Raw genomic sequence first — 70,226 nt, 5'->3', positions numbered from 1 at the left:
GAAAAATGGATGGACCTGGAAAGTATTATACTAAGTCAGGTAACCCAGGCCCAGAAAGCCAAGCGCCACATGTTCTCTCTCATATGTGGATCCTAGCTACAGATGACTGGGCTTCTGCGTGAGAATGAAAATACTTAGTAGCAGAGGCCAGTAAGTTGAAAAGGAGACATAAAGGGTGGAGAAAGGAAGGGAGGAGGATACTTAATAGGTTGATATTGTATATATGTAATTACAATGATTGTAACTGGGAGGTAATATGATGGAGAATGGAATTTCAAATGGGAAAGTGTGGGGGTGGGGAGGGAGGGAATTACCATGGGATATATTTTATAATCATGGAAAATGTTAATAAAAATTAAAAAAAAAAAGAAAAGAAAAGAAAACCTAATTTTGTCCACCTATGTAAGGGAAATGGATGCTGACAAGAAAGCAAACACTGTGAGTTCAATGCCAGATTGGGCTACAGAGTATGTTCCAAGTCAGCCTGGGCTAGAGTGAGACCCTGCCTCAAAAAACAGGAAAGAAGGATGGGTGAAAGGAAAGAAAGGAAGGAGGGAGGGAAGAAAGAATACAGGCAATACCTCACTAGAGACACAATAAGTTTGGATATGTACAAAGCAATTTCAAACTCGTACAGAATCATATGCAGAGTAAAGCACAAAGAGAAATCACTGGGGACCCCCTCCCCAGCAGTGTCCTCCATGCAAATAAAGCTTCCACAGGCTTGCTGTCCTGACTCCAGCTCACATATGATCAGAAAAGAAGAAAAACAGATCACAGGCCAGGAAATTCAGGAAACAAGCCATCTATGGGAAAATGCAAGGTTTTCCCAGCAATTAAAGAAATAAAACCCGCCGGGCTTGGTGGCTCATGCCTTTAATCCCAGTCCTTAGGAGGCAGATATGGGAGGATTGCTATGAGTTCAAGGCCACCCTGAGACTACATATTGAGTTCCAGGTCAGCCTGGGCTACACTGAGACCCTACCTTGAAAGAACAAGAAAAATAACAAAAAATTTTTAAAAAAAGAAATAAAACCCAGGCTGGGGAAAAGGCTCAGTGATTAAAGGTGCTTTCTTGTGAAATCCGACAGCCTGAGTTCAATTCCTCAGGACTCACATAAAGCCAGATGCACCAAGTGTCACATGCATCTGAGTTTGCAGTGGCAAGAGGCCCTGGCTTGCCCATTCTCTCCTTCTCTCTTTCTCTTGTAAAGATACTTAAAAATTGAAAAAGAAAGAAAACAAGCAAGCCAGCCCCAGACTGTAAGGAAGCATCCTTAGCTGCTCACCAGCTCAGAGGAGCAGCATGAGGAGACCTTGGTGAGGGTGGAGGGGTCAAGGGGCGAGGGGCTCCACACTGCTGGTGCTTCCTGTCAACACTGGGTTACATTTCCATGGAGTACTCTGCCTTTTCTGTTTTATTTATTTCATTTTATTTTATTTTTGTCAAGGTAGGTTCTCACTCTAGCCCAGGCTAACCTGGAATTCACTATGTAGTCTCAGGGTGGCCTTGAACTCACGATGATCCTCCTACCTCTGTCTCCCCAGTGCTGGGATTAAAGGCCTGAGCCATCGGGTCTGGTGCTCAGAAATATATATATATATTGGTTTTTCAAGGTAGGGTCTCACCCTGCTCCAGGCTGACCTGGAATTCACTATGTAGTCTCAGGGTGGCCTTGAACTCACAGCGATCCTCCTACCTCTGCCTCCCAAGTGCTGGGATTAAAGGCGTGCGCCACCATGCCCGGCTCAGAAATTTTTTTATTATGACAACTTTACCCATTGCTCATAGCACACGACACTGTTGGCAACCACAATGGAAGTCAAAATATTTTATGTAGAGATGTTGGTGTGGGAGTACACGTCTATACCACCACTCAGGAGGCTGAGGCAAGAAGATCTGGACTTCCAGGCCAGCCTGGGCTACATAAGAAGGCCTTATTTCAAACCAATACCAGCAAAAAAAAAAAAAAAAAAAAAAAAAGTGTAATGCTTTGGCTATTTGGTTCTTCACCAGTTAGATGCTAAGGGTTTGTAGACTTCTTAGTAAAGCCATGTATCTAGGAGTTGAATGGGAAATGGAGGCCTTTCTCTAGTTCCTAGAGAGCTGTCTCCTCAGTGGCCTTCACTGGTGGACTCCTGCTTTGCTGGGAAGACCCACTGGGGTTCCATTATCATCTGCTCCAGAGATGTTATCAGAAGTTACATACACAAAGCAATCACATGCTCTACAGAAGTCAGGCTAGAAGATCGTTAGCAGTCCCCAGTTGCGGTTGCCTATCTGTGGAAACCTTCAGAAAGGGGAAGAGATGGGAGCCTGGTTCCCCATCCTTGTGTGGGCCCAACCAGCTGACTGCCGATCAGATCTGGAAGTCGGGGCAGGAATCGGCCCCGGGAGCTTAGGGTCTGCCAGCCCGCTATAGTCTCAGTGCCCGGCTCACTCACAGCCCCGCTTGGACATGCTGGTCTTGTCCCGTGCAGACAGATGAAGTGAGCGTCACCCCGCTCTGGTCACACTGACGGGGAGGAATTGAGTCTGAGAAAGAAAACTAGAGCCTCAACAACTTTGTCAACACCATTATGTTGCCTAAGCTCACAAAAAAGGGACAGTAAGTGGGCCAAAACTCAGTTTCCATATTGAACTCTCTGTCATTATATTTCCTTTTGACCCATTCTCCACTCCATTCTCATCACCATCCATCTCTTCCTTACCTAGTCCACACTTCTATATGGACACTCTAGATTCCTTCCACCATTTACACACACACACACACACACACACACACACACACACACACTTCAGTAGCCTTTAGAGATTTATTTAAGAGAGAGGGATAGGGAAGGAGAGAGAGAATGGGCATACCAGGGCCCCTTGGCTGCTGCAAACAAACTCCAGATACATATGCTACTTTGAGTATCTGGCTTTACATGGGTAGTGGAGAATCAAACCTGGTACAGGCTTTAAAGCAACTGTCTTTAGCTACTGAACCATCCCCCTAGCCCCCAGCCTTTGGCTCTTTGTGATTTCATTGTGCATGTGTGTGTGTGGTGCCTGTGTATACTTGTGTTTGTATGCATGTGGCTGCACATGCTGGGGAAGAGTGTGTGAGATGCATTTGGAGGCCAAAATTGACCTCAGCTGTCTTCTTCAGTGGCTTTCCACCTTATTATAGAGAGAGTCTCCCACTGAACCTGGAGCTCGGCAACTCAGCTAGACTGGCTGCCAGCAAGCCCCAGAGACTCTGGCTCAACCTTCCCAGTGCTGGGGTTGGGGTTGTGCACACCACCGTACCCACAGATCTTGACAACCTAAGGGGAAAAAAAAGGGGTACAAAGTACTTGAGCTTTCGCTGTGGGTCACTATGCAGAAGCAGCCTAAAGAAAGCAGCTTCAGTGATCTCAGTGCTTGGCTGGCTGGTGACACCCAGAACATCCCAGAGGAAGTGGAATGGAAGAGGCAAAGTTGCTCACCTCACGGTGGCCAGGAAGGAGAGAGAGAGAGAGGAAGAGGAAGGGGTGTAGGAGAATAAGTAGTACCCAAAAGCATGCCTTCATTAAGTCTCTCTTCCAGAAGTGTCCACCATTTCCCAATAATGTCATCAAATTATGCACTTAATTGATTGCAGCCACTAGTTGGGGGACCAAGCCTTCAGCCCTTGAGCCCTCATGGGACACTTTAAATCCAAACCATACACCAGGGACTGGGTTGATGGCTCAGTTGGTAAAGCGCTTGTCATGCAAACATGAGGACCTGAATGCAGATTCCACAACCCATGTTTAAAAAATAATGCTGAAGCCAGGCATGGCAGCTCACACCTTTAATCCCAGCACTCGGGAGGCAGAGTTAGGAGGATTGCTGTAAGTTCAAGGCCACCCTGAGACTACACAGTGAATTCCAGGTCAGCCTGGACTAGAGTGAGACCCTACCTCAAAAAAACAAACAAACAAACAAAAAATGCTGAGTGTGGTGATGTGTACCCCCCAGCTTTTGAGAGGTGGAGACAGGAGGATCCTGGGGGCTGGTTGGCTACCTCATCTAGCGGAATCAGTGAGCTCTGCCTTCAATGAGAGACCTTGTCTCAACAAATGAGGTGGAAGCAATTGAGAAAGACACTCAGCGTTGACCTCTGGCCTTTGCACACACATGCCTATGTACATATGCAGCTGCACAATCCATGTATACACACAGGCACACACATGCACGTGCAAAACAGCAAACCAGAGACAAAAAGAACATATCACATGTCCCCAGTTCTCAGAATCTCCTGGTCATGAGGAGGTCATGGTCTCCCATCCACTCCTTCCTCCCTGCAAGGCCTTCACTGTGTGCAAGCCCCCAGGGTAGGACACGTTCAGTCCCCTCACACCCCCAAACCTTGGCGGGGTCCTTTGGCTCAGGTGGTCGCTGACACTGAAGTCCAATGACATTCTACAGCAGAGAGTATTTGCAACTAGGTGGTGAGGAAGCAAAAGACTGGTGACTATTCTATCCCAACTTTCATATTTGGCCACGAAGGAAGGGCCACTCTGGGCTGCCCCTAAATGCTCTGCCTCACAGCCCCGCCCCTGCCAGAGCCACCAGCCCAGTCAGGGTGAGGGTTCATGATGCCTCTTTGATGGCCACTGGCACCAACCATCTGCGACGTCTGAGCACAAGAGGAGGTTCTCAAGGTCATCACATTAGCTCTGCCCATTCCCTTGCATCCAAATTACAGGCCAAAGTCACAAAATCATCTCCGAAATGAGAGGCGACCTGCCAAACGTCCCACTAACCCCATGTCTCCTTGATCAGAGACGGGTGGCTGCGCCCGTGGCCTCTGTGACGGGGCTGCGCCTATTTTTCCAATTTTGCAAAGTCCCTCCCAACCTCCCTCTAATTTTCCTTTGAGCGTTTCCTTGAGGAAGTCTGGGGATGGCGAATCAGGGTTCCATGGCGAATAGACCCACAGTAACAAAACAAACACACACGGTGGGGGCGGGCTGGGGGGGTTGTGGGTAAGGTGCTCTCCCAGCAAGTGGAAGAATCAGATCCCTGTGGATCTAATGCTGGGTGCCAGGTGGGTGTGCAGCTCCTGGTCCCTGGGAGCAGCAACAGGGCACAGAGTGAGGCTCAAGGCTTTAGTCTTCCGTCTTAGGGAGAACGGGCATCATGGTGTGGGAGATGCTGTATCTGAGCTGGGGTGCTTAATGCATCCTTGGATGATAAGCAAGAGCTTGTTACACAGCTGGTGCCTGACTGACAGGCCCCAAATGCCTGACGTATGGCTCAGCCAATGGTTACCCCTTCCCTGAGGTTTCCAGCTCTTCAGACAGATGGTAAAGGTCTCCCCCTTCCTGTCCCCAAGTTAAGGCCAGCGCCCTGTTACAGGATTGGTTGTGTCCTGGGTGTACTCACCAAAGTGCTAGGGATCCTGGGGAGTTCCCCAGACACACACAAGCCTCCATGTCACCACTGCGTCGATCTACCTGCAGCCCGCCCACTTCAGCTGATGTCACTGCCACGATCCGTTTCTCATGGAGCATAGCGCTGGCTCCAGGCAGCAGCTATGACTGGAACAAGAGGAAGGTAGGAGGGAAAAGAGGGCACAGCAGGAAGAGGGGCTCGGCAGAGGGCCTGGGGATTCCTGTCCAAAAGGACCAAGGCCTCTGCTGCATCTAATCCCAAGGAGCTAACCCCCAACACCCATCCTCAACTACAGTGCACCCTAAAACTCCAGTGTACAACAATGAAAACAGGGGTCAGGCTGGAGAGATATCTCAGTGGTTAAGCACTTGCTTGCAAAGCCTCATGACCTGGGTTTGACTCCCCAGCACACACGTAAATCCTGACGCACAAAGTGGTGCATGCGTCTGGAGTTCATTTGCAGTGGCAAGAGGTCCTGATGCCCCCATTCTCCCTCACTCTCTCTCTCTCCTTCCCTCCCTCCCCAGCAAATAAATAAAAATTTAAAAATTAAAAAAACTCAGCCGGGCGTAGTGGTGCACTTAATGCCAGCCGAGGTAGGAGGATCACTGTGAGTTCGAGGCCACCCTGAGACTACATAGTGAATTCCAGGTCAGCCTGGACTAGAGCGAGACCCTACCTCAAAACAAAACAAACTAAAGAAGTCCACACACGGTGACACCTGCACTTCTGGCAGCGTTTGTCTAGGAGCCACACAGAAGCAGACGGAATGTCCACCCGGGGGATGAATGAAGAAGCGAGATGCAGATAGTATGGTGGAGTCAGTCATGCGGGGGAACTGTTGTGTGCTGTTGCCCGAATGCACTGTGAGGCCATCTTGCTAAATAAAAGAAGTCAGACATAGCTGATCAGGGAAATCTCTAGACAGAAAGCAGCTCAAGGCTGTAGGGCATATGATGAATAACTGGTAACGGCTGGAAGATTTCTTTGAGAAGCCGGGCGTGGTGGCGCATGCCTTTAATCACAGCACTCGGGAGGCAGAGGTAGGGGGATCGCCGTCAGTTCGAGGCCACCCTGAGACTCCATAGTGAGTTCCAGGTCAGCCTGGACTAGAGTGAGACCCTACCTCAAACCCCCCCAAAAAAAAGATTTCTTTGAGGGACTATTAATGTGTTTTCAGGTTGTGGTGGTGGTGGTACAGTTGTTAATATGCCAAATGGCATGGGGCAGTGTGTGTGTGTGTGTGTGTGTGTGTGTGTGTGTGGTGTGCACACGTGTATGGGTGTTTGTATGTATATGGGCCCATTTGTGCACATGTTTGTATATGGAGACCAGAAGTTTGACATTGGGTGACCTCCTCAGTCACTTTCTAGCCTGTTTTTTTTTTGAGACAGGGCATCGTAGTTGGAAGGGAGACTGTCCCCCACAGCCTTTGTGTGTTTTGAACACTTGATCCCCAGCTGGTTGCAACGTGGGAGGTGAGTGGAGCCTTGCTGGAGGAAGTGTGTCGCTGGGGGAGGAGGGGCGACCCTGAAGGGTTTTTAGCTCCCAGCTTACCAATGCTAGCTAGCTCAGCCTACTTTCTTGGACCTGTCTGCCAGCTGTTGTGGCAAGACGTGATACCCAGCCTCTGCTCTGCCACCTTTTCCCTACTGGGATGAAGTTTCCCCTTCCCTCCCATCAGCTGGGTTTGGTTGGCTGTTTTGTGCCAGCAACGAGAAGGTAAGTGCAATGCAGAGTGTCTCACTGAACTAGGAACTCAGTGGCTAGACTAGCTGACCAGGGAGCCACAGGGATTCACCTGTTTCTGCCTCTCTGGGATTACAGACACATGCCACCATACCTGGCCATCCCTGGCATTTTACAATGCTGGAAAACAGAACTTAGGACCTCATACCTGTGTTGCAAAGCATTTTACTTACTGAGCCATCTCTCCAGCCCTGGCTGGAATGTCGTTTAAACAGGAGAAGCTCACAGGTGCATGAGCTTATCTTGACAAGGCTTTTTGTAAAGGTGAACCTGCCATTCCAAGTCTGTCATGCCCCATCCAGTGTGCCAGTGAGAGACAGAAGGCATGCAGCTCAGTGCTGTACCCAAAGCAGCCCAACCTCCCCTTCCCTGCGCCCACCTTCCTAGCTGTGGGGCCCTCCAGCTCCACACTCTGCAGCTGCCATCCATCCCAGGTGAGCTTATGCACACCTCCCGTCTCTTATTTCCAAGCTGCACCCCTTTCATCCTAAAGCTTTGCCAGTGAGAGGGTTCCAGACTTTGTCTGAACTGTCCCCAAAAGGCCTGGGACAAGGGGTGAGGAAGGGGTGACCCAGTCCTGTCCCCTTTGGAAAAGTCCAGATTTACCTTCCCAGAGGGTCATCTGGATCTCCTTGTCAGGTTTCCCCTACCTCACCCTCCATCACATTCAGGGCTCCCTCTGTCAGCATCTGAGACCTGCCTGCCACCCTACACGGGGATCCCAGGACAGACTTTTTTTCTTATTACGTAATGCACTCATATGGGTGCATGTGTGAGTGCAGGTGCATGTGCAAAGGTACGCACACAGGCTGAGGACATTAGGCGTCCTTCACGAGGAATGCTGTCCACCTTTTGTGAGCCAGAGTCTCTCTCATTGGTGTGGAACTCACCAAGTGGGCTACACTGGAAGGCTAACAAGACCCAGGCCTTCTCCTGTCTCATCTCTCCAGCACCGGGATGGCAGGTGCCACTGTGCCTGGCATTTTTACACAAGTTCTAAGGGATCCAACTCAGGTTCTCGTGTATTATGAGTCAACTTCTCAGCTGGAATTAAAACACCTGACAAAAATCACTGTTAGGAAAGAAAGGTTCATTTTAGCTCACAGTTCCAGGTTACAGTTCATTGTAGCCTAGAAGGCGTGGTGGTGGAAGCTTAAGGCAGCTGCTCACATTCAGCCCACAGTGAGGAAGCAGAGAGCAATGGATGGTGCTGCTCAGCCAGCTGTCTGCTTTTTATCTAGGAGAGGAAAGGAGAGTGGAGGAAAGGAGAGGAGGGGAGGGGAGGGGAGAGGAGAGGAGAGGAGAGGAGAGGAGAGGAGAGGAGAGGAGAGGAGAGGAGAGGAGAGGAGAGGAGAGGAGAGGAGAGGAGAGGAGAGGAGAGGAGAGGAGAGGAGGGAACGAGAGGAGAAGGGAAGAGAGGGGAGGAGAGGAGAAAGGAGAGGAGGGGAGGGGAGAGGAGGGGAAAGGAGAGGAGAAGAGGGGAAAGGAGAGGAGAAGAGAGGAGGAGAGGATGGGCTCCTTGCCTCTGCTAATGAACTCCAAATGCATGCATCACTTTGTGCATGTGGCTTTACATGGGTGCTGGAGAAATCAAACCTGGGCCATCAGGCTTTGCAAACAAGTACCTTTAACCCATAGAGCCAATTCCCCAGCCCCCAGACTGTTTTCAACAACTCCAAGGCCAGGAAAACCTCAGGACGCTTCTGCCTTTAGCTAGAGGCAACGCCACCCAGGCCAGCAGCTCTGCCTTTCTCTCACTGGTCTTATCAGCCCTTGGTTACTAAAATGGAGGTGATGTTTCACTGTGACTACATGGAGGGGCTCCACATTTTGCCTACAGTTTGCGGAGTATAGGACTCATGGCTAGGAGAAAAGGGAATATTGGAGCTGTAGAGCTTGCTCAGTGGTTAAGGCTCTTGCTTACAAAGCCTGCCACCCCAGATCTGATTCCCCAGCACCCATGTAAAGCCAGATGCACAAAGTGGTGCGTGCATCTGGAGTTTGTTTGCAGTAGCAAGTGGCCCTGGTGCTCCCAGACTCACTCACACTCTCTCTGTGTCAAATAAGCAAATTAAAAAATAATCTTTAAACCTAGAGAGAAAAAGGAATAGACCCGAAAGCATAGGATGCAGGTGACCGGGGTATAAAACTAACTCCTTCAACTCCCCATCACCCTGGAGGTCAGCACTACCATTGCAGGCTGAGGAAACTGTGCCTCTGAGAAGTGGAGTGTGGTACTTCGAATGGAAGTCTCCCAATCGATTCAGGACTTTTGTTAAAGCTTGTAACCCAGTGTTGCTGTAGGCGGATCCTAGGGTCCAGCCCTAAGGTGTGGGGGTGGATTTGGAATTTCCAGCTAAAGATATGCAAAGTGCTTGAGCTCTGCCTGGAGTTCTGCCTGGTGTTCCAGAAGTGTGCCTGCTGCTGGTGGTGGTGGCTTTTCTTCCTTGGCATGGAGCTGTGAGAAGAGGCCAGCTTCTTCTGCCATTATGGAACTTCCCCTGGTTCTGTAAGCTTCAAATAAATGCCATTCCTTCCATAAACGGTGCCTGGTTTGGAAGTTCATCCCAGCAACTGAAGCTGGCATGAAGGTCACAAAGATGGGAAATGGTGGAGGCTAGGGGTGGCACATTCCACAGGAGCTGGGACAACAGAAATGTGGAATTGGTGGACCTGGCACCCTTTTGACCTCCTACCTCTGGAAGGGAGCAGGTGCAGGCAAGCGGAGGTCGCCACTACTCTCACTGGCACCTCGCAATTTTGCTAATGTTCTTTTTCCTTTTTTATTTTCTTGCAGAGAGAGAGAGAGAATGCCACTGCAAACAAAATCCAGATGCATGTACCACTCTGTGGGTACTGGGGAATGGAACCCAGGACTTTAGGCTTTGCAAGCAAGCGCCTTAGCTGCTGAACCATCTCTCTGGCCCAACTTTCATTTAATTGCCATTAGCCTGGCATTATGGAGCATGTCTCTCATCCCAGCACTCAGGAGCTGGAGACGGAAAGGTGAGGAGATCAAGGCTAACCTCAGCTACATTAGTAGTTTGAGGCCAGTCTGGACTGGACCGTCTCAGAAAACCAAACAACAAACACAAAAATTTCCGTATGTCAGATCTTAGTCCCCAGCCAAAAGCCACTGGAAGTCAGGCATGGTGGTGCACACGCACCTTTAACCCCAGCGCTTGGGAGGTAGAGGTAGGAGGATAATTGTGAGTTCAAGGCCATCCTGGAACTACAGAGTGAGTTCCAAGTCAGACTGGGCCAGTGAGACTCTACATCACAAAAAAAGAAAAACAAAAAAAAAAAACCCACAGCAAAATACACTCTTCTACTAAAAAGTGAGGTGTATAAGAAATTACTAACGGTAGCAGAGAAGTAGGAGAGATCAGAGCATTCAGAGCCCACACAGGCCGGCAGAATCGGCTCCAGCAGCAGTGGCACCAGGTCCGCGGGGCCACAGCTGCAAGGCTCGGCTTGAGCTGCAGGAAAGGCCAGGTGAGGGGATTTTCCACTCACACCAGAGCTCCTTGCAAACTTGAGAAACATGAAGGGAGGACCGCAGTGACCAACAGAGGAGCAGATCACGAAGTAAAGGTTTACGAGGACCAGCAGGAGAACTAGAGCCACCATCCACAGCCTCCCCTTCCCCACCACCAGCACAAGCACCAGCAAGCACCAAGACCTGGGGATGGGAGCTCACAGCACCCAGCACTGGTGACCAGAGCAGTGATCCAGCCACCCAGCCAGCCTACTTGAATGCACAGTGCACCAAACAGGGACCCAAGCAGGAGCATAGCATAACTGAGACTAAAATCATCCCAAAAGGTAACTGGGATTACATTAGGCAAGGGTCTCACTTGGTCACAAACTTACTTAGAACACTCAACATACCTGGAATCTTAACCTCCTACTTGACAGGATTAAGGGTGTGGGGCAACACACACTCTAAGGGACAGTGACTTTGTTAGAGGATCTGGTTATCATAATACCTACTCTTGCATAAATACTCTGTGCTGTTTTTCATTGAATGTGTACATTATTTAGTTAAATTTTAGAACCTGCCTGTATTTTGTTCCGCTCGGCCTACTTAAATACTCTTGTAGCAGGCCAACCCAACATCAAGGGTCACTGTTGTAGAGACTCTGAGAATCTTAAGAGTCATACCTAGCACCTTAAGCTCCTACCCTGAAGACAATATGACATCAGATTGATTGATACATCTAATAATATTGCAGCTAATTAGAAAATCCAAGCATTAACTTAATCCAAAATGCAAAAATATGTACATTATAATACAAGAAACACCAAAAATCAAGAAAATGTAAATCCACCAAAAAGTATTAATGCATCAGAAATGACCTCCAATGAGAATGATTTAGAAGAAATGCCTTAGAAAATAAGGAAGTAGAAATAATAATGAAAAACCAGTCAGAATTACTAGCAATGAAGAACACTATTAATGAAATAAAAAACTCTGTAGAAAATCTTACCAGTAGAATGAAAGAAGGAGAGGACAGAATATCTAAACTAGAAGACCAAGTGGCAGATCTAATACAGTCCAACAAAGAGAAAGACAAACTAATAAGAAAGTATGAATGGGAATTTCAAGATATTAGGGACACTGTGAAAAGATCAAACATAAGAATTCAGGGTATAGTAGAAGGGGAAGAATTTCACTCCAAAGGCATAGTAGACATTTTCAACAAAATAATAGAAGAAAACTTCCCCCAAATTGGGAAAGAGATGAAACTGCAGACATAGGAATCCTTTAGAATACCAAAAAGACAAAACCTGGTAAGAACCTCTCCTCACCATATTATAATTAAAGTACCAAACATACAAGCCAAAGAAAATACATTGAATGCAGTTAGAGAGAAAAATCAAGTTACCTACAAAGGCAAGCCCATCAGGATCACAGCAGATTACTCAACACAAACTTTAAAAGCCAGAAAGGCTTGGAGTGATATATTCTAAGTTCTGAAAGATAACAACTCTCAACCAAGATTAATTTATCCTGCAAAGCTATCCATTCAAATAGACAGAAAAATAAGGACATTCCACAACAAAAGCAGGCTAAAGGCATATTTGAAGATAAAACTAGCTCTACAGAAAATACTTGAAAGAATCCTCCATGCTGAAGAGAAAGAAAAACACACATATAAAGAACCTGGAAAAACAAACAGTACTCAAATACCAGTTAATACAAGAAAGCAAAGGTAAAACAGGAAGAACTACAAAAAAAATGGCAAAAATTAATACTCAATTTTCAGTAATATCTCTTAATATCAATAGCCTCAATGCCCCAACCAAAAGACATAGGTTTGCATGCTGGGTTAAACAGCAGGATCCTTCAATTTGTTGCCTCCAAGAAACTCATCTTTCTACAAAGGATGGACATTATCTTAGGATAAAAGGTTGGAAAACACTGTTTCAAGAAAATGGGCTTAGAAAACAAGCAGGGGTTGCTATCTTAATATCTGACAAGGTAGACTTCAGTCCAACATTAGTTAGGAAAGATAAGGAAGGTCACTTTATATTGATTAAAGACACACTCCAACAGGAGGACATTACAATCCTAAACATATATGCACCTAACATCAGGGCTTCCAACTTCATCAAACAAATGCTATTAGAACTAAGGTCACAGATAACACCAAACACACTGGCAGTGGGTGACTTCAACACCCTATTCTCATCAATTGACAAGTCATCCCAGCAAAAAATAAACAGAGAGGCATCTGAATTAAATGAGGTCATAGAAGGAATGGACCTAAGAGATATATATAGGACATTTCATCCAAATACTGCAGAATGCACATTCTTTTCAGCAGCACATGAAACATTCTTTAAAATAGACCATATATTAGGACACAAAGTGAATCTTAACAAATACAGGAAAATTGAAATAATTCCTTGCATTCTATCTGACCACAATGGAATCAAACTACAAATCAATACCAAGAAAAGCTATAGAACATACACAAAATCATGAAAACTAAAAAATACACTACTAAATGATGAATGGGTCAAGGAAGAAATAAAAAAATTCATAGAGTCAAATGATAATGAGAACAAAACATACCAAAACCTTTGGGCACAATGAAGGCAGTCCTAAGAGGGAAGTTCATAGCTTTAAGTGCCTATATTAAAAAATTAGAAAGAGGGCTGGAGAGATGGCTGAGTGGTTAAGCACTTACCTGTGAAGCCTAAGGACCCAGTTTGAGGGCTCAATTTCCCAGAAACCACATTAGCCAGATGTACAAGGGGGCGCCCATGTATGGAGTTTGTTTGCAGCGGCTGGAAGCCCTGGCACGCCCATTCTCTCTCTCTCTCTCTCTCTCTCTCTCTCTCTCTGTCACTCTCAAATAAATAAATAAAAATGAACAAGAAATAATAATAAAGGCATGTGCCACCATACCTGGCCTGGATAGATTAAAAAAAAAAAAAGTTTTAAGAAATTAGAAAGATCTCAAGTAAACGACCTAATGGTTCACCTTGGAAAAGCCTTGGAAAAAAAGAACAAGGCAAACCTAAAATCAGTACATGTGAAGAAATAATAAACATTAGGGTAGAAATTAATGAAATAGCAACTTAAAAAGCAATCCAAAGAATCAATGAAACAAAGAGTTGATTCTTTGAAAGGATAAACAAGATTGATAAACCCTTAGCAAATCTGACCAAAAGAAAGTGAAAATAGACACAAATTAATAAAATTAGAGATGAAAAATGCAGCATCACAACACATACCAGAGAAATTCAAAAAACCATAGGGATATACTATAAAAACATATACTCCACTAAGTATGAAAATCTGAAAGAAATGGATGATTTCATTGATTTATATGACCTACCTAAATTAAACCAAGGTGAGATTAATCACTTAAATAGACCTATAACAAGTATGGAGATCTGAGCAGTTATCAAAAATCTCCCAACTAAAAAAAGTCCAGGCCCAGATGGATTCACTGGTGAATTTTACCAGACCTTCATAGAAGAACTAACACCATTGCTTCCTAAGCTTTTCCATAAAATAGAAAAATAAGGAATCCTACCAACTCCTTCTATGAAGCCAGCATCACCCTGATACCAAAACCAGGCAAAGATAGAACAAAAAGAGAAAATTAAGAGCAATCTCCCTCATGAATATAGATGCAAAAATTCTCAACAAAATATTGGCAAACAGAATAAAAGAATATATCAGAAAGATCATTCACCCTAACCAACCAGGCTTTATCCCAGAGATGCAGGAATAGTTCAACATACACAAATTGATAAATGTAATACATTATATAAAGGCACTGAAGGACAAAAATCACATGACCATCTCATTAGATGCAGGGAAAGCATTTGATAAAATCCAACCTTCATGATAAAAGTCCTACAGATCCCCAGCGTGGTGGCACACACCCTTAATCCTAGCACTCTGGAGGCAGAGGTGGGAGGATAGCCGTGAGCTTGAGGCCACCCTGAGAATACAGAGTGAATTCCAGGTCAGTTTGGGATAGGATGAGACCCTACCTCCAAGATGATTAAAAAAAAAAAAAAAAAAAAAAAACCAACCTAGGAAAAAACCAAACCAAACCAAAAGTCCTACAGAGACTGGGAATAAAAGGAACACATCTCAACATAATAAAGGCTATTTATGACAAGCCTACAGCCAACATATTACTAAACGGGGAAAAAATGGAAGCTTTTCCACTAAAATCAGGAACAGACAAGGGTGTCCACTGTCCCCACTTTTATTTAATATAGTACTGGAAGTCTTAGCCATAGCAATAAGGCAAGAGACACACATAAAAGGGATATAAATTGGAAAGAAAGAGATCAAGTTATCATTATTTGCAGATGACATGATTCTATACATAAAGGACCCTAAAGACTCTACCAGATCCTCCCTCAGAGCCCCTGAAGGGTGGAAGGCTGAGCTGACACCCAAGCGTCAGGAGAGGAGACTTCTGTTGTCATAAGCCACCCAGTGTGTGTGCTCACCTGTTATTACAGCCATGGGACACCCTACCCTACCTGGCTCCTTGCAGCCCAAGAGGGGGGCTCACATACCAAACCCCAATTCTCACAGGAGTGGGTAAATCTTCCAGGGACTGCTTTCCAAGGGCAATGCTTCAAATGTTGGTGTTTCTCAGTGGACACTGCAAGCTTATAGTTGGCCAAATAGGCCAAATGAGCCAATAGGTGTAATAGTGAAATGTCTGTTTGGGGGAAACCAACTGCCCTCTAATTGGACTGGAGGCCCACTCCATGGGAGGGAATACATACGTGATATTGAAAATCTACAACAGGGGTAATCATGAGCTCTAGGGGTGTAACGTCTGCTGCAGTCTGGATAAATGTATATACTATGCTCATCAAACTGCCCAGTAAGCACTTCTCTTAATGTTCATACCCTTATATTAATGCTACTCTCACTCTTTTGTTAGAGAACTTTCTCTTTCCAGATGGCAGTGACCTTGGGATGACTCAGAAGGCATCATGGTGCTGAGAAGTGACAGAGGAGTGCTCAGCACTGCAATATCTCTATCACACATTCCAAGGCTCAAAGTCCAATGCAAAAGAGGTGGCGGAAAGAATATAAGAGCCAAAGGAAGGCCAGGACTCCTTACAACATGCTCCTCCAGACACAAAATGGCCTGGATATCCATGATCTCACAGAGCTTGACACTACCTACACAAGACCATCATAATAGGTGGAAAAGATGATGACATCAAAATAAAAGAGAGACTGATTGAGATGGGGAGGGGATGTGATGGAGAATGGAGTTTCAAAGGGGAAAGTCAAGGGAGGGAGGGAAATACCATGGGATACTGTTTACAATCATGGAAGTTGTTAGTTATAAAACATAATTTTTAAAGTTAAAAAAAATGTTCGTGTTTCTTTGGAACTGAGATCTGGGTCCTAACACCATTCAGCACACACACCCACACACATATTTTTACTTGGGGCCCCATCTCTCATGACTTTGAGCCCTTGCCACTTTCCCAGGTTGCCTGGTTGTCACCAGTATCTGAGTTCAGCCAGTGTTTTCAGGGTAGGGATTGTGCCTCCTTTAAAGTCTCACACAATGACACCTCACCCATGGGCTTCTTGCTAAACACTTTCCAGGGCTAAAAGAACAAGAGAGGAAATCCAGTCCCCATGTCCTAGGAGCTCGGGTAAGCCTATCAGGAAGCTGTCAGAACTGTGATCACATTCAGCCCAAAATCCTGGTTGGTGCTTCTAGAATTGTCTCTGGATTAGAAGGTATATTTTATTTACTTTTCTTGACCACAATACCTGACTGGAAGCAGCTTAAGGAAGGAAGGGTTTATTTCATCTTGCACTCCATCGTGGAGGGGAAGGCATGGTGGCAGGAGCAGGAGGCAGCTGGTCACATTGCATCCACAGGCAGGAAGCACAGTGATGAATGTTGGTATTCATCTTTCCTTCTCCTTCTCCTTCTTCTTTTTTTTTTTTTAAACATAGGAGGGTTTCACTCTAGACCAGGCTGACCTAGAATTCACTATGTAGTCTCAGGGTGGCCTAGAATTCATGGCGATCCTCCTACCTCGGCCTCCCAAGTGCTAGGATCAAAGGTGTGTTCCATCATTCCCAGCTTCTCTCTCATTCACCCAGGATCCCAGCCCACGGGATGGGGATGCCCACAGTTAGGATATGCCATCCCACCTCAGCTAACCCAGTGGAGAACTCCCTCACAAGTACAACCAGAGACTCATTTCCCAAGTGATTCCAGAGCCAATCAAGTTGGCAAGACTGACCATTACAAGTGACCACAGCTCTCAGTGTAAGAAGCCATGGAGACCCTGGAGGCACTGGACTGCATGCATTATAGGCTGCCAGGGCCAGCAGCCCTTAATCTCCAAGAGGGTCCAACTGCAGCTGAGTGTGGAAATCTGACCCCTCCCCATAGGCTGGATTGACACAAGACACCACCCACCAGCTTGTCAACGCAGCTTCTTTAAAAAATATATATACTTTATCTTATTTTTATTTATGTGTGTGTGTGTGAGAGAGAGAGAGAGAGAGAGAGAGAGAGAGAGAGAGAGAGCGCTCGGGCATGCCAGAGTCTCTAGCCATTGCAAATATGTGTCACCATGTGCATCTGGCTCATGTGGGTTCTGGAGCATCAAACCTGGGTCCTTAGGCTTCACAGGCAAGCGCCTTAACTGCTTAACTCCAGCCCCTAGGTGACTTCTTGACAATGATGCCTCTATGCTCCCATATATGTCACTTGCTGGTCCATACCTGTGAGTCAGCGTCCCTTGTGAATTCCTCCTTCTGCCTAAACAGACCAGTTATTATGTCACCTGAAGCACTAGGTACCAGGGCATAGACCTGGCAGGGGCTTCCTCTCCTGGTCCTCTTTGGCAGAAATCCTTTCTCATATTTCTGTCCCTCTCTCTTGTATTGACAGGTGTGGGGGGAGGTTGCATGTACATGTGCATGTGTGCTCATGTGCATGTGCGCTCGTGTGTGTGTGTGTGTGTGTGTGTGTGTACACATGCACAGGTGCATGTGGAGGCCAGAGGTGACATCAGATGTCTTCTTAAATTGCTCTGCATTTGTTTATTCTGGAGTGGTTTTTGAAGCAGGGTCTCACTCTAACACAGGCTAACCTGGACCTCACTCTGTACTCCAGGTTAGCTTGACATCGTATCAATCGTCCTCCCTCTCTCAGCCTCCCAGAGTGCCGGGATTATAGGCATGCACCACCATGCCCGGCCCCACCTTGGAGACTGAAGCAAGAGCTCACTGATTTGGCAAGACTAGCTAGCCAGCAAGTCTAGAGGAGTCCTCCTGTCTCTACCACCACAGCCAGCGTTTAAATGGGTGCTGGGGACTCAAACCCATGTGGTCATGTTTGTACAGCAAACACTTCACAAAACACTGAGCCATCTCCTCAGCCCCAACCATGGATTTCTCTTTAAAAATCAACTTTTCTGCACTAGGCATGGTGGCACTCTCCTGGCATCCCAGAACTTCTAAGGTAGAGGCAAGAGGAGCAAGAATTCTAAGTTTCTTTAGTTTGAGCCAACCAGGGCGTGGTAGCCGCACACCTTTAGTTTCAGCACTTGGGAGGCTGAAGTAGGAGTATTGCTGTGAGCTGAAGGCCAGCCTGAGACTACATAATGAATTCCAGGTCAGTCTGGTCTAGAGTGAGACCCTATCTCAAAAAAACCAATAATAATAATTATTATTAATAGAAGAAGAAATAATCAACTTTTCTACCTATCTTTCAGGGTTAAAAGATTAAAGGTAACAGGGAGAAGACTCAAGGAAAGATAAATGTGGCTGAATATTTTTTAACTTAAAGAATTCTTCCAGAATCTAAATATCACCCTCATAAACACAGCTCAGAAGTCAGTAGAGAATGGAACTGACTCATCATAAAGTCATTTAGAAAATTCTCTTTCTGAATATGAAGCGAAACGTCTAATTAATTCCACATACCACGCGCAACACATGGCCCTCTCTGCACAAGAGCAAATGCGTGAATGAATGCTCTGAACTGGCCCAGACAAACCCAGCCCTGTACTAACCGCCTTACACATATTACCTTAATTACCCGTGGCCGTGGCCTTGAATTGGAAAAGTCTTCACTCAGTAACAAATGGGGACAGAGATTTGCCCAAGGCCACTCAGCCACTGGCAGAAGTAGGTCTGTGTGACACTTGTGTCGTTTTGGAAATGGTTGTTAACTTCCTGACATCCTGAAAAAAGAAGGGGCTAGCTTTGACATGATTTTTCTTTTTCGGCTTTTGATGGGCTCTTCCGTGGTAGCCCAGGCTGGCCTCAAATTTTCCTATCTTCCTCAGCCTCCCAAGTGCCAGGATGAGGTGAGCATTGTCACACCCAACTCTGATTTTACACGTGTGTGTATTCGCACGATTACAAGCGCACTTGTGGAGGCTGGAGGACAACTTGGTCCTCACCTTGTTCGAAGCAGGGTCTCTTGCTGTTAGCAGCGGTGTTCATCAGGCTAGCTGGCCTCCAAGTTCCTGGGGGGTGAGGGTCTCCTGTCTTGACTTCTATCTTGGTTCAGGCACGCTGGGAATATAGATGCATTCGGTACTGCATATGGGGGTTCCCAAGTGCGCAGGCTTGTGAGGCAAGCACCTTATCAACTGAGCCATCTCTCTGGCTCTTAACATGAATTTTGAGAATGTCTAAGGAACTTGAATTTGTTCTGACAACATCCACGAGTGGAGGGCGCAATCTGTCACCACTGCCAATCCCAGGAACCTGAACGCCCTGTGCCTCGATTTCCCTATCTTCAATGCATGACCACAATGGGCTTGCTGGGAATAGCCTGGTAGAAATAGAAATGGCCGGTGAGGCCGTTTTCTCTGAAATCACATGAGAGGGTGTGCTCCCTTAGACTGAGCACTGGTGCCCATCAGGCACAGAGCTGTGTGCTTGACGGATCAACAGTTCTGACTGCCCTCTCCCAGCCTCCGCCTGATAGAAAAAGGAACTAGTCGTTGAACTGGGATTCAGGCCCCAAGAAAGCTGCAGCAGCATGGTGGCCACTAGTCCGGTTCTGTCGCGTTCCTTTGAAGGACAGTCGCTTTATTACGCATACCATTGGTGTCAGGGCAGTATAGTGCTTGTAACGTCAAAGGGTAACTCCTACCAAACCCGAGCCCGCAGGCTCAGCTCTGCTGCGGGACCGCGCAGCCTCACTCCGGACTGTCCGCATGCGCCCGGGAGCCACGGCTGCGCGTCATTCCAAGCTTTACGGTAAGCGCGGCTCGCAGGCCAACCACGTGGCGGCGGGACCGAGGCCCGGAGGGAATGCACGGAATGCGCGGCTTCGCGCGCTCCAGCCACGACCTAGGTTCCCGCAGCGCGCGCTCCCTCCTTCCAATCCCGCAGCCGCGAGTTCTGGACTCGCTGGGGCAAGTGGAGCCAGAACCTTGCTAGGGATATGAGTGCGTGTCCTGACACCAGCCCCTAGGGACCTCGGGAGGTGGGAGCTGGGAGTTAAGTTAGGCGACCTCTTTCCTGAACCCGGAGCTAAGTTTTGCGTTCCGGCTTCCTAAGGACCTAGAACTCGCAGGCTCCCCATTTTAAAGACCGCCCCCCCCCCCCGATCTCCAGGAGCCAGGATGGAGACGTCCCCGGGCTTTTCAGGTCGCAAGCTGAAGGGGTTGGGCGTGCGGGGAACCGCCGAGTTTGGGGGTCGCTTGTGCGACCCTTCCCAGAGGCGGGCTGTCATGAATCCTCCACCGAGAAGCCCGGCTGGGCCGACCGCACTCCGTCTCCAGCCCAAGGGTCCGCTCAGCCTCCAGTGGGACTCGCGGTCCTGCTGGACCCTCGATGGCTAGGGCTGAACTTGGCCTCGGGCCACTGGCCACCCACCAGCAGCCCGATTTATTTTTCTGGTTGTTGGGGGTTTTCTTCTCCACCTGAGCACTCACTACTCTCCACTTGGACTGAAACCCTCCGTAGGTCAGAGCTGGAAGGGACTTTGAGGGTCATTTTGCTGAACACTCAGAGATGCGTTTTGAGGGGCGGGTTCCGAACAGAATCCTGGCTCACAACCCCAACTGCATTTTCACACTCGATATCCCCGATAAATGACAACCCCCCCCCCCAACCTGTGGCTTTGCTTTCAGCTTTTCTCCCACCCCCGCCCCACACACCTTAGTTCATATGGGAGAGAGGTGACCCCGCAGCTTGCCAGACCCAAGTGGAGGTGGGGGGAGCTGCGCGTGCCTGAAATTCAGAAGCAGAATTGCACGCTCGGGAGGTGGGGTGTGACCACCTGTGTCCCCAAGTGTGGTCGTTCGGGGTGATCGTGGGACCCCAAGTTCAACACTCCCTCTTGGAGATCGATGCCGCGTGGCCAGGCGGGATTGCCTCAACACGTGGGCTGCCATGCGACCCCCTCCCAAAAATAGCCAGCAGCATGTGGGGAGGGAGCCCGAACACCGCTTCCCCCCCCCCCCACCAACCCTGGGGCCCATTTTCGGAAGCGTTCTCCAGGGAGACTTAAGAGCTTAACAATGGCAAACTGGCAGAGCAGCCAAGTCCTTTCAAGTAGCCGCCAGGTATGCGGCTGCAGGTGACCCCACCTGGGTGCGCCCGCTCGCCGTCCCCGTCCCCTAGGGGAGCAGTGACCAGGTCACAGCTGGAGCCCGCATGGCTCCCCAAAGCAGCCCCCTCTGAAGGCGAGCGGCGCGCAGCCGCGCTGCGTCCCGGGGTCTGCGCCGGGCTCGCGGGTTCCTGAATGAACGCACGCCCTTCCCCCGCTGAATGAAGTTCCCACAGCCAGGGACCGTGGCGAACACGCGCCTGCAGCCGTATCCGCCCTCTCTCGGGGACTATTGCCGGCCGCAGAGGCCCGGGCGGCGGAGCGGGATGGGGGTGGGGGTGGGGGGAGGTCAAGGCAGGAAAGCGGGAAGATGGCTGAAATTCTACTTTTGGATTTTCTTTCCAAATAACATGGTACCCTCCCGATAGGGCTGAGGGTCCAAGAAGTCACCGACAAGTAAGCGCAGGGCGCTTTAAGCGAGCCCAGAGTTCGCAGCTCCTGCCTCGTGGTGGCTCTTTGAAAAAGATAGTGCAGAGTTAAAATTGCACCAGAAAAGTTCTTTAAAAACAACAACAAAAAAAAAAATTCAAGTGTTTTCTATGCAATTCTTGGAAGGAATGACCCTCAAAGGATCTAGCGTAGCCGACCCCCTCCAGGGATTCAAAGCAGTCTAGGCAGGGTTCCCTGGGCGGGGGCTGGGCGGCTCAGCGGCCCCCGGCGGGGCCCCAAATTCCAGCGCCCTCCCCCGCGGGTTCCTGGACGGCTCCGCACGCAGCCGGGCCGGCCTTGCACTTTTGCGCCTGTCCCTAAAGTCCCAGAGCTCAACGGAGTTCTTCTTCAAGATCTGCCCGGTCCGCCTTAGTAACAGTGCGGCGCTCCCATTGGCTCATGCTAATTCCAGTTTCCTGGTCTTTCCCGCGGTGGTGGTGGTGGTGCGGGGAGGGGGGGGGGGTAACGCTCGCTCCGGGATCAGAGCCCGTGTTGCCGGGTGGGCGAACCCCTTTATGTCCCGCTACCCTCGTGGGCGCGCTACAGGCTGGGCTGGGGCGCACGCGGGTCCCCAGGCCCCCTCACCCACTAAGATACCGAGTCGCGGGTGATAGCGCCCGACCCCATAAATCATCCCGTCGGCCGCCCGGTCGGGATTTTATGAATGAAAAGGCACCGGGCCGCCCTCGTGCACGGGTTGATGCGCCGCAGCTCAGCGGTGCCCGCGGCCAGAGCGAACGTGGGCGCCTAGGGGAGGGGAGCGGACGGTGGCGCTCCCTGCCCGGGGCCACCCACCGCCTCCCGAGCGGCAGCGGGGTCATTGCCCTGCGAGACCCGGGGTGTTCCGAACCCCCTCGATTCCCGGCGGGGGAGGGGCGCATCCCTTCGCGTGCATCCTGGCCAGGCCGAGGGGGGCCTCTTCTTCCGTCCCTGAGGCCTCACCTTGAGGGACACGAAACTACTCAGGGGAAAGGAAATGAACACGTTACTTAATTTGGGAACAGATGTTGAAAAGCCTTTTTTTTAAATAAAAGTTATAAAGGTTAGGCAGTGTCCCTTTTGTTAAATGATTTTTAATAAGCACCCAGGTAGCAGGACCCCGATTCTAAATACTGTTTGTGTCTTTTTTTTTTTTTTTTACTAATGTCTCTTTTAAGTTTACGAGAATATTGGTGAACCCACTTGGGGAGCCACGAACACCTTTACATCTTGTAAGAAAAGAAAAAAAAATCACCGTCGGTTCATGCATTTGTCTTACTTAAACTTCTAATTGTGCTGATTTCTGCCTGTCTCCCACAAACTCACGAATGCAGCCCCAGGGCCAACTTTCTAAAGGTGGAGGGAGCCACACAACACCCCAACAAAACCAGGTGGGACGTTTCCGGTGGTCTGGCCCCAAGCAAAGGCGACAAATACTTCCAGCGATTTAATTTATTTTAAAAATTAAAAAAAAAACACCCTAGGAAAGAGACCAGTGTATCTTAGCATTCCAAAGAAAGACGTGTTTTTCGCGAATAAATTGCCCACACTGGAGGAGGGGGCTGTTGAGGACCCTGGCAGGAAAGGACTGGTCACCATAGGAAGGCTGTTTCGCAGAACCCCCAGGCGAAAAAGAATGCATGAAGGAAGTGCTGGCCACCATCTTGGGCTGTTGCTGGAATTTTCGGATATTATTTTATTTTATTTTGAGCAAGCTTTTAACTTTCAGAGCAACCCCTTCGAATTCCAACCCCCCTCAACGACCCCCCTTGTGCGCCTGGATGGATCCTACACCGGAGTTGAGGGCTCTATCCGGCTTTCCTAGCCTGTTAAATAGTTCCTGAAATTTACACGTGCTAGAGAAAATGAAAGAAGACAGGGACGCTGAGATTCCGAGACACTGTCCGCCCGTGGGTGCCCTCGTGGCGTCCTCAGGAGCAAGCCCATTCTCCCGGTTCGAAGATAGGGTATCTCTGCGCCCACCCCCCACAAATCCCCCTCCACGCAGTCGTCCCCCGACTGTGTGTGGCCTGTCCGCCCTCCTATGTTGTCCCCTCCAGGGCCGCCTCCCCCACCAAAAAAATTCTGGAGCACCCACTCAGGGAAGAGAGCCCCCCACCTCTGCACCCCTCTTTCCCAGCCTGGAGAAAATCATCGGGACGATTTGCATTTCTATTAAAATGGAACTTCGGGGGCCACTCGCAGGCGCAGCGCCTCTGGGATGGCTTTTGGGCTCTGCCCCTCGCCGCTCCCAGCGCGCGGCGCCCGCGCCCCCTCCCCCCCGCGCCCGCCCCGTTCCTCCCCCAGCTCCCCTTCTCTGCCCGGCTTTGATCTCTGCTTAACAACAGTAACGTCACAGGGACTACAGCGGAGTTTTGTTGGAGTTGCATAGTCCGGAGCCTCCAGAGGGCTGTCGGCGCAGTAGCAGCGAGCAGCAGAGTCCGCGCGCTCCGGCGAGGGGCAGACGTGCGCCAGGAAGCGCGGGGCAGCGAGAAGCCGAGACGAGCGCGGACCGAGCCCGGACGCACAGCCCTCTTCTCCCAGGCGGCCCCAGCCCAGCCCCAGCCATGGAACACCAGCTCTTGTGCTGCGAAGTGGAGACCATCCGCCGCGCGTACCCCGACACCAACCTCCTCAACGACCGGGTGCTGCGAGCCATGCTGAAGGCGGAGGAGACCTGCGCGCCCTCGGTGTCCTACTTCAAGTGCGTGCAGAAGGAGATCGTGCCGTCCATGCGGAAGATCGTGGCCACCTGGATGCTGGAGGTGCGCCTTAGGACGCCCGTGCAACTTGTTGCCCAAACCCACATTTCTTTGCCCTTATCTTCCTCCCTTTTCTTCCTACCCCCCAACCCCCACAACTTTGAAGTTTGCCCGGGTATTACTACCGTTCTGTATTTTCAAAAATAAGTAGACGTTGCGGGTATTTTTGAGCAAGAAAGGTGCGGGAGCTAAAAATCCCTTTTCCTTGAGATGGGGTGGTCGGGGAGGGGTGTCTTCGAGGGAAAAACGGTGTCAGAGGCACCCCCAGTGGGTGCGAGGGTGCAGACTGAGTGTCCTTTGTGGCCCCTGCTTGCGCCCCAACCCTGCTGCGCCTCCCCTCTGGCCGCTCCTGCTCTGAGCCGCCAACTTGGGGGGGAGGGGGCATAGATTTGATTTTTAAATTAATATCCATGGACACGTATGCAAGGGCTGCTCGTGCCAGTATTATGCGCCATCTTTGCTCCTTTATTGCAGAGCAAAAGTGTTTATTAATAATTGGGGGTAGGGTGGGGGCGGGGAGCGGCTTACAGGGGCTCTGGGACAGGCGCGAGGGGCCGCGCGGCCGCCCTGAATCAGCGAGAGGAACGTACCTTGGGCTATTTGGGGGGACCCCAGTGGTGATGGGGGGCTTTTGTTTAAGCAGCGGGCCCCGGGGCGCCCTACACAGGCAGACTGGCCCAGAGAGCATGCTGGGCTGCAAGGTCGCGTGGCCCCACAGTTGCCAGAGATTGACCCCCATCCGCGCGGGTCTGCCTTTGGGGGACCTTCCAGGAACAAGCTTGGGGGCCCAAAGCACATTTGCAGACGTTCAACAGGCGGTTTACGGACCCGAATGTATTTTTAAATAATTTTTGAAAGTGCGGCGTGGTGCCCTTGCGAGAGGCAAACGGCGCCCGCGCCCAAGGGAAGGGGGGCCCCAGAATTTGAGTTCTTGGGGCCCTCCCAGCAATCCGCACCCAACTCCAGACACCCGGATTGGGTCAAGGACTTCCTGGGGGTCGTTTTCAGGGTGTTTTCAGGCATCTAGTTATTTTTTTAATATTTTTAAATATTTTTTGAAAAGATGACGTCTGGGAAATGTGGCGCGCCGGCCTGGGACGCCACCTTTGTGTCTCGCAGGCGCGCGAGCGCGGCGCCCAACCCCGGGCCCCGCTCCGCAGTGGGTATCCCCCGGCCCGCGATCCCCGACCTCCAGAATGGGCTGAGGACCCCCATAGTCGCCGTCACGCCGAGCCCACCACCTTCGTGCCGTGCCAACCGCGCGGGACTTTCCCTTTCAGTTTCGGGGTGGGTGGGCAACGGGGCACAGGCGGGGTAGGAGCGCATCCCAGAGAGCGCCCCCCGCATGGACCCCTTCCTCCGCGCCCGTGTCCCCCACCGCCCTGTGTGAGCTGGGAAGGGGCATGGGGTCGCGTGGAGGGGCTGCGGCGTCGGTGGTCACGACTCGGTGCCCCACAGGTCTGCGAGGAGCAGAAGTGCGAGGAGGAGGTCTTCCCTCTGGCAATGAACTACCTGGACCGTTTCCTGTCGCTGGAGCCCCTGAAGAAGAGCCGCCTGCAGCTGCTGGGGGCCACCTGCATGTTTGTGGCCTCCAAGATGAAGGAGACCATCCCCCTGACGGCCGAGAAATTGTGCATCTACACTGACAATTCCATCCGGCCCGACGAGCTGCTGGTAACCGCGGACCCCACCGCCCACGACGCCCTGTTAGCTACAGCGCGACCCCCGGGGTGGTGGGCGCTGCAGGGAGCAGCAGGAGGCTCAGCCAGACATACACTGATCTCCTGCCCCAGGGAGAGGGTACCCATATTGTTATAGCCCCCGGGAATAAGAACACGGCGCAGGATCCCAGCCGTACCCCCACCCCCGCGCCGCCCCTCCAACCACCTACCCTGAGCGCGGACACCCCCCCCCCCCACGTTTGCGTGGAAGCAAGGCTGAAACGTGGCCGGTGCGCGCCACCTAGCGGCTGTTGCAGGTTGCAGCGTTAGCTGTGAGGGTTCTTTATTTATTTATTGGTCTGTTTCGCAGCCTGTCCTGAGAATCGGACCTTTTAACATGAACCTTTTCTTGTTTTGACCTGGGGGTCCCAGGTTACCCCCACTCTCTAGACTACCCTAAGACTACAAGACAAATAGTCTGTCAGGGTCCAGCATACCCCTCTTTTGACCCATGCTCTCCAATTTCTGCAGCAAATGGAATTGCTTCTAGTGAACAAACTCAAGTGGAACCTGGCCGCCATGACCCCCCACGATTTCATCGAACATTTCCTCTCCAAAATGCCGGAGGCAGACGAGAATAAACACATCATCCGCAAGCATGCGCAGACCTTCGTGGCCCTCTGTGCCACAGGTAGAGCCCCCATCTCCGCCCGTCCTCCCTGGCCAGCCCCTCCCGCTCCGTTTGGGGTCTAGTCCTGGATGGCTTATCTTAGCAAACTAGAAGGGCTTCCCCCTTCACATGAGCTAAGGGTGCAGATGACTTAGGGCTAGGTGGTGGTGGGTGGCACCCTTTCCTGCCAACAGTCACCCTGCGGGGCCTTGGAGACCTAAGTGGACAGCCTGGCCTTCCTGTGTCACACTCCCAAGTCTCCACTCCCCACACCAGGCAGCCTGTGGCCAGCCGCCTGCCCCCACCCACCTCCAGCCCTACCCGTGTCCTCAAGGAGCCTGAACTGCAGGGCCCCCCTCCTGGCCTCTCCCAGGCTGGGCCACCTGCCAGGGGCGCCTCCAGGGCTGGGGAGAGCAGCCTTAGTGCTTGCACCACGTGCTGAGATGTAGCCCAGTTGCGGGGGCGGCCCTCTGCCTAGGAGCTTCACGGAGGCCCCACCAGGGTTACACAGGCTAGGCGGGATCTGCTCAGCTGAGCCCTGGAGGGCTTCAGAGGAGCCTGGACATGGGCTGCCTCGTTGGCAGCGGAGGACTTTGGCCCTCATTTCCCTTGGATCTGCCCCCAGAGGACCCTCTTTGGCACTGCCCTGGCCCCAGACTTCAGATAGACAGTCTGTCCCAACCCAGGGCAGACAGACACGTACCCACGTGTAGATAAGCGTGTGCTTCCAGCATGGTCTCTAATGTGGGACGGGGTCCTGCCAGTCTCCCATCCAGTTGTGCTGCAGACTGTGGGTGACTTGAGGGCCACAAAGCAAGGTGGCATCCGAGGGGGCATTTGGTGGCTTTTCTTGCCTGCCCATGCCTGGCACCTCTAATTGTGCTCCCTGGTACGTGGTATCTCTGATGGCTGGTGTCCCTGAAGAGCTGCTAGTGTAAACAAAGAAGTTGGGGACTCTTTCCTCCCCACCACGTGCTGAGGGTGCCAGCCCCTTCCCTGAGGCCTCCCAAGCAAGGCATTGGTAGGAGGGAGTGTCCAGTGGGAGTGCCAAGGCCATCATTAGCCTGGAAGGATCTGAGGGGCGGGGGCAGCCCTGCTGGCAGGCTGGGAGGCCTTGTCTGGTTGGGGCGCCTCTGAGGAGAGCGCCTTTAGAGGCTCCAGGCAGCCTTTTATGGAGCTAAAAGTGGCTTCAGAGAAGCGGCACCGTTTCCTGGAGATAATGTGAGGAACGGTGTGGCACAGCCTGCCCCCAGGACGGTGCAGGAAGAAGAGCTCCCTTCCCAGGACCCCTGGGTGCTGGCAGGGAGGGAGACTAGGGCCGAGTACTCAGGGCCTGGGTTGTGCAGTTCACCCAGCTAATAGCAGGGCCTTTGTCCGAGACGGGCTGTCAGAAGCCTCCCCAGAGCAGGTGGAGGTGAAGGGAGGGCTTGGTGACCCCATGCGTGGCACACTTCCAGTAATGTATGAACTCATGTGTGAGTAGCAGCCTAGGTTTGGGCAGGCTCTGCCCCCTGCAGGTGCTCCCAGCCCCTCTGCGACAAGGACATTACAGCCTACCACCATGAACAGTGTGAAGAGAAGACTGAGAGCAAGCTGGGGACACTGGTTCCCCGTCCAGACCTGGATTCCCGAGTGCGTGTACACACTGCATTCATTAGTCTAGGGTCGGGGTGTTACTGTACATCCCTATGTATCCCAATGTGTGCCAAGTTGAGCTTAGTGAAGGGTCTTGGAGACAGGCACGCCACCAGTCTGGATGACCAACTGTACCAGCATCCCCCAGGCAGAGAATGGAAACCAACATTGGGGCTGGGGGTTGAGTTCTGGAAAGTTCCTTATGAAACATAAGGGCTTTTCCCCTGGCCAGATGAGCTTTGATTCTGGACCGCAAGTGCCCTTCACTGGACATGTACCAGCCTGAACCTGTCACTCCCTGCAGAAGGAGCTTTTGTGAGGTTCACATTTGTCTCTGGGCTCGCTAGCCTAGGATCAAGTCCTTGGAAAAGCCCTTGTTTCCCTTCCGGGGTCACTTTCTGGTGTCCTCTTTAACTGATGAAGCCAAAGTTACTTTTTTCTCTTGGGATAACCTCCACGTGGAAGGATGCCCCTCTCCTTTGAGACCCTCTCAACTCCCAGCCGCCCCCTGGGCGCCCTGTGCCTGGGCACTCACTAGCACAGGATGGGGAGATAGAGGGAACCTCTCCTTCCTTGTGATCTCTGGCCGGGAGTGCTCTGCTCTATAGGTTAGGTGGGTGGCTCTCTCTCCACCGGTAATTCCCTGTTGGTGCTCATCTTTGGGATAGGAACAGGGAGGGACATTCCATAAATGGGGCACTGTAACATAAGGACCTTAGGTGAAAGGAGCTCACCTACAGGGTAGGGAGAGGCCAGCTGGTGACTCTTGGAGAAGTACCGGGAGCGATGCTCCACGACTGTTTGAGGAAAGGTGAGCCCAGCATCCAGCAGTGATTCACACACTGGTATCCACCCACCCTTCCCACTTGCCAAAACACCAGAGCCTCCCAATAGCCCAGATGGGGAGGGGCTTCCCTCGTGTGGGAGCCAGGGCGGGGGCTCTGCTGGGCTAGACTCTTTCCTTTAGGCAGCCCTGGCTTAACCTAGTCTTCTGGGGTCTACAGGTTGGGGCCCTGTCCTCCCCCAACTTGGAGTGATTAGTGAATCAGGACAGTTTTTGGTCATATAAAAGAGTACAGAAAGGCCTTTTGTCTTTGATACAGACAGAAATAGCAGCAGAGGACCCGACATGAAGTGGGGCCAGGGAGCTTTGCATACGGTCACTGGTCATTGTCAAAGTCCGCCCTGGAGGAGTGCTTCCAGAGGTCCATGGCCCCCATCATCAGAGCCACCCAAGAGGCTACTGGCCAGATGGGGAGAGTCTCTTGTCACGGTCCCTTTGGAATATGACCAGTTGTCAGACAGGCCTCACACCCAGTACTCTTCTTGCCTCAGCCTCCCAAGTACCGGCATTATAGGCATAGCCACCGTTCTGTGCTGTAGGTTAGGGTCGGGGCGGTACCTGGCCTGAGTCCTTTTGTTAAGTGACACAAAACACGGAAAGGACTAGATTGCCCTGACCGGTCTCATCCAATGGCTGTCCTCCCTTTCTACCTCCTCGGTTGGTTTCAGTGTTGGGAATAGCCCCCAGGTCCTGTGTGAGCTAAGGTCTCACGGAGCTGGAGAGTGCTGGGTACAGGTGGGGCTGAGTCACTGGGCCGCAAGAGTGTCCCTGCTCACAGCTGCCTCTGTCCCTCCCTGCCACAGATGTGAAGTTCATTTCCAACCCACCCTCCATGGTGGCTGCTGGGAGCGTGGTGGCCGCAGTTCAGGGCCTGCACCTAGGCAGCCCCAACAACTTCCTGTCCTGTTACCGCCTGACACACTTTCTCTCAAGAGTGATCAAGTGTGACCCGGTAAGTGAGCCTCATAGGGACAGCTGGGCCAGGCTTGGTACCTTGCATGGGGTGATGCCCCTAAAACCATAGACCCCTCCCCCATGGGCAGGCCACAGCAATGCTTGGGGGAGCTGCAATGTTCCTTAACCACCAATAAGTGGCTGGTTTTCTTTTTTGAGGTAGAGTCTTGCGATAGCCCCAGGTTCACCTGGAATTCTCTATGTAGGCTCAGGGTGGCCTCAAACTCATGGCCATCTTCCTACCTCTGCCTCCTGAGTACTGGGATTAAAGATGTGCGCTCCTGGGCTGGAGAGATGTCTTAGCAGTTATGCACTTGCCTGTGAAGCCTAAGGACCCCGGTTCGAGGCTTGATTCCCCAGGACCCACATTACCCAGATGCACAAGGGGGCGCATGCATCTGGAATTCTGCAGTGGCTGGAGGCCCTGGCGTGCCCTCTCTCTCTCTGTCTGTCTGTCTGTCTGTCTCTCTCTCTCTCTCTCTCTCTCTCTCTGCCTCTTTCTCTGTCTCTCTCAAATAAGTAAATAAAAATAAACCAAAAAAAAATTAAAAAAAAAAAAAGATGTGCGCTCCCGTGCCTAGAGTGAGTAACCATTTTACAGGCTCCTGTGAAGTCCTGTGTTCGCTCAGGTCAGGCTTCTTTTATTAAAAAATACTTATTTATTTGAGAGAGTGAACAAAATGACAGAGGCAGATGGAGAGAATGGGTGCACCAGCCTCCAGCCTCTGCAAACAGACTCTAGACACATGGCCCACCTTGTGCATCTGGCTTCCATGGGTATTGGGGAATTGAACCTGGATCCTTAGGCTTTGCAGGCAAGCACTTTCTACTAAACCATCTCTCCAGCCCTGTTTGTTTTTCATTAAAAAAATATATATCTCAGCTGCGTGTGTTGGCACAAGTCTTTAATCCGGAACTCGGGAGGCAAAGATAGGAGGATCGCCATGAGTTCGAGGCCACCCTGAGACTCCATAGTGAATTCCTGGTCAGCCTGGGCTAGAGTGAGACCCTACCTCAAAAAAAAAAACAATAAAAAATGTGTGTATATATATATTTGACAAAGAGAATGAGCTCTAACTGCTGTAAACAAATTCCAGACACATGTCCCCCCACGACTGTGTTCTGCTCGGCCTGGTGACATGTCTCTGGTAGTGAGTCCCATAGTTACTGTTTTGGGCAGAGCTAGGAAATGGCAGGAACATCCCATATTTGAAAGGACATTTCAATTAGGTGTTGCTTGCCTCACGGCTACAACCAGGGAACATGAGGTTGAAATGACAGCCTGTGAAGCCTTCTGGTGGACCAAGGCCAGAGCCCTCTTGCCTGAGTTCACTGCTGCCCATCTCCCTAGGTGGAGTCTTTGGGGCTCAAGTCCACAAATGACTCTGATGGGACTCGACCTGCAGAGGGAACATTCTAGAACTTTCTTTGGTAGATGTGTCCCTCGTAATGTCAGGCATACTGTGCCACACATCGGTAACTGTTGGTCAGGTTTCACCAAGAAGCACAACTACTCCATCTTGGAACTCTGAGCGGGAGGTGGGGGGGGACAGTCTACTGAGAAGTGTAGTGAATTCCAGGTCAGCCTGGGTGAGGGTGAGACCCTACCAGGAAAAGCCAAAAGAGAAAGGAGAGTGAAGCCAGGCATGGTGGCACACGCCTTTAATCCTAGCACTCGGGAGGCAGAGGTGGGAGGATCACAGAGAGAGACTGAGGAAAGTATATAAGGGAAGGCTTAGAAGCCCAAGGCCAGCTGGGCATAACGGTTGTCTGCAAGGAGCCTAGAGCCAGGCAGAGACTCTAGTGGCACCTGTGAAGATCTCAACCCTATACCTCTTGGTCCCATGCCAGCATGCAGTCTTCCAAGGCACCAGGGGCTCCTGAGAATTGTCAAGCTTTGGGATAGGGATTTGAAGGTTTGGGAGGCTCAGTTTTCTCACCTATAAAATGGGACTATTTGCAACAACCCACCAACCCCCTTTCACCATGGTGAAAGGCCCTCATCCAGTATGGGGCTCCTAACAGGAAAACAGGGTCCCCAACACTCAGCACTTTCCCTCAGAGGCCACCTAGCAACAGAAAGCCATGAGATGCTTGTGTGGGCTAGGAGGGGACGACACTGGACACTGGCCTTGGGTTGGGTGTCTTCCTCAGGCGTGCATGACCTAACACAGGTGCTCATAGGAGGTCAGGTTCACGGCCAGGATTGCCATTGCAAAAAGGGTATCTGCACAGGCAGGGCTGGAGGGCATGGGGCATGGCACGGTGGGGGAGGGGGCCTTGCAGGTAGACCCAGTCAGGGCAAGCAGGGAACCTTCTAGCATGAGCATCCATGGAGGTTACCCAGCTGTCCCCTGTACAGTAGGTGAAGGTGTTTGGTCCTAAGCAGGGCTGCCAGGCCAGGGTGTGTCTGGGGACCAGCGCTGGTACCCCTCCTGCTGTTTTTTTGTTTGGTAGTAGTTCTCATTATATTTGGGGGGATCATGTCACTAGGGCAGTGGCCTGGCTAAAGTGAGGGTCCCTCTGTCTCTGACTGTGTCTCTAGGACTGCCTTCGTGCTTGCCAAGAGCAGATTGAAGCCCTTTTGGAGTCCAGCCTGCGCCAGGCCCAGCAGAACCTGGACCCCAAGGCCACAGAGGAGGAGGAAGAGCAGGAGGAAGAGGCTGATCTGGCCTGCACACCCACTGACGTGCGGGACGTGGACATCTGAGGGCACTGGGCAGGCGGGTGCCACAGAGCAAGGGCAGCCCGCAGAGTGTGAGGAGTTGTCCTGTGCGCTCCTGTCAGAGTCCCTCTTGGGGACATTTCCTTACCGGAAGGGAAACTTGTTCTCTTTGGGTTTTTTTTTTTTTCTTTTTGTTTTTGTTTTTTCCTTTGCTCTTTTTCTTCTTTGTCTCTGATTTAAGCAAAAGAGAAAAAAAATTACAGGAAAACTATCTTTAAAAAGAGAGAGAGAAACAAAAAGAAATAGAACTTGCATAACCCCAGTGAGGGGAGGGGGTTATGCTACAAAAAAAATAGAGGATTTTATACCCCAGTAATCAACTAGTTTTCTATTAATGTACTTGTCTCTAAGAATAGGATTAACACCAGGATATCTCTGGAAGGTTTAGATTCTGTGTTTAAAAAAAAAAACAAAAAGCCTAAAAATAATGCTTTAAAAAAAAAAGCAAAGAAAAACTGAGCAAACCATTTTTAAAGTAGAAGAGGGTTTTAGGTAGGAACATATATTCTGCTTTCCCGAAAAGCACAGCTTTGGGGTGGCTCTAGGCCAACCCCCCCTTCGCTTGCTCACTCGCGTGGTCACTCGCTGCCTGCCGTCTGTATGTGTTATCCCATGGGTAGGTAGATGTATAACCTCTTCACCTTACTGATGGTTGCTGCACCCTCTCTAGGGGTTGGCATGGTGAATGGCATCTCCCAGGGCTCCTCTTCTGTGCCTCAGCTTGCAGGTTTGCAAAGTACCAGCCTCGCAGGAGCAGGAAGGGCCAGCCGCCCCAGCCCTGTGACACAACGCCCCCCGTAGAGAGGAGACAATAATATATTATATTTTTATAATCTTCCTATTTTTGTAGTTCCCTGTTTATGAGATGCTGGTTTCACCCAATGGCCCTGCAGCCTGCTCACATCAGGTTCATCCACAGCTACTTTTCCTTTTTGTGGTTGGTTTTTTTTTTTTTTTTTTTGGTTTTTTTTTTTTTGTGTGTGTGTCCTTTGTATTCCAAAACCATTCCATTTCAAAGCACTTTTCGGTTCGGTCAGCTAGGCAGAGGCGATCTCGATGTTGGCATTGTGTGGGGAGGGGCACGGGTTTTGAATGGGATGGTTTGGGAGGAGAAAACCCTGTGTTCTCACACTGCCAGGACCTGTCCCTTCCTGTCCCGTACAGAATTGAGGTTTATGGGGATCCTCTGGTGCCACCTGGTGTTTGGAAGTAGGGACCATGAAGGGTACCTAGAGAATGAGTAGTTTCCAAGGTGACTTTTAGGTGTTTCGCGACAGAAGGTTTTTTTTAAACACTAAAATATGTAATGTATAGTTAAGGCTACAAAAAAAAATATTTATTACAGAGGTTGTTCCTATGGCCAGTATGATTTATAAAGTAATGCAATCTCCTCTTGATTTAGACACATGCACCCCTTTCTGTCTTTGATGTTGCAGGTCTGTATCATGTATGCAAGATCGGTCCCTTTATGTGGAATCTCAAAGCCACACAAAAAAACAAACAAACAAACAAACATGGGTTTGACCTATTCAGCTTTCCTCAGAGTGGCCGACCTGAGAGCTGTGCAAGCTTCAAGGAAAATTTAGGGTTCCCAAAATGAATTCGGTTCTGACACATTCTTATCCCATGCACCCATCCCGTTTAACAAACAAACCTCGAGACAGTGGACGATTTGCACATCTGTATCTGTTAGTTAGGGAGTATCGAAGGGAGGTGTGAGGGCATGAGCTGGAGAGAGGATGTGAAGGAGAAGGTATGGACAGGGGACTCCCGAGGGGACGGGGCAGTCACCACACGAGGGGACAGGCTGTGGCTCCGTTTCTTATCGCGCTGCTACCGATGACTTCCCGGCACAGTGGGAAACAGATCCGCATCGCTTCTGTGTATCTTCCACGTTGTTTTGCTGCTATCGGAGGGTCAGGTTTTGTTTTGTTTTGTTTTATAATGTCCTATACTGCCATGTTTAATTGCCTCATAGAAATTATACTACAGATGCCCCCCCTTTTTTGTATTTTTTTTATGTGATCAATTTTGACTTAATGTGATTACCGCTCTATTCCAAAAAAAAAAAAAAGGTTCTTGTCACAGTACCTCATGCTTCACTTAGCCATGTGTAGGCCTGGCAGCCAGGCTGTCTGTCTGCTCTTGCGGGCAGAAACACGGACGAGATCTAAGATGGGCCCAGTGGGGATTGGCTGAGGCTGCACGGCCATCTCCCCGTGCCCTTCATTGGATCTGGGATGTGCCATCACAGCAGTTTTATATCTGTATCGTTCTGTGTAGTGGTAGATAATCGTGTTATTATTATTGTAACAAGTCATTTTGCGTGCCGCCATGGTGCTGGGCCCGTAAGAATGTCACTTGGGATGATTGGAATCGCTTCTGGAATCTGTTCAAAAGTTTTGGGTGTGTTTCATCTGTTGCGTTCTAGTGTTCTGTCTTGTGTCAGATGCAGCACCGTGCTGATTTAGAGACTCCGAACCTCGGCAAAGCCAGCCGCAGCAAGCCGCCCAAGCCAAAAGGAGTTGTGTCTGTTTGTGCTCCAGCGGCCACAAGGACCATCCTGCCCACCCTTCAGGAACAGTGCTGGCTGAGGCGTCTGGACCAGGCGGGGGGCCACGGTGAAGCGTGGGGGTGATGGCTTGAATAACGTGTGTGCCAAAAGGTCAAAGGCTGCTGGCAGGTCCAAGGAGCACAGTGGAGTCTTGTCCTGTGACACTTACGACACTCGAGGCTCTGAGGGTCTCTGGTTGGCGGGCAGGTTGGGTCTGTGTGTTTCTGGTTGACACACTGCGGCACTTCCCAGCAAAAAAAAAAAAAAAAAAAAGACAAACGTGAAAAGTTTAGAAATAAAATTGGTAAAAACCCCAGTGCAGTGCCTGTCTGTTTCCTGGGTGGGGCAGGGCCAGACCTGGACCAAGAGGACAGGAGGACAGATTCAACACCTCCCTCCCTGCCCAGATCTGATTCCTGAAGGGAGCTTGCAGGTAGGGGCTTGGACCAGTACAACCACCATTGGCGTCAGGCAGGGAGTGGTGGTCATTGATCACAAGGTCTGCCCTCCTGGCTACTTGCAAGTAGGAAAATAAATACACCCCTCTTTTGGCACAAACTGGTGTTTGCTCTGGGTGACTCACCATCCTTAGGTGCTGCCAAGTGCTCTGGGATAGAGGCAGAGTGTTAGGGCCATGGCCCAAGGTGGCCTTTAGCACACTTCCCCAAGGGTCTGGAAGCATAGACTGGACTCCTGTGACTTGCTGTTGGGTGTCAGCTATATGTGCCTGGCCTTGTTTCCAAGCCCCCTGTGGGACACCAGCGTTATGCAGTACCCTAGGAATGGACCCTTGCTGCGGCTCTGGGGTTGGTCTGCACACAGCTACCTTGCGCTCACCCCCAAACTGCTGCTTGGAGCCACAGTGCAGACTCGTCAACCCTGTGGGCAGCGCCTACGCCTAGTGTCTACCCATGCTGCTCTGCAGGGTGGTTGCAAGGCTCAGGGTTGGCTGTGTTGGTGCTGTGGACAGGCCTTTCTTGGAAGATGGGGCAGGGAGGGGTACCTGCAGAGAATGGATGCCTGGAGAGGGACTTGCCCCAGGGAGCCTGAAGACTAGCCCCCCCAAAGGCAGCTGAGGTTCCCTGCCTTGTCCCCTTGGTAACAACTCAAGGAACTACTAGAGCCAGAGGAGCCCCCTCCCCATCCCTGTGCCCTGTCGACAGCCTTGGGTGGTTGTGTGGCTTATGAGGGCACTGCCTGCACTTTGGGCAAAGTCATCTGAGGGCTGGTTTCAGTTCCAACAGAGAATTAGAGCCAGTTGAACAGTTGGGGACCTGGGACCCTGTACGTTCCCCTCCCCCATGGCCACCCCATGACCGTGGCTGTGAGTGGGCAGCACCTGGGCCTGGGTAACAGTTTCATTTTAGGAGGGCATGGGTTTTGTGACAACGTTGGAGAGGCAATGGCACGCCAAAAGTAGAGACAGCAAATGCGGAGGACGGAGGTGGGTCGCTTGATCCTCCCAACACCACCCCCCCACCCCACGGACATATGAAAGAGCCATGGATAAAGGTGCGAGGGCACCAGTCCTGTGGGCAGCGCCTATGCCTAGCGTCTCCCCACACTGCTCTGCAGGGTGGTTGCAAGGACTCAGGGTTGGAACAGGTGGGGGTGGACCACCAAATACAGAGGATAGAGCCATGGTGGGGTCCCCAAAGGCATCCCCCCGTCTGTCTCATCCCGGGTCTGCGATGCCTATCTCCAAGCTTCTGCTCTTAGCTAGACACTCCAAGCCCAAACACTCAGACAGTTGTTGGCCACTCTGGGTCCAGACCCTCAAGCATCACTGACAACACTGGGACATCCGAGGCCCTGTGTGGGGAGCGGCTAGGTCCAGCTGCCCCTTCTCAGAAGTCCAAGGCCTGTTTCTACACCCCACCTGCTCTGAGGGTCCTTGTCCATCTCTCGGCAGGTTGTATGCCCATTACGCTCACTCCTGGGCCATCACACACCTGCAGCTGGCCCAAGGTTCTGGGCCTGGCCTGCCTTTCCCCAGGCTCAACTTCTAGAACCTTAGGGAACATCTTGGGATGTTGGTGACAATTAGACTGCCCCTGGCCTCCCCTTCTGGGTTACCCCCTCTGCCTGGACTTACCCTAATTTTCATTTCGGCTTAAATGGAACTTAAAGTGGGGCCAGCCTTGATAAAGGGCCTGTACCTCCATCCCACATCCTCGCCCGCACAGGTGCCTCTGGGTGACTTTCCCTCCTGTTGTTACACCCTGGGGCCACCTAGAGTGGGGCCTGAGGACTTGGAGAGGCCGAGCTCTGGACTCTGGACTGGCAGAGCAGGCATTGTAGTTTCTAATAGGAAGAGGGCCTTGTGCCCTCCCTACACTTGCCAGGTGCCCTCTGGCACCCCAGGAAGAAGCCTCGGAGCCTGTGGGGCTCTGCAGCCGGGGAGATCTGGCCTCCGTGTTGGTAAAACAGCCATGGTGGCCACGCAAGGCCAGGGCTCAGGCCTGGCACTGATGTGGCCAGCCAGAAGGCCTGCGCTTGAGTGGGCATGGGGTGCACGGGCCTGTGTGTGCACAAGGCATGTGGAGCTTGAGATGGACAGGCTTGTATGTGGAGGGTGCCACATGGGCTCAGTGGAGTGCTGGAGGGATGGATGCTTGTCCCCCCCCCCCCCAAGCTGGGCTGGCCTTTCTCATGAAGGGCTGTCATCCCAGGAATGTCTTTGATCAAGCCATTATGCAAGAAGGGGGAAAAGCAAATGCAGGACCTCTAATCCATTCCCAGTCCCTTTGCCCCAGGGCCCCACAGCCCTGAGCCACACCGAAAGGCTGGCAGACAATAGCCTGGGGGTGGTGGGCGGGCAGCTTGGGGGCGCGGGCCTTGGGGCCCACATCCGGGGGCATTGTCAGGGCCACTCACAGGGAAGAGAGAATGAGGAGCCCTCCGCTAAGGGGCTTCGGTGGTCCTTGAGCTTATCAAAGGCTGTGGTGTCCATTAATCCTTTTAATTGTCCCCTGGCGACAGCTGAGATGATCTGTCAGCTGGCAGCTACTTTACAACCAAGTGGCCTGCCCCCCCCACACACCCCAACACAGGCCGTCAGTGTGCGGACTCCAGGCCCGGCAGCCTTCCTTCCCTGGTTTCATTCCGCCCAGCTACAGCAGTTTAAGCATGGAGCCTGAGAACTTTATTTGGGCCTTTTTTTTTTTCCTTTTTTATTGACAGCTTCCATAATTATAGACAATAAACCATGGTAATTCCCTCCCCCCACCAACTTTCCCTTTGCCACTCTACTCTCCATCAATCCCCTCCCCCTCCCAATCAGTCCTTTATTTTGATGTCATCATCTTTTCCTCCTATTATCATGGTCTTGTGTAAGTAGTGTCAGACACTGGGGAGTCATGGATATCCAGGCCTTTTTTTTTTTTTTTTTTTTTTTGTATTTTGAGGCAGGGTCTCAATGTGGCCCCCGCTAACCTAGAATTCACTATGTAGTCTCAGGGTGACCTCGAACTCAAGGCAATCCTATCTCTGCCTCCCGAGTGCTGAGATTAAAGGCATATGCCACCACGCCCGGCCTCTATCCAGGCCATTTCGCGTCTGCCAGATTGCATTGTAAGCAGTTCTACCCTTTGGCTCTTACGTTCTTTCTGCCACCTCTTCTGCAATGGTCCCTGAGCCTTGGAAGGTGTGATAGAGTTGTTTCATTGCTGAACACTCCTCGGTCACTTCTCCGCACTCTGGTGCCTTTTGAGTCATTCCAGAGGTCACTGCGGTCTCCACACAGTAGCAGTTTGCTACCTAGCTTCGCGTATCCATGCTAGTGGCCAGCACACAGCAGGACACCGTGGATCTTGGCTCAGATTCTGTTTTGCTTTTTAAATATTTAGTTATTTGAGCTGGGCGTGGTGGCGCACACCTTTAATCTTTAATCCCAGCACTCGGGAGGTAGAGGTAGGAGGATCACCATGAGTTCGAGGCCACCCTGAGACTCCATAGTGAATTCCAGGTCAGCCTGGGCTAGAGTGAGACCCTACCTTGAAAAACCACCAAAAATAAATAAATTAATTAATTAAATATATATATATATATATATATATATATATATATATATATATTTAGTTATTTGAGAAAGAGAAGGAGGAGCACCAGGGCCTCCTGTCATTGCAAACAAACCCCAGGTATCTGGTTTTACCTGAGTACTGGGGAATCAAACCTCGGCCTTCAGGCTTTGCAAGCAAGCGCTTTAACCAGTGAGATCTGTCCAGTCCCTTGGCTCCATGTCTCTCTGGGGTCTGTGAGGATAAATGGCTCCATATGCCTTACATACTGGCCTTTGGCTGTCCGTCACTGAAGGTCGTTGGTCTCATCATCTTCATCCCACTGAGGCCTAGGGCTGGCAGATGGGCTGAGACACTGCCGGTGTTCTGAGAAGCAGCCTCGGGCCATCCTGAATTCCTCCATGGGTCCAAGTGCACAGTCCTCAGGGTCCATGCCACCACTCCTTTCCACACCGCCAAATGACAACACACAGATTTTTGTGGGGCCAACAGTGATCCCCAGATCTGTGGCTTTGAAGAGCTGGACGAGCACAACCCCAGCTCCAGGTCAGGTCCCAATGGGCTCAAAGAGTGAAAGACAGGCTTTAAGAATGGCTGTGGAGGGCTGGAGGGATGGCTTAGAGGTTAAGGCATTTGCCTGCAAAGCCAAAGGACCCAGGTTCAATTCCCCAACACCCACATTAGCCAGATGCACAAGGGGGCACATGCATCTGGAGTTTGTCTGCAGTGGCTGGAGGCCCTGGCGTGCCCATTCTCTCTCTCTATCTCTCTCTCTCCCCCATTCCTCTCTTTCTCTCTTCCTCTTTCTCTGTCAAATAAATAAATAAAATTTAAAAACATAAAGAATGGCTGTGGAATCTGAGCTGTGATGTGAATGTGAAATGTTCCCTCACCCGACTGTGTGTTTGAACACTTGGTCCCCAACTGGTGGCGCTATTGTGGAAGCTTACAGAGCTCTCAGGAGGTGGAGTCTGGCTGGAGGAAGTGGGTCCAGAGCCGTGAGCCTTGAAGTTTTATAACCTGAGCACACTTCCTGTCTGCTCTTTGCTTCCTGACTCTGGCTGCAATGTGACCAACCACCTCACAGTTCTATATAGCTTGTGCCCTCCCCACCATGGTGGCCTGTCTGCCCTCAAATCCTAAGCCTAAACTAACCCTCTTACAAGCTGCTTCTTGCCAGGCATCTTGTCACTGCGACAAAGAACACTTGGGGAGCTGGGTCCTGAGGCTGTGCACGAAGACAGGGCTCCCTGCTTCCCCAGGACTCTGGAGGGAGCCAGGCAGCTCTGCAGAAGAGCTGCTGCTGGATCCAGTCGCTCCTGAGGTTTTCTCCCTTTATTCCAGGAGCCAAGCACTGCCCTTTGCTATGGGCTGTGTGTCACTAGGTTCTCAAAGCACCTCCTCTCTTACAGCTTATATGCACTTCCTGCGGTTCCTCTATTTAATACAGTATCTAGACACACAATGGGAGCTGTTGCCCAAGTTACACTTAGATGCTAACACGTTGGCTTTGCTTACCCGGGAGCCCAGTGGGGCAGGGAATGACTTATTGCTAGACGAAGACTGTTTAAACTTCTTCCACTTCCTACTCCTTTGGGTGGGTGAGCAGGGTTGAGTCTGTGTGTTTGTTAGGAGGTAGGGCCTCACTCTAGCCCAGGCGGACTTGGAATCCATAGTCCCTTTGAGCTCCCAGTGATCCTTCTCCCTCTGTCTCCCATGTGCTGGAATTAAAGGTGTGCGCCACCATGCCCAACCCACCCCCTTTTTGCCTCAAAAAAATTTTAAATAACTTTTTGTTGTTTTGTTTTTTCGAGGTAGGGTCTCACTCTATCCCGGGCTGACCTGGAATTCACTATGTAGTCTCAGGGTGGCCTCAAACTCATGGTGATGCTTCTACCTCTGCCTCCCTAGTGCTGGGATTAAAGGCATGCGCCACCACGCCTAGCTTAAATACGTTTTTTAAATTAATTATTTATTAACTTGCAAGCAGAGAGATAAGAGAGAAAATATGAATGGGCACACTAGAGCCTCCAGCTACTGCAAACAAACTCCAGATGCATGCACTGCTTTGTGCATCTGGCTTTATGTGGGTACTGGGGAATCAAACCCGGGTTGTTAGGCTTTGTAGACAAGCACCTTAACTGTTGAGCCATCTCTTCAGGCCTGCCTCAGAAAATAAGTATGCAGGAGGTAATCCAGTTTGTGTATGTCCAACTCCCAAGTGGCACAAAGGAATGGGAGAATTCTTCAGGCTGTCCCCTAAATATTCCAAGAAAGAAACCCAGATTTCTAAAGAAGCAGGCTTGGGAAAAACAAAAAGAAAAGCATGTCCTTTGCAACTTGCTCACACAGAGGATAGAAAACAATAGAACTTTCTTCTTTATCTTTTATTTGTTTATTTATTTATTTTTGGCTTTTCGAGGTAGGGCCTCACTCTAGCCCAAGCAAATGTGGCATTCGCTATGTAGTCTCAGGGTAGCCTCGTACTCACAGCAATCCACCTATCTCTGCCTCCCAAGTGCTGGGATGAGCGTGTGACCCACCAGGCTGGCTCTTCCTCATCTTTGAATAAAGCCTGCAGTTTACTCTTGTATTCTAGAATGTAAATTTGTTCAATTGACCTGTTGAATAGTAATTTTTTTAATGAGGCTCAAATGTAGTTATTCAAATGTAACTAGTTATGAAAATGGAGAATTTAAAAAATACTTTAATATTCAATATGATGTAATATGTTGCTTTATTTACCTGTTAAACTTCTTATTCTGGATTAAAAATTATTCCATGATATTTTAACTACTACACTGCCTTTGTGATGTGCTTAGCTCTTTTTGTACTGATGCCATTTTATAGCATTTGATTTTTGGAATGGTACCATATTGTTATTTGTTGCTTGCTTTACAAAAGTTAGTCTTGGGCTGGAGAGATGGCTTAGCAGTTAAGGCACTTGCCTACAAAGCCAAAGGACCCAGGTTCCATTCCCTAGGACCCACATAAGGCAGATGCACAAGGTGGCGCATGTGTCTGGAGTTTGTTTGCAGTTGCTAGAGGCCCTGGTGCACCATTCTCTTTCTTTCTCTCTATCTGCCTGCCTCTTCTTTCTCTTTGAAATAAACAAATAAATAGAATTTTTTTAAGTTAGTCTTGGGCTGGAGAGATGGCTTAGTGGTTAAGGCACTTGGCTGTGAAGCCTAAGGACCCAGGTTCAATTTCCCAGAACCTATGTAAACCAGATGTACATAGTGACACATGCATCTGGATTTTATTTTCAATGGCTAGAAACCCTGGTGCGCTTTCTCTCTCTCTCCCTCTCTCTCTCTCTCTCACACACATATAAAATAAAAGTCTTTTGCACATAAAAAAAATCAGTATTAAAAATAAAGCCAGGTGTGGTGGTGCACGCCTTTAATCCCAGCACTCAGGAGGCAGAGGTAGGAGGATCACCGAGAGTTTGAGGCCACCCTGAGACTACATACTGAGTTCCAGGTCAGCCTAGATTTAGGGAGACCCTACCTCGAAAAACCAAACAAAATATCATTTAAAAAATTAAAAATAATAACAAGCCCAATTCTTGAGTAAATACACATACACACACACCACACATATAATTTTACCATTTATTATAGATGAAAGCAAATTTGCATGCTAATGAGATGGATGTGTTGGTTTATTTTTCGATAAATAATGAAATCTTTGCTGAATATTCAACACTGCAGGATGTAGGGCAGCTTCCATGTTTTACAGTTGATCAATATTTTTTTAAATCATCATCAGTGCTGAGAATGCCCCTTCACAGAAGCACATAGCCCAAAATGACAGATATGTTTAGAGCCATTACAGAAACTATCAGAAAGTCTGTCCTAATCCCAAGCCGAATTCATTTAATGAGTTTATAAAATGTTATTTATTTATTTAAGAGCAAGAGCAGAAGAGAGAGAAGAGAGAGCTGAAAGATGAGGGAGCGTGTGAGCGTGAGCATTACAAGGCCTCCTGCCGCTGCGAATGGACTCCAGACACACGAGACACGTGGTTCCTCTGGCTTTATGTGGGTACTGGGTACGCAAACCCAGGCCATCAAGCCTGGCAAGAAAATTCATTTAACTGCCAAGCCATCTCTCTAACCTCAGTTAATGATTTTTTTTTAAACAAAACTCAAGTCAGCAACTCAAACTGCAAATTTTTAAGATCAAACATCTTTACACAGTATAATTCAAAGGTATATTAATTTGAAGTGCCGAGGAATGACAGTAGAAAAATATCAAAAAGCCTGTTTGGGGGTGCTGGAGAGATGGCTTAGCAGTTAAGGCATTTGCCTGCAAAGCCAAAGGATCCAGGTTCAATTCCCCAGGACCCACATAAACCCAGATGCATAACATGGCATATGCATCTGGGATTCGTTTACAGTGGCTAGAGGCCCTGGTACACCCATTCTCTCTCTACCTCTGTCACTCTCAATAAATAAATAAAATATATTTTTAAAAAAAACTGCTTTTAAAAAGGTCTGTTTTCTATAATCAGACTATTGCGTTTTTGTAGGAGCAGTGATCTGTGAGTGGACAAGTACAGGGCTGCAGTCACAGGATTCACGGATCTCGAATCTGACGGAGGCGTTTCGGGAAGCGTGCGTTGGCACTGCACGGTGTGATGGCCTGTGCAGACGCACGTGCTGCTCAGAACCACGGCCACAGCGACTCTGATGCCGCGTGGCAGAGAGTCGTCAGGCACATCTCCGAGCATTATGCATTTGAGTTTGAATTCATTTCTGGTGGTTTCACATTCATAAACCTTTCACTGCTGCCAGCTTTTTTTGTGTCCCCCACATTCAGTTGCACAGTCCAATTTATAAAGCTGTCTCCAGACCAGGTGTGCTGCACGCCTTTAATCCTAGCACTTAGGAGGCAGAGGTAGGAGGATCACTGTGAGTTTGAAGCCAGATTGGAACTACAGAGTATGTTCCAGGTCAGCCTGGGTTAGCACTAGATTCTACCTTGTTAAAAACAACAAGCCAGGCGTGGTGGGGCACACCTTTATCCCCAGCACTCCCCTTGGGAGGCAGAAGTCAGATGATCGCCATGAGTTCAAGGCCACCCTGAGACTACACAGTGAATTCCAGGTCAGCCTGGGCTAGAGTGAGACCCTACCTCAAAAACAAAACAAAACAAAAACCCATCGAACAAACAAAAGAACAAGCTGTCTCCAGACTGCCTGTGCCTGCAGAGCAGGGTCCAAGAATACATGAGGAACTGCTCTACTCAGAGAAATGGGACCCGTGCATGTCTCTTCTCTCCTCCAGGGCACACTGTGTGCGTCACAGAGCATGCAAGCGACCACACAATCTAGAAAAATCACTGGGAGTGGCATGCATCTCCTCAGCCCCTGGCATAGCTGGTGGGCTCCTGTCAATGCTGAGGCATGAGCAGCCATTTCTGGCAGACCTTGTCTTGTCCTTGTGAAGAGCTGTGGACTCCAAGGACAGACCGCCTGGTGCCTGAGACAGCAGCATCTTTCTGAGGAGCGGCTCTCCTGCTACCTGCCTGTCAAAGGCCTATCGGAGACCAGAGGAGCTGAGGCTAGGCCCTGGAAGAAGCTCCCACAGTTCCAGGCCGGGAAGCACCCTTCATGGCATGGTGGAGAAAGGACAGCACTGACGGGGAGGAGGACCTGACCGGTTTCTGTGTCTGCTACGACGGCAGCATGGCTGAGACAATGGAAACGGTCTCCTCTCCAGAGGCTGCAAGTGTGAAGCCAGCTGTCAGCTGTGTCTACTCACCTGCTTCTGGCAGCTTCCACCAGTCCTTGCATAACAGGGTGCTCAGGGGCCAGGAAAGTCCTTGAACCCCAAACCCTAGGTTTGTTTCTAATTTTAATCAAAGAATTGAATTTTTTTAACAAAAAGATTGAGAAGGATAATTATTAAACTATTATATTTATTGAGGGAAGTACAGAGCCAAGGAAAGGCACTTATGTGGCTAGAGATCGCACGTGGAGGACCTGAGAAAACCGTAGATAGGAGAGAGAAAGGGAGGTTCAAAGAGCTCCTGCCCTGTGGGGAGCTGGAAGGGGCAAAGAGCCCATGTGGAGGGTCAGGGCTAGGGGGCCTCTTCCTTCAGGTCAGCCTGGTCAGGCCTGGAAACTCACCAGCAGCTCGAAGTTCCCAAGTGGTCAGGCAGCTCTCAAAGCGTGCCCTCCCCTTGCAAACCTTACAGTGGTAGGCTGTCTTCAGCTCAGGTGAACCAGAGGGACAGCTAGTTGGTTAGGGCTCAGGAAGAGGCTAGCCCTGACACCAAGTTCCAAGGGCTAAACTTGACCAACCACAATGTTTAAATCAAAGACCTCCCTCCCAGGAGGGGTCCAGGTTGTCTGTGGAAAAACAGGTCTAGGGAATTAGGAAAGAGATAAGAAGTCAGGTCATTCTTGATTTCTAGCAAGTGCAAACTTTCCTGTCTGTTTTGCTTTCAGGGGTCCAGTCACCCTAACTTCCTATTCCCTCTCACTTGGCACCCCTTGCTCATGTCTACACAACCTGGGTCTCAACCTCCGTCTGTCTCCACTGGCTCCCCTGGGTCTGTGTGTGGAGCTCCTGGTGGCTTCCTCCTCCAGCCACTCACTTCTCAGCATCTAAGTATGAAAGGACCCGGCCATGCTGGATGGAGGGTCTTCCCTCCGGTACATCCCGAATGGAACTTTCAGCTTGCCGGGATCTGCAAAGGCCCTGCTTCCAAAGCATGCCACACTCACACGTGCAGGGCACCCTGACTTTGAGACTTCTTTTGGGGACATAATTCTACTAGTAGGTCTCCTGGAGCTCTTGAGGGCAGTCTTGTGAGCTCCTGTTTCAGAGGTACATATCCACTGGCAACAGCAAGGTCCACTATGCCCCCTGCAAGAAGAATGGGATCAGAACTCCCTAAGTCTTCAGGTCCATGACATGCAGAGGGTACTTGGGGTCTCCAGGTTCATGAACACTCTCCAGTGGGGGAAGACAAGTGTTCTGTCCAGGAAGAACCTAAGACAGAAATCCCCTCCAAGTCTGCAACCCATAGCCTGGATGATCAGCTGAAAGCAATGAGGGGCAGGGCCCTGCAAGGCACATAGAAAGAGGTCAGCCTGCTGAGGAGTCAGCAGCTGTGTGGGGAAGGTGATCAGCAAGGAGTGACTTTCCATCTTGGAAAATTACCTGAGGTCCTAGCTAAACCATGGCCACTGACCTCTGGTGGCTAGTTCCTAACCATCAGGCTTCTAGGGTCCCATGAGACACTGGGCAGAGTGTCATGTTTCTCTCTCACCACCTCACTTGTTTCCTGCTTTGCTCATCAGTTCTGTCGTCAACATCCAGGGACACTGGGATGAGCACCCCTGGCAGTTAATGTGGTCAACTTCAGGTTGACTCCTACGTCGGTCAAGGACAGGACAGCCGAGTAAACCTGTATTACAAAAGGAGTTTTTTAGACTGGCTTACAGGATACAGGCTGGGCAGTGCCAACGATGGCTGTCTGCATGCTGGAGAGGCTGAGAGGCCTCAGCAGTCCCAATCGGGGCTTGAAGGCCTGGAGGATTGCCTGGTCTTTAGTCCATGTTGGAAGAGTGCACAAGCCAGAGTCTGAGGTCAGTGAAGGGCAGCAGCAATAGGCTAGGTGCCCTCACCAGCAACGGGCAAGGGCGACCCAGCAACAAGCTCTGTTTTTCCCTCAGACCTCTACATCTGGCAGGACTGCCTGCTCGGGGTACACGTCTTCCCTACTATCTTCTCAGACAGCTGAGCGCCCTGGCTCGTGGCTCTCTGAAGGCTGCATCTGCTTCGGGAGAGACAGGCCCAGTGTGGAGCTTTCCTTGGGTCACTGCCTCTCCCACACCTCCCCACATGAGTCCTTTTTCACTGAATCTGTTTTTGCCTCCATCTGCTCAACTGGTGTGGCTGTGGATGAGAGGACATCTAGACAATGGCCCCAGGAAATTCACCGTTCAGCCAGCTGAGCTTCAGGAAGCCTGAGGTTTGCCACTTACTGCCAGCCCCAGATGGTGAGAGAAGTGTGGCCTGTTCTGCTCGTATTGAAGATGCAGTGCTGTGAGGAAGGTCCTAGTAGGAGGCAGAACTTCTCATTCACCTCTTCATCCTGTTACGACCAGGTGAAGAAGAACGTTTTAAGGTGAATGTAAGTCAATGCAAGACTCTGGTGTTCATTTGTAATGGCAAGAGACCCTGACATGCCCATACACACACATGTGCATGCATGCACAAATAAAAGTTTTTTTTTGGGGGGGGGGTTCAAGATAGGGTCTTGCTCTACCTCAGGCTGACCTGGAATTCAGTATGTAGTCTCAGGGTGGCCTTGAATTCGTAGTGATCCCCTTACTACTACCTTAAATAAAATATTAAGAGTAAATACAATGTGGCCTTGTTTTAGGACCAGGGCTGACTACTAAGCAAGCTACTGAGAAGCTAGAGCAATTACAAATGGAAGCATCCAGACGGAGGGGCTTGTTCTTGCTCACACCCCATACTAAATCAGCTCATATACAAAACAACATTGTGTGTGCATAAATGTGGGTATGCACATGCCACAGCACCCAAGTGAAGGTCAGCGACAACTTTTGGATCGCTCCTCTCAAACCTTCCCCCCTCCATGCCCGCGCCCTGTTCCCACCCCATCCGAGGCTGGGCTTCTCTCATCAGTCTGCTGATGTTCATATATATATTTGAGAGCAACAGGCAGAGGGAAAGAGATAAGAGAGAGAGAGAGAGAATGGGCGCACCAGGGCTTCCAGCCACTGCAAATGAACTCCAGATGCATGTGCCCCCTCATGCATCTGGCTAACAGGAGTCCTGGGGAATTGAGCCTTGAACCGGAGTCCTTAGGCTTCACAGGCAAGCACTTAACCACTAAGCCATCTCTCCAGCCCTGCTGCTGTTCTTTTTATACTCACTACAAGCTTCTAGGAAAATTCTCCCACTTGGTCCCATCACTGTACTGGGATTGCAGAAACCTGCCACGGCTTCTGGCTTGGGGCCTGGGAATCAAGCTCAAGAACTCAGGCTTGACAGGTGAGCACTTCAGCCACTGAGCCATCTCTCCAGATGCCAGCTTTATTCTTTATTGAGCTGCAGGATAGAAATGTGTCCCAGCAGCCACAGGCAAGCTACTGTTGGTGACTGAAGCCCTGTACTACTTTTCTAGCTGTGACAAAATCCACTTAGGTGAATAATGGCTTAATTTGGTTCACAGTTTGAAGGGATGCAGACCATCATGGTGGGGAAAGCCATGGCAGCAGGAATGAGAGGCAGTTGGTCCTATCACATCTGCAGTCAGGAAGCAGAGAGGTGACCACTTGTGTGTAGCTCCCTTTCTCCTTTATATCCAGTCTGGGAACCCAGCCCATGGGATGGCTCTGCAGACATGCAGGGTGGAGCTTCCCACCTGTTAAATCTCTCTAGACATAACCCCACAGACACACTCAGGGGTGTTTCCAAATTCAGTCCACTGACAATGAAGATGAACCATCACAAGCCCTATCAGAGACTTAGATTGTGAGTGTATTGGAGATACGGTCTATGAAGGGGTGATTAAGGTAGAAAGAGGTTACTGGTGTGGTTCTTAATGCAGACACAGGAAGCTGTCATGGAGCCCTAGGAATACACCCTACAGACGTTCTGGCAGGACGGGGGTCAGGCTAGCCTTGTCACACCTACCCAGGAGACACAAAGTTAAAGCCAAGGCCACATAAAAGCCACTCTTCCCACAGAATGGACGGATTGGATAGGACAAGGTGGCAGCAAACAAATGGCTTCTGTGTACAAGTAATGGAGGCCAAAGCAGACAGTTGCACGTGGCAGGGATACTCAGAGGCTCACAGAACATGTGACTTGGGGGCAGGTCAGCAGCGCTATGGTGATATCAAGGACCAAGGACCCATTGCTTTGTCACACTAAGGTACAGGCTCAGCCACAGCCGCTTGCCTGTGCCGGTTTCGGTGGCCACTACTCATCAGACAACAGCCAGAAGAAATATCACCTCTTGGGTCAGGAAGGCGGCTCAACGCCTAGAAGTGCTTGCTGTCTGAGTGTGCATTTCCCAGGATCCGCATAAAGCCAGGTGTGGAAGCACGGATCTAATGCCAGCCCTCCTACAGTGAGACAGGGAGTCTCCAGAGGCCCACAGGCCAGCGGGGAGTGAGACTGTTTCAAACACAGTGGAGGGTGAAAATACCCGAAGGTATGCTCTGACTTGCACGCATGCGCCGTGGCACACACGTACTCACACTCACACCAGACATATGCACAAACACATACAAAAGGTTTTTGAAAAAAAAAAGAAAGAAAAAATAAAATTTAGGGGTGGTAGCACAGGGCTTTAATTCCAGAAATTGGGAGGCTGAAGTAAGATTGCTGTGATTTCAAGGTCAGCCTCGAGCTATAGAATTCCAGGTCAGCCTGGGTCAGAATGAGACCCTGTCTCAAAAAGAAAAAAAAAAGGGATTAAAAAAAAACAACAGGCGTGGTGGTACACGCCTTTAATCCCAGCACTCCCGAGGCAGAAGTAGGACGATCACTGTGAGTTTGAGGCCATCCTGAGACCCTACCTTGAAAAACAAAAATAAATAAATAATAAAAATAGTAAAACACAGCTGGGTGTGGCGGCACACACCTTAAATCCCAGCACTGTACTCGGAAGGCAGAGGTAGGAGGATCACTGTGAGTTGGCGGCCAGCCTGAGACTACACAGTGAATTCCAGGTCAGCCTGGGCCCCTACCTCAAAAAAAAAGCAACAAAGAAAACCACTACCCTTTCCTAAGGAATATGTCAACTCTCAAGGCAGACCCCTAAAATCTCAGCAGTAGCAGCAAGAGGAGCTGCCCATTTGTAACCAAGGGATGGCAGTGACAGGCTGCTAGGGAGCTCTGTCCTTATGCCATCCAGGTGGCCTGTCAGGGTGACACAGGGTGCTAGTGACTGGGTTACGTCCTCCAGGAAGGTAGGTGGTACAAATGATCCCAGGCAGACTTTTGCTTTAAAATACATATTTATTCTCTTCAAGTCTAAAAGTAGTATATGATGAAAACAGGTAACTTAGGAAACACAAGAATCCAAGAAAGGTCCAGCGTCAGGGCATTCTGAGCCCAGCACTGGAGAAGCACGGCGGAGAGCTCCAGCTGGGAGGAGCAGCTCAGAGGAAGGCAGAGCTCTGGACACTGCGAGCTCTTGAAGGGCAGAGCCAGCACCCCAAGCTTTAGGCACTAATGCCATTCCTCTCCCTGGCATGGCTGAACTGATGGAATGAGGGAAGAGGGCACTGGCTCCCACAGGGGATCTCCTAGGGACTACCATATTGCCAGCTTGGGCTGTGCAGGTGCCCTGCCTAGATGGTCTGGAATGGTGTTTAAAAAAAAAAAGTAACAGTGCTGGTACAAGCCTGTGATCCCAGCACTCAGCAGACTGAGGCAAAGGGATTGCTATTTGAGGACTGCTTCACTATGTAGAGATTCTGTCTCTACAAGAAAATGAAGAAAACACCGAATGGTATGCACTCCATGATGCCACCTCGCTGCATCCCTGCCCACAAGGCCTACGCAGAGTGAAGCAGCACTCCGAGGACCAGCCCCCGCCTGCAACACTCACACGGCAGCCAGCCTCGGCTCCAAGTAGCTATCCCATGACCACTTCATACCACTGAACAATGAGCGCCCCTCAGCTCCCTGGGGACTGACTGACCCCATCCAGGCAACTGAGCCCAGTGGAGCCCTGAGCTCTGAGTGCTCAACAGGCACCAGGCCCTCCATGGTGGATGGCAGAGGTCCTAGCCATGAAGGTGCCAATCTGCACATGCTGGAGATTGCAGAATATATATATATATATATTTTTTTTTTTTTTTTTTTGAGGGGGGGAGCCAGTTCCACAGCTAGGCCCTCAGACAGAGTGGCTCCACCTCATCTCCTAAACAGGACCAATACCCACCTCCCAGGCTGCTGAAAGGTGGCAAGAACACAGAGGGTGTGGAGGCTCAGCAGATGACACAGGGTTTGCCATGAACTCCTAATGATTCTATTCCATGCCTGCCATCCATCCATCCCTCTTTTCTAAAAAAGTGCTCCCAAGACCGGGCTTGGGGATAGCCAGACTGCTAAAGGGGAGAGGCAGCAGGCAGCCTCAGCACAGAAGGTCCACAGCCAGGCCCAGAAGGGCAGGCCCAGGTGGAGAGGCGTGGGGCCACCTCAGCGACCCACCCAGGCAGAAAACCTCGGGTAAAGAGGCCACACTTGGCCCTCCTTACAGAACAATGACCACCCCTCATCACTTCGCCTTTAATCACATTTTGAGCACTTAGCATGCAGACATCTGTTCCTGGATGACTCCTTTTTGTTTGACTGTCATCCTCAAAATAAAAGCCCGGAGCCTTCCACAGTGATGTTAAAGTCTGGCTGAACACCAAGCAATGAGCAAAGCTGAAATCATATCAAAGAGAGACATATCATTACATCCTGTACACTTCTGCTCACAGTGAGGACACGACCCCCACACACTAGCCTTCCTCATCCCACACCAGCCTGCGGCCTGTCACCCACCTGCAGGTGAAGTCCTTAGGATACAAGGACACAGAAATGAGTCTCCATGAGGACTACTCATGGGGCACCCACATTCCAGCATGCCTTTTTACTCAAGGGCTCCTTTCTGGCTCCACCCTGGCATTCCCCAGGGAGAATGAAGAACAAACCTGCTTGAATTTTCCTCTGATTTTGTCTAGGTCTTCATGCAGCTTATCGTAAGTGGGGTCATCATAGGGGAACTTCTCGATCATGCCAATCAGTGCCTCCACAACCTTCATCTTTCTGCTGTAGAACAGAGAAGAGAGGCTGCTGGCTGGGAGACGACAAGTCAGGCAGAAGACTAACCCCGCAAGGGTGCTGATGACACCTCCCACCTCATTCTGTGGGAGCACTCACTCCCCAAAGGAGCCTCGCTCCATTCCAGGTTCACAGGCTGGGGACAAGGGAGACTGCTGCAGAGGGATGATAGCTGGGCTCAGCTTTGACTGTCACCAATGACTCCACCTGGATCAGGCTGTCCTGTCACTCCCCAGGACTCGGAGGAAAGTCCCATCACCTGCAGGTGACAGGGACATCAGAGAGCAGGTTCCCAGAAGCTCCACTCTCAGTGGCAATCATCCTTGCTCTTACACTTCTCAATATGGACACAGCCTAATCACAGAAACTCAGAGCTTCAGCTGCAAGGATGGCTCCTCAGGGCAGGGCACTGTGGGTTTGTTATCACCCCTCCTCCAGCCCCTCCTTCTCCAGGCCAGGCCAGCAGATGAGGAGATGGTGGCAATGACAGCCTGAGCACACATCTCTGCTCCCCTAGGCTGTACACCTTTTACCCAGCGGCTCTTCTCTGGCCTGAGGACACTTGAGGATGGGACAGGCTCATGGGGACTGGGCAGGGAGAACTCAGTAAGGCCAATGCTAAGGCTAGACAACACACACAGAAACTCACGCTCACACAGGGCTGCCACAAGCCAGAGAGGTCTGCAGCACCTTAGAACACATGCTAGCCAGGTATGGTGGCACACCTTAACCTTAATCTGGCCAGGTATGGCGGCACACACCTCTAAGCCCAGCACTTGAGAGGATGAAGTAGGCCTGCAGTTAATTGGAGGTCAACCTGGGGTACAGAGCCTGTAAAATGCACTGTGGCTGGATAGAGGGCACTGTGGAAGACGGAGCCAACCCTTCTGAGGCCTCCTCACACCAAGATTATTCTGGTCTTCTTTGTTTGGGTTTTCTGTCACTGTTGGTTGGTTGGTTTTTTTCAGGCGGGGTCTCACTCTAGCCCAGGCTGGCCTCAAACTCACAGCAATCTTCCTACCTCAGCCTTCTGAGTGCTGAATTACAAGTGTGAGCCACTACACCTAGCTCTATAGTAATCTTTTCATCACAAACTCAAGCAAGGGCCAAGCAAGAAGGCAGGATCCATCCTCTATTATTTTAGTGGATGGGATCTAAAAGCCATACGGCACAGTAGTGACTGGGGAAAACGAGAACGCTCTAGAGACCTGATGCTGACCAGGGCTCATCAGTGCCTATAATGTGCCCAGCTCTATTTCTGACTTCTTAGAGACATCCCGGGTGACACTGTCTTCTCCCCGTTTACAGAAGAGACTGCACACCATGAGCAGCGCACTGCTCCTCCTGCCCCATGAGCTGGGGAGGGGAGGAAGGAGCCACCCTCACCTGTCTTTCTCGCCAGCACTGCTGTGCAGCAGACACTTCCAAGCAAGAGCAAAGCCCTGGTAGCACCCGATCTGCAAATTGAAAAACATCCAAGAGTGACATTTTGAAGGCCCTGGCTGTACTGCATTGAGCACCAATAAGGCACAGCACAGGCTTCCACAGTTGTTCTGGAAGGACCCGCTGAGCATCAGGCAATGGAAACTGGACAGTGCAATCACGCGTGGAGCAGCTGGCCTCCGAGATGACATCAATAATGCTCACGCCCACAGCTGTGCCCTGATAGGTCTGCCTGACTGGCGCTCCTAGGACTTGTGTAAGCAACAGACTGCGGAGGGAAGGCAGGAAGAGTGCGTTGATGTCTGAGGCTGGGCAAAGACGGTGGTGTCGTCACTTCAACCATGCTCTCTTGTGCCACTTGCTCGGGAGTCATGAAGACATGTGAGCAGCGCCATGTGCTGTGAGTGTGCCACAATGGGGGCAGATCTCTCCCCCGGGCCCCAACCAAGCCTTCAGACCAGAGCGCAACCTCATGAGACACTAAGCCAGAGCCACCCGACTGAAGGCTCCCAAACTGATGACCCTCCAAAAACATGTGGCAGAGACTGAGAAGGAAGGTGGCTCAGTGGTTAAAGGAGCTTTGCTTGCGAAGCCTGTTGGCCCACTGTTCAATTCCCAAGCCACACATGTAAGGTGGACGCAAAAAGTGGCCCAAGTGTCTGGTGTTCATATGTGGCGGCAAGGGGCCCTGGTGTGTACGTGCCCCCCATATGTGTGAAAATAAAATAAATGTATTTTATAGAAAGAAACTGTGAGATAGCCAAAGCATGTAGTTTTGGCCCATACATTCTGTGGGGACCTCATACTGAAAGCATGGTGGCTTCCTAGGGCTCTGGCAGGAAGGGTCAGGTATCAGGAGGAGTGGCCCATCCAGGACAAAGAAGAGCAAAACTGTGCACTTTAAGGAATTTTGATGTACACATGGGTATCCAGTCTTTGCGTGAGGATGCAGCTGGCTGAGAACACAAGACAGCACTGACATACTTGTACATAAGGTGGCCAAGGACTGGCTTTCTCACCCTTCCTTCAGATGCCACAGTTCTGTGCTAGGAACACTTCACCATCAACATACTGTCCAGGCCACAAACGACCACACCACTGGGGCCTTGCAACATTAAAAGGAAAAGGCCTGAACATCAAAGGGAAACATAAACTGCTTTTGTATTCTAGGCAGGTGTTTTTCCACTGAGACATATCCTTGCCTTTTGGGTGTTTTTTTTTTTTTTTTTTTTTTTTGAGGTAGGGTCTCACTCTGGTCCAGGCTGGGCCTTTTGGGGTTTTTATGAGAGAAGATCTCACTATGTAGCTCAGGCTTGCCCTGGGGCGCTCACCCCTCCTGCCTCAGCCTGCCAAATGCAAAGCAACCTCAGACAGGCGTGCCACCACACTGGTCGAGGAAGCCCTTTCTACGTGAGGTTTCCACTTACCTCAGATGCAATTCTGGCTCCATGCTCCGTTCCGTACTGTCTTCCTTCAAGTATACCCAGACTACTGCCTTCTTCATAGCCTTCCTGAAAGCCTTCCCCATGGAATCTGTTCATGGAGAAACATGCTTCCTCAGATAAACAGATAAAAGCTGCTTCTTTTTTTCTTTTCTGGAAAAGCTTTCCTCTCATGTCATGTAGACCCCATCAGACAAGGCACACCAGAGGAGAGAAAGCCCAGTCATAAAATAAAAAGCAAGTTCCAAGCCCAGTTCTACCACTTCCTGAGTCTCCTCTAGGCACTTCCTATGCCTTATTTATTTATTTACTTATTAGTTTTTTGAGACAGGGTCTCTCTATGTTGCCTAGTCTGGCCTTGTACCAGCAACAATCCTCCTGCCTCAGTCTCCTGAGTGCTAGGATTTCAAGTAGAACCACCATAACCCAGATCACTGTGCCGCCAGAAGCCCAGATTCCTTCACGTATAAAAAAAAAGTGAGCTACCCCAATGACTTCCAAATGTGGAAAATTCCAGAAGCCCACAAGGAAAATTTATTAGATACAACCACCACCCCCATTCCTTGACAGTATGGTGTAAGGCTCAGCAATCTACTTTCAAAACCTAGGTTACACATTAAAAAAAGAGAGAGAGAGAGAAAATGCCATTAGACCATCACAAATGTGTGATGGCTGGGGTGCTTGGAGAGGTTACTGACAACTGCCACTGTCAACCTGCCGCTAACACACGTGAAGGGAGTGTTTGGAATACCCCACGAGGCAGTAAGTGGTGGGTGACCATCTGTGGAACAGGAGGAACCAGGACCCATTTCCCCGAGCAGGACTGGAGCAGTCAGCCGGGGAGGAGCACTCCTCTCGGATTCATGCACAGACAACAGAGAACAATGAGAGGCCCGGATGGTGAGGGTTCAGGGCGGCGGTGTGCCGGGTCACAGCCCGAGCACTCCCCCGGGGGCTAGTGGATGGCAGGGGAGCCCGCCTCACACATCCATCAGCGGGCCCATGAATACTGCCGTATGTTCGCCAATTAAGGGACAAGAGAAAGCGACAGGTCCCAGATGGCAAGGGCGCGTGGCACCGGAGGACGGGGAGTCCCCGGAGGCCGAGCAGATGCAGGGGCAGCGGCGGGCCTCGGGAGGCGGACCGAGCAGCTGCGCACGCGCCGCCGGGGCGGAGCAGGAAGAAGGCACACCTGCCCGCGGTTGCTAGGGTCCCACGCCCCGGCCTTCGTCACTCACCTCTCATCCGCCATCACGATGGCATCGAACATGTCCTGACTCCCGGCCATGTTGCCAGCACGGCCCGCCCTCGACCCTCTGATTTCCGTCCCCTAGTGTCGAGGTCGCCAAACCACCAAGAACAGCCACATAAACGCCCCGATTACCTAGCAGGCAAGGGCCACTTCCGGGAACCGCCGCGCGGAGCAGGCTGGGTAAAAACGGCAAGCAAGAAGATACAAAAATAGAAGAAGGTTTACGCGTGCGCGGTCGTGCGGTGGGCGGAGCCTCAGTCGAGTGAAGCCCCGCCTCCTGCGTTTAGCGGCCTCCTTCTCTGCCCGGCGGTGGGCGGGTTCGTGTGCGCCCGGAGCGTCCGTTGGGCGGCGCGCGGGGGCGCCGGCCAGCCTCTGCGGTTCATCTCTTCATACACCGAGCAGATGGGGTCGGATTAGCAAATGTGACTCGTAAAGAAATTAGAGAACTTGTCAAAGATCTGGCTTCCGTTCTAGACGCTCTGGCTATGGCATCCCGAGCAAGTCGAGAGGCCGAGTGTGTTGTGGCCCCGGAGACCCGGGATGCCTGCCGCACCCCTGTGACTAGGGAAAAGGGGGCTGAGACACCCCATCATCCATCCGAGAGGACAGATAATAAATATTGCCACCCTGCCACCCGCTCGCGAAATGTCATCAGATGGCTTTGAAAACGAAAAAGGTTGTGTGTGCTAGTTCCCTTGTTTTTTTTTGGTCTTTTTATGATTTTGTCTTTTTTTTTTTTTTTTTTTTTTCGGTGCTGAGGACCGAACCCAGGGCCTTGCGCTTGCTAGGCAAGCGCTCATCCACTGAGCTAAATCCCCAACCCCGTGCACTGCCTCTTGCTGCCAGTATTTAAAGCAAAAAAGCAAAGTACTTCATACACCGTCAAACATGACATAATACAGAAGGCCTGGTGACAAGAGCAAACACCCTTCCAATCCACTCCAGCTGGAGGCACCCCTCTGCAAATTATTACCCAAAGCAAGAGTTGATTTTAAGTTCTCTTGTCATTTCCATAAGGACATTTCCAAAGATACTTTTGCAAGCAAGATTTTTAAGAAGTGATTCCAAACGTTCAGCTAGAACAGACACTCCCATTCAAACTAAGAGTAAAGCAAGAATGCCTTAATCACACACATGCCAAGTGGACATTTTTCTATACCTACAGAGCTTGGCAGCACAACAAAGCATGAAACAAGAGTGTAAGCATCAAAAAGGAAAGAAAAGTATCAGTCTGTGCAGGTAGAAAGCCCACCTAGGAAGGCAAGTCAGTGAAAATACTCAAAATTCTGAGTAACATTTGGCGAAGGATAAAAGACCTATTGCCCACTTTCTGATACTGCAAGGAAAGCCAGAAGTTGCCAGAGCAGGGGTGGTGATGCGCAATGGCTTTATAGCGGCCAGGAAAATTTTCTTAGATCACAATGAGAATTGCTAACAATTTAAGCAGGATCTCTATGAAGGAAACTGGAGCTACACCAAGATGCTGGGTGGAAGACTCAAGTCAGAGCCAGAAAGCCTCCACATGGCCTGGGAAAATGTTTCCAAGTCTAAATTCCATCTGCATGAAGACATTGTTAACAATAACAAGACATTTTTGATAATGAACATGATATGAAGGACATGCCGTGTCAAATATGAAAAGTTCGTCCCAATATGTATATTAGGAGGTGTTGCTTCGGGAAGAGATAAACCAGTGAAATACACTAGAAGGGTCCAGATGTCAAGTCCTATCGATGTAAAAACCTCACGTTATAAAAAAGAGGACCACAGCTGGGCATGGTGAGAGACACCTGGCAATCAATCAAGGAAGGTGCAGAAGTAGGAAGATTGCCTTGGGCAACATCAACCTAAGTCTGGACTACAGAGTAGATTCTGGACCATCCTGGTCTACAGAGTGAGACCCTATCTCAAAAAAAAAAAAAAAAAAGTAGATAAAATAAGAGTCCAAGGACTTAAACATGCTCTCATAAGTGACAGGAATGAGCAACAGGTGGCTTGTTGTTTGCATCTCAGACAGCCTCACCGAGTACTGAAGAAATATCAAGAATGAGTGCAGAGGGCCACCTGTGGTGCGCGCCTTTCATCCCTGCACTTGGGAGGCAGAGGTAGGAGGATCGCCATGAGTTGGAGGCCACCCTGAGACTGCATAGTGAATTCCGGGTCAGCCTGGGCTAGAGTGAGACCCTAAAAAGCAAATACACAATATCTATAAAGCAGCTACAAGTGGCAACATGACAAAATGGCAAATGACAGATATCAAGTAAGTCAATGATGGGATTACAGTCACCTTTCAACTTCAGTCTTTCTACTTGGAGCATCCCGTGTCTGTTCCATGAACATAAATTCCTTTAAATTCAGAAATTCCAAACCCTTTTGGAAAATGAAATTAAAAGAACTGTGTCTTTAAAAAAAAAAAATCTAGTGCTTACTTCTTTCTTTTGAGGTGGGGAGCAGGTTGCAAGGGAGGGTCTCATTCTAGCCCAGGCTGTGCTGGAATTCACTATGTAGTCTCAGGGTGGTCTTGAACTCATTGAAATCCTCCTACCTCTGCTGGGATTAAAAGCGTGTGCCACCACACCTGACAGTACTTTTTTTTTTTTTTTTTTTCATAAGCAAATACCATCAGCAAAGACTTGGAATGTAGAAAAACAGGCAAAGCCGAGTGTGGTGGTGCATACCTTTAATCCCAGCCCTCAGGAGACAGAGGTAGGAGGATCACCATGAGTTCAAGGCCACCCTGAGACAGTGAATTCCAGGTCAGCCTGGGTTAGAATGAGACCCCATCTGGAAAAACAAAACAAAAAATGTCCTTCCTACTACACTGTAACAACTTCATTACATTTCTCCTCCGTCTTCACTTAGTACAAGTTTAGTACCAAGTGAACTTACTATGCCTTCTCTCTACACCAGGTAAGGGGACTGTGCTATGTTTAAAATAGAGTTTTGAAGCTGGGCATGGGGAGGTTGAGATAGGAGGATACCTTAAATTCAAGGCTGGACTACAAAGTGAATTTCAGGTCAACCTGGGCTAGAGTGAGACCCTACCTCAAAGAGAGAGAGAGAGAGAGAGAGAGAGATAAAAATAAAGAAATTTGTGAGCATAAGCTTTAGGAACTGAAATAAAATGCATCTTTGGGCATTGGAAAATAGGTGATGAGGGAGATAAAAGTAAATATAAATACATGAAGCTTCTGGGCAGAGATTATATAGAAGAGCACATCTTAATTTCCATACTAAGCATGGAAAATGTATGTATATCACAAAAATCAACACTATTGGTTCAAACTACTCATTTGAAGCACAGCTCTGGAGGGCTTCCCCCATGCCATGGTTTTGTTCCTAAAATGTGCTTTGAGCTCAGACAGCCTCAGCATGAAAGGGAAAGCAATTGGTTGCATTATCTTGACCCTTTGGTGTTATATTTGCAAATTACCTTTTCAATTAAAGTCCAGACTTTAAAAGTGCAGCCTTAAAGGCAGAAAGGGGGGGGCCGGGGGCGTGGCTCAGTGGTAGAGCCCTTGCCTAGCATGGCAGAGGCCCTGGGTTCAATCCCCAGCACATCCACCAAAAAAGGGAGAAGAAGCTACCTTTATAGCATTTTTTAAGGTGCAAATGCTATTGATTGCCAAATCTTTAAGTCTCAAATCCAGTGTTTGTTTTAGTGAATGAATGTGCTCACCGTTGTTAGGGAAAGCCTGAAAGGTCTTTGTTCTGTCGGTTTCTGAGAGCAGCTGTGATGGCTGCTTCTGTGGACCCCACCAACTGGAAGGTGACAAAATTATACCCAGGTGACAAATCTGAGTCAGTGGAAATGTCTGGAGGGGGTCTTCATGCACACCTAAATGTCAGTGTTCAGCGTCCCTGGCAGTGGCATGGACTGAATTTAGCCCTGAGGTTTCAGAGCATTCTCATCAACCTGGGATTATGGCTTAGTGGTAGAATGCCAGCCTGGCATGTACAAGGCCCCTGGTTCAATCCCCAGCCCTGCTGAGGGAAAATATTTTCTTTTCAACCCAAGATAGGAAGGTGATGATGACAGAACCAACTCCTAGAAACCCACCACGGCAAGATAAAAGCACATTTGAAAGAAGCTTTCATTTATTTATTTTTTCGCTTGCGTGTGATGCCGTCTGTGTGTGTGTGTGTGTGTGTGTGTGTGTGTGTGTGTCCCACATGCTCATGTGCAGTGGCCGGAGCTGATTATTGAGGGGTGTCCCACTCCATTGCTTTCCCCTACTCCACCTCCCATCCTCCAAACCCCGCCTTGTTTCCAGCCAGAATCTCTACCCACTCTGGAGCTTGCAGGGCTCCAGCGATTCCCAGGTCTCTGCTCCCCCACAGGACTGGGGGTGCAGGTGCACGTGGCCACACCTGGCTGTTGGAGTGGGATCGGGAGATTCAAACTCGGCAGGCTGAGGCCTCGCCTCGGGCCCTTGTGCATCTCTGAGACATCTCTTCAGCTCCAAACACACTTTTTGTTTTGTTTTTCGAGGTAGGGTCTCGCTCTAACTCAGGCTGACCTGGAATTCACTATGCAGTCTCAGGGAGGCCTTGAACTCTGGGATCCTTCTACCTCTGCCTCCCAACTGCTGGGATTAAAAGCATGCGCCACCATGCCCGGCTTCCAAACGCACTTTTAAAAGGGGAAGTTTCATTTATTCTCATCCAAGTTCAAAGAAAAGCCATGCCCATATAACCAAAGTGAAATCCAAATTCATCAACATTTAATACCTGAAAAGTGATCCCTCACAGCCTGATTTTGTGTGTGTGTGTGTGGGGGGGTTGTTTGTGGAGACAGGGTCTTACTCTGTACCCAGACTGGCCTGAACTCAGGACACTCCTAGGCATCCCCAGTGCTGGGGCTGCGGCTGTGGACCACCATGCCTGCTTTAGCAATTGATATTTTTTCAGTGTTGTATCTGTGGCAAAATATTAGGCAAGTGCCAAGCTGCCCCTGCAGTGGTTTAAATGCTGTTGTCAACTTGATCCAGGTGGGATCAGGAACCAAGAAAGAGACATGAGGACATTTCCAGCAAGGATTAACTGTGAGAGGAAGACTTCACTCTGCTGCAGAACGCAGGGCCTTTTGCCTGGCCACCCCCGAGGCTCACTGGTGCCCCCTGGCGGACCATGCTACATGATGCCGTCCGGAACCCAGCTTCCCAGTCTCCCAACGTGGACTGGAGACCAGCAGTTCTCCAGGGATCCTTCAGGCTTCCACTGCCAAATCGGGACATTCGGCAGACAGGTTCGCATTGCTGGCAGAAATCACCCGACCAAGAGCAGCTTTTGGGGGGAAAAAGGATTTATTTTGGCTTACAGACTTGAGAGGAAGCTCCATGATGGCAGGGAAAAACGATGGCATGAGCAGAGGGTGGACATCAACCTCCTGGCCATGTGCCAAACTCTGGTAAGGGGAAACTGGCTACAACACCCATAAGCCCGCCCCCAACAATATACCGCCTCCAGGAGGCATTAATTCCCAAATCTCCATCAACTGGGAACCTAGCATTCAGAACACTTAAGTTTATGGGGGACACTGGAATGAAACCACCACAGAACTGTTGAGACATTTGGCCTTGTGGACTGAGCAGTTACTGGATTCTTGGCTGCTCTGGCCTGAAGGACAGTCATTGTTGGAATATCCAGTCCATATCCTATAGGCTAATTTAATAAACTCCTTTATAATATCTATTTGTTCTGTCCATTCCGTTCTTCTAGAGAACTCCGACACAAGTGGGTAATCTAGAAGCGACATTTTAGCACACAAAGAATGATGAGCTAAAACAAAAATGTGGGCTGGAGGGATGGCTCAGTGGTTAAAAGTGCTTGCTTGCAAAGCCTGATGGCCTGGGTTGGATTCCTCAGGACTCACATAAAGCCAGATGCACAAAGTGACGCATGTATATGGAGTTTGTTTGTAGTGGCAGGAAGCTCTGGTGCACCCAATCTCATTCTCGCTCCATCAAATAAGTTAACAAATTTTAAATATATCATTTGTTCAAGAAAAGACCTTCAGTATCACCGGGTTTTTACATGTATGTAAATACATTCACGAAGAAGTGGATTTCTGGTGTGACAGTGTTCATATTTGGGTAATGGAATTGTTTGCCTTTACGATTTCTCAATCTTGTAACTTAAATAAGTTGATGCTGTGGTTTGAATGTAAAGTGTCCCCCATGTCTTCAAGCGTTTGTGATTAAGCTTCCTACTTAGTCCCCAGCTGGTGGGGCCTTGGGGAAGTGGGGCCTTCCTAGAGGGGGGGGTGTCACTGGGAGTGGGCCTTACGGTTTATTGGCTCAGCCCCACTGGGTGTTCAAGAGCTAGTTCCCTCCAAACCATAGCTGCTGATATACGAAGATGACTGCTGGTTATCTGATCTGCCATGCTTTTCTTCGCCATGGTGAAACTTCCTCTCAAAACTGTAAGCCTTTCCTTCCATAAGCTCCTTCTGGTCAGGTGTTTTGTCCCAGCAAGGTGACAGTAACTGCTACAGTTGGTGTGTGCTTTTGGGTGAAGCAGGCATGTCTTCCATTGGCGAGGGGGAGGGGAGAAGAGGCTCGCTGGCCTGGAATTCACTATGGAGTCTCAGGGTGGCCTTGAACTCTCAGTGATCCTCCTACCTCTGCCTCCCAAGTGCTGGGATTAAAGGCGTGCGCCACCACGCCCGGCTTTTTTGGATTCTTAACAGGCAGTCATTAAATAACTCTTCATTTGAAAGAGCAAAGCCTGATCTCCAACATTACTATAAATAACTGACTACGCTGTTGAACAAAAGAGACAAGAGGAGGCTTTAAGTCCAAGTGTGAGCCCTTGGGCCTAGGAAGGAGAATCCAAGACCTGAGTCTCACTCAGGCTTTCTAGGTGGGTCTTCTTCCCATTCCTCCCTAAAAGCAAAGTTTGGAAGCTTGTCAGAAAGTGCCATTTTTAAGCCGGCTGTGGTGGCGCACGCCTTTAATCCCAGCACTCGGGAGGCAGAGGTAGGAGGATTGCCGTGAGTTCGAGGCCACCCTGAGACTCCATAGTGAATCCCAGGTCAGCCTGGGCTAGAGTGAGACCCTGCCTCAAAAAAAAAAAAAAAAAAGTGCCATTTTTGCTGGGCATGGTAGTGCACACCTTAAATCCCAGCACTCAGGAGGCCAAAATAGGAAGATGGCTGTGAGTTCGAGGCCAGCCTGAGACTACTTAGTGAATTTCAGGTTAGCCTGGTGCTAGAGTAAGACCCTATCTCAAACCCCCCCACCCAAAAAAAAAAGAAAGTGCCATTTTCTACCTGCCTGCTGGGAACCTCTTATAAGCCACCGCTCAGGAAGCCAGGGACGGCGGAGCGACCTATGGCTTAGTACCTGCCTGATTACAGAAAGGTCCTGGCCAGCCAGGGTGGTTCTACCCTCTTCACCTCCAAGGCATCAGGGGGCCTAAGCAGGGTGACATTGGCCAGGTCTGTGGGAGTCAAACACTGTAGTTTGGGCCTCTGGCTTCTAACCCATTTGCTTGCCTGACTCTACTCTGGTGCCTGGGCCACGGCCCTGGCTTCCAAAGGTGAGGAAGAGGGGAGATGGTGCCCTTCCCTAGGAAAAGAACGACCCCAGACCTCACAAACCCAGGCTCCTCTTGCAGGCGCCCTCTGGTGCTTACATAGATACCGATGAGCTTTTGGGAGTGACTGGAGCTTGGGGGAGACTTACTGCCCCCTCAACATCTCTGTATTACCAGGTGTTGCAGTCAGGTTTGTACTGCTGGCAGCAGACACCTGACCAAGAGCAGCTTGTGGGGGAAAAAAAGGGGTTTATTTTGGCTTACGGCCTCAAGGGGAAGCTCCATGATGACAGGGGGAAACAATGGCATGAAAAGAGGGTGGACATCACCTCCTGGACAACATCAGATGGACAACAGGAACAGGAGAATGTGCCAAACACTGGCAAGGGAAAGCTAGCTATAACACTCATGTGCCCACCTCCAACAATACCCAGCCTCCAGGAGGCGTTAATTCCCAAACTGCCATCATCTGGGGGAGCTAGCATTCAGAACACCTGAATCAAATCACCACACCAGGTGTGGTTGTGACTTTTCTCACCACCATGACAAAACACCTGAGAGAGACAACTTAAGGAAGAAAGGATTTATTTGGGCTCACAGTTTCAGAGGGTGTGGTCCATGGCATGGAAGGCATGGGTTTGTGGAGACAGGAGATGGAAAGGGAAGCAGAACACTACATGGGAAGTGGGTGTGTACGCTTCAAGGACTTCCCTTAGTGGTCTAGTCCCAAAGGCACCACAACCTTCCAACAGAGCTCCTCAGAACAGGAAAGCAAGTATTCAAACACAGGAGCCTGTGAAAGGCATTTCACATTCCAACCATGTCCTAAGGCTGGGCATGTACTGGTTATTCTCTCTTTGCTGTGATAAGGAAGTGGGCAAGGAAGGTTAATGAGACTCACGGTTTGAGGTTGCACTCCATTATAGCGGGGAAGGTGAGGCACCCATGGTGGAGAGGCCGAGATGGGTGAGTGCTGAAGGTTTACTCGCTTTCTCCTCTTTCCTTTTGTTTTGGGTTTCAAGGTAAGGTCTTGCTCTAGCCCAGGCTGACCTGGGATTCACTACATAGTCTTAGGGTAGCCTTGAACTCACTGTGATCCTCCTACCTCTGCCTCCCTAGTGCTGGGATTAAAGGTGTGTACCACCCCACCTGGGTCTTTCTTTTTTTTTTTTCTTTTTCTCAAGCTTTTAAATTTTATTTTGTGTACAAAGAACTAGCTTGATCTTTCACTGGATTGAAGATGGTCTTGGAATAATCCACTGCGGGAAGGTCACTTAGTCCAACTCAATGAACCGTCCTTTGCTGGCTGCACATGGTCAGCCGGTACTTCTGGATCAGACCATCCGTGGCAGTCAGAGCAGAAACCCCGGCTGACTTTTCACCAGTCGCTCCTCCAGTGGAGTGGCTAGTGACCCATCTTGCCTTGAGAAGCCCACTGAGGAGTCCTCTCTCCTTTTGCATTCAGCCTAGGATCCCAGCTCATAGGATGGTGCCACCTGCAGCTAGGATGGGTCTTCCCACCTCAGTGAACCTCATTTAGAAAATTACTCACGGACCTGCCCACAAATTTGAGTCCTAGAAGATTCTATATCCTGCCAAGTGGATATTAGCCATGATCCTGGGGGACCTACAGAAACAAACCCTGCTGAAAAACAAGAAGGGGGCTAATGAGAGGCCTTAGTGGTTGTGAAAGGCCCAAGAATTCAGAAGCTCAGAAATACTATCACGCTCCAAGGGGAGCTTAAGCGGGCCCCCTGCATACCTCAAACTCCAGGCTTTACTCTCTGTTGGAAGCAAGTGAAGAATCCCTCTTCTCATTATATCAGAGCCCGCTCCTAATATAAAACTAGGTAAAAGGGCATGAGATAGCCCTCAAGGATGGGAAATGAGTAATGAAGTGAACCACTTATTTGATTTCTGTAAATAGCCTTACACTATAAGCCTTAATAGCCCACACTGTAAGCCTTAGTAGCCTGCACCATAAGCCGTAGCAGCCTGCCTCAGACCACCAAGGTCATAGGAGGCTGATACCACACTCTGCTACCCCCACCTAAGGAATTGCGCAGAGGCTGACCTCCAAGGTCATAGGAGACTGGTACCACACTCTGCTACTCCCACCCAAGGACCTGCGCAAATGCCGACCACCAAGGTCATAAGAAAATGATTGGTCCACGAGGGGCTTGAACAAATTAAACTAATTGGCTTAGAAATTATGGGGTGGCACAAACTGACTGGCCAACACCCTGCGGGCTCCTGATATTAGAAAATGATTGGTCTAATGCACAGGCTTTGTTAGAAACCCTATAAAAACTGTCCTGTTCCTGCATTCGGGGCTCTGCAGTCCTCTACCCCTGTGCGGTGTACGACTGTGGGCCCCAGCGCGCTTGGAATAAAATCCTCTTACAGTTTGCATCAAGACCACTTCTCGTGAGTGATTTGGGGTGTCATCATATCCGGGCAGAGCGTGGGGGACCCCCTGCTAGGGTGTTTTCCTTCAGTTGAGGCCTGGCAAGCCTAAAGACCCAGGTTCGATTCCCCAGAACCCACAGTAAACCAGAGGCACAAGGCGGTACATGCATCTGGAGTTTGCTTGTAGTGGCTAGAGGCCCTGGAATGCCTCTTCTCTCTCTCTCATAAATAAATAAATAATATTAAAAAAAAAACAACAACAACAAGGGTGACTTTCCTCTTCCACCAAAGTCTCCAGGACCAGGTGGTCCCTCCTCACCCTGTGGGAATAAGAGCGCCACCGGCGGGGCAAATTTCGTACCCAAGAGATGGAGGCCCAGAACACATTTGCTTACATCCTATTGGCCAGAAGCGATCACCTGGCCCCCATCCGCCAGCAAGGGAGCCTGGGAAATGGAGGAACACATGAATATTGGGTCAGGTCCAGTTGCAGCACAACAGTTCCAGTCACTGTTTAAACCTTGACAGTGTGTGACGTGGTGACACACACAACGGTTGTCGCAGCACTTGGGGGGTGGAGGCAAGAGGATCAAGAGTTCAAAGTCATTTTTCACCACACAGCAACGTTGAGGCTATCCTGGGCTACTTGAGGCCAACCCAGCACTCTGGAGACTGAGGTAGGAGGATCACTGTGAGTTTGAGGCCAATGTGAGAATACATACTGAATTCCAGGTCAGCCTGGGCTACAGCAAGCCCCTTCCTTGAGAAACCAAAAGACAGCAACAAAACAAACAAACAAAAACAGGGAGGGAAGGGAAAGAAAGCACTTTTCCTCTGGGCTTCTTCCGGCTCCTACAGAAGTGGGCAGGTACCTCCTGGATAGAGCATCCTTCCTCGGCTGGCCAAGGACATCCGGGTGTCAGAGCAGACCCAGGCATCATAGCCCACACGGCATTAGGTGCAGTCTTCAAAGGAAAGGCCAGCCACTCTGCTGGCCTGCTCATGTGGGCCTTAGGTGGCAGGCTGAGCTGGCCCAGGAAGCTAGACCTCTCAGCATCTGAAATGAGGCCTGGATCCCTGGCTGTGGAGTAATGCCTCAGCCAGCTCATCTGTGAAATGGAACGGATACTGGAGCCTGCTGAGCCAAGGTCTGTACAAGGAGTACTTGACATGCAAGACATAATATCATATATGTGTGTGTGGATAGGTATTCTAAACAATATATTCTTTTCTTTTTTCAAGGTAGGGTCTCATTCTAGCCCAGGCTGACCTGGAATTCACTAGGTAATCTCAGGGTGGCCTAGAACTCAATGGTGATCCTCCTACCTCTGCCTCTGGGTGCTAGGATTAAAGGCATGTGCCACCACGCCCGGTTTGTATTCTTTTTTAAGTTAAAAGAAATTTTATTTATTTATTTATTTTTTTCAAGGTAGGGTCTCGCTTTAGCCCAAGCTGGCCTGGAATTCACTATGTAGTCTCAGGCTGTGCTCGAAATCACTGCAATCCACCTACCTCTGCTTTCTGAGTGCTGAGATTACAGGTGTGCACCACCATGCCCTATTATTTTATTTATTTATTTATTTATTTATTTATTTATTAATGTTTTCGAGGTAGGGTCTCACTCTAGCCCAGGATGACCTGGAATTCACTGTCATCATCTCAGGGTGACCTCGAATTTACAGCAATCCTCCTACCTCTGCCTCCAGAGTGCTGGGATTAAAGGCGTGCACCACCACACCTGGCTTATTTTATTTTTTAAATAAAACCTTTTTATTGACAGTGTCCATAAACAATATGGCATGATCATAATTCCCTCCCACCATCCTCCTTTCCCCCTCCGAAATCCCTCCCCTCCACTGAATCCCTAACCATAAATGAGTACTTCAGCATAAACATAAATCTTCACAGGGATTTTTGTTTTTTTTAAGGAAGGATCTCACTGCAGCCCTGACTGACTTAGAACTCATTCGGTAGTTCCAGGCTGGCCTCCAACCCACAGCGATCCTCCTACCTCAGTTTCCCCAGTGCTGGGATTAAAGGTATACGCCTCCACGCCTGGCACTTGCTCGTTTGCTTTTGACACAGCGTCTCATGTAGCTCCGGCTGGCTTCAGACTCACTGTGCAGCTGAAGATGGCTCTGAACTCCTGCTTCCACCTCCTGAGGGCTACAATCACACTTGTGCACCGCAGGCGGGGCTCAGAAAACTCTGCTCCATCGTCACTGTCAGGCTGCGGGCTCCAGACGCGCAGTATGTATGTATACACATCTCTTTTACTGTCTGTGGGCGGGTGGGATGCCCATGGTCACCCCGCAGATCAAATATAACTAAAGGCCCAGCGTGTCTCGACAACCCCACGACTTGAGATTCCATACCCCACGCAGGTGAGGGGTCTGGGGCACCCTGCACCCCTGTCCACCCGCCCCCCCAAACTCTGTGGCTTCAGTATCCGGCAGCATGATCCGCACCCTGCCACTGGAGGGCGCCTGTGCACCGCAGAAAGCGTCCCACCTGCAATCACGGAGTGGCCTTAGGGCCTAAAACCAGTTTAGAGATGAGCCATTGCTGGAATCACTCAGGACACACACTGAGCATGGCAGGTTCACCCAGCAGCCCACCAGGAAAAGTTGGGCTTCCGTTTCTTCTTCTTTTTTTGGTTTTTCGAGGTAGGGTTTCACTCTAGCCCAGGCTGACCTGAATTCACTATGGAGTCTCAGGGTGGCCTCGAACTCATGGTGGTCCTCCCACCTCTGCCTCCCGAGTGCTGGGATTAAAGGCATGTGCCACCACGCCCGGCTCATTTATTCTTTTAGTACAGGACTTCAGCAGGCGGATGTCTCGTGCTGGCCAGCACGCTACACAAAATCTGCCTCCCCTTACTCAGTTCCCATGGGGACCCTGACGGTGGTCCCAGTTCTGACACCAGTGGAGCAAGGTGACTCACAGCAGACCTGGGGCCTTCGCCCTCCCACCTGGAAAATGGGAGGCTGGGTGTAGAAGGCTCCAGGTTCTTGACGCTTTTCTCTTGCATTCACATGGCTTCCTCTGCATGTACGCATATGGCCTCGTGAAACATTAACGACCTCTTGAAAGGCCTGTGGTGTGTGTTTTCTGCAATTCCTTCCCGTTGATTTAAATTATTTTTTTACGTTGACATTCAAAGTAATGAGCTTCGTTATAACATTTTCATATGTCTGTGTAATTCTTTGTTTTCGTTCATCCCCTCCCCCACAGCCCTCCTGGTCCCTTCATCTCTGCCCACTCCTCTGCCTGGTCCTTTTCTGTTAGTGACATGGGTCCCACGACCCTCTCTTTTTTCCTTCCTTTAAAATCTCTTTCTTGGGCTGGAGAGATGGTTTAGCGGTTAAGTGCTTGCCTGTGAAGCCTAAGGACCCCGGTTCGAGGCTCGGTTCCCCAGGTCCCACGTTAGCCAGATGCACAAGGGGGCGCACGCGTCTGGAGTTCGTTTGCAGAGGCTGGAAGCCCTGGCGCGCCCATTCTCTCTCTCTCCCTCTCTGTCTTTCTCTCTGTGTCTGTCGCTCTCAAATAAAAAAATTAAAAAAAAAATCTTTCTTCCTTCTCAGAATCCTTTCCCTAGTCTCAAGATTTACACACACACACACACACCCTACATATACAGTTTTAACCACGTGAGAGGAGACGCGTGATACTTGTCTTGCCCTTACTATGATGTTGTCCAAGTCCCCACACATTCTCACAACCCCCCCCCCCCAAGCTCTCTTTATAAGGTTTTTGAAAGCAGACACATTGAACCAAAGGGTGATAGAAAAGCCATTCCCTCACCTTTCC

General features: G+C 50.1%; 2 protein-coding genes across 8 annotated transcripts; one reads left to right on the top strand and one right to left on the bottom strand.

Annotated features, from left to right (window-relative positions):
* Positions 1-24,152: 24,152 nt before the first annotated feature.
* On the top strand, positions 24,153-34,923 carry Ccnd1 (cyclin D1). Its single transcript, XM_004654248.2, has 5 exons — positions 24,153-24,437; positions 25,893-26,108; positions 26,627-26,786; positions 30,048-30,196; positions 32,744-34,923. Exons 1-5 carry the CDS (start codon positions 24,240-24,242, stop codon positions 32,906-32,908), a joined length of 888 nt encoding a protein of 295 aa, XP_004654305.1. The 5' UTR covers positions 24,153-24,239; the 3' UTR covers positions 32,909-34,923.
* A 10,926-nt stretch (positions 34,924-45,849) lies between these two features.
* Lto1 (LTO1 maturation factor of ABCE1) lies at positions 45,850-56,666 on the bottom strand. 7 transcript variants are annotated; one of them, XM_045137818.1, is made up of 6 exons: positions 56,455-56,666; positions 55,202-55,307; positions 53,718-53,788; positions 52,202-52,316; positions 47,498-47,607; positions 45,850-46,917 (listed from the first exon to the last, which is right to left on the bottom strand). In XM_045137818.1, the coding sequence occupies exons 1-6, from the start codon at positions 56,502-56,504 to the stop codon at positions 46,893-46,895; spliced, it is 477 nt and encodes a 158-aa protein (XP_044993753.1). In that variant the 5' UTR covers positions 56,505-56,666; the 3' UTR covers positions 45,850-46,892. The 7 variants fall into 7 exon arrangements, with proteins under 7 accessions (XP_044993753.1, XP_044993746.1, XP_044993761.1 ...); XM_045137811.1 differs by having other exon boundaries at positions 52,202-52,319; positions 56,455-56,663; XM_045137826.1 differs by having other exon boundaries at positions 45,850-47,607; positions 52,202-52,319; positions 56,455-56,662.
* Positions 56,667-70,226: the final 13,560 nt, after the last annotated feature.

This window comes from Jaculus jaculus, chromosome 1 (assembly GCF_020740685.1).
Source record: "Jaculus jaculus isolate mJacJac1 chromosome 1, mJacJac1.mat.Y.cur, whole genome shotgun sequence".
Taxonomy (NCBI): Eukaryota; Metazoa; Chordata; class Mammalia; order Rodentia; family Dipodidae; genus Jaculus; species Jaculus jaculus.
This window is presented reverse-complemented; position numbering and strand designations above follow the sequence as displayed.

What these genes read in the sequence shown, in the direction of transcription:
- Ccnd1 (XM_004654248.2), top strand. Translation starts at nt 24,240, where the DNA reads ATGGAACACCAGCTCTTGTGCTGCGAAGTGGAGACCATCCGCCGCGCG. An exon ending in TGGCCACCTGGATGCTGGAG is followed by an intron (nt 24,438 to 25,892) that starts GTGCGCCTTAGG and finishes GGTGCCCCACAG; the next exon opens with GTCTGCGAGGAGCAGAAGTG. An exon ending in TCCGGCCCGACGAGCTGCTG is followed by an intron (nt 26,109 to 26,626) that starts GTAACCGCGGAC and finishes CAATTTCTGCAG; the next exon opens with CAAATGGAATTGCTTCTAGT.
- Lto1 (XM_045137811.1), bottom strand. Translation starts at nt 56,504, where the DNA reads ATGGCCGGGAGTCAGGACATGTTCGATGCCATCGTGATGGCGGATGAG. An exon ending in ATCGTGATGGCGGATGAGAG is followed by an intron (nt 55,308 to 56,454) that starts GTGAGTGACGAA and finishes CTCCATGAACAG; the next exon opens with ATTCCATGGGGAAGGCTTTC. An exon ending in TCAGAGGAAAATTCAAGCAG is followed by an intron (nt 47,608 to 52,201) that starts GTTTGTTCTTCA and finishes TGGTCGTAACAG; the next exon opens with GATGAAGAGGTGAATGAGAA.